The following is a 66,158-nucleotide window of genomic DNA, read 5'->3' as shown; positions in this document are numbered from 1 at the left end:
GCTCCTGGGGATTTTCTTAAAGTAAAGGAGAGGCTGATGTCACTTCCCTGCCCCCTGCTCCAGTACACTCTACTGTGGGTCTCAATTACCTTTAGGTTCAAACACAAATTTCTTTGTTAAGTAATTAAAGATCTTCACAACTTTGGGACTTGCCTATTTTCCCAGTATTTTTACATGTTTCTCTCCTCCGTCCATTCTACAATCCAGACATTTTGTCCTATTTGTTTTCATTCAAATATATCTCCACTCTCTCTATCTTTGCAAAGGCTGGTCCTTCAGACCCCCCAATCTGGAATGGTATCCCTCTTCATCTCTAATTCTTAGAATCCTTAGTTTCTTTCAAAGACCAACTCAAAATCTCCCTTCTACAGGGAGCTTTTCCTGGTTCCCCCAGGTGCTATTTACACGTTGTCTCCCCCATTTGAATTTATTTACATATTATCTCCACAGGGCAGGGACTGTTTTTTGTTTATTTGGGTTTTTGTAGTAGTGCTATTTTGGGGGTTGGGATTGGGTTGGTTTTTTTTTTCTTGTTGTTTTTGTATCCTCTATGCTTAACCCAATGCTTAGGAAGTAGTATAGACTTAACAAATATTTGTTGACTAATTGATCCTGGGAAAACCCTTTTAGCTTCCATTCTCAAGCAGAAGAAACAAAAGAAATATGCGGCATTTACACTTGCTGTTGGGGTTTGGGGTATAATTTGTCAGTCATTAATGATTTTGCTTAAGCAGGAATTGGGAACCCAAGAGTCAAGGAGAGAAGGAAAACTATTCTCAGCCTCTTAAAAACATCAGCGTTCCTGCTTCAAGTTTTTTGAAAAAAAAAAAATTTCAAATATTGCCAAAAAACACAAGAGGAAGAAAGAATTCTAGTTTTATCTACTTAAGGCTACATAAAACCATCCATGCAAAACTCCAGCCTTTCTTTACGTTTTCAATTCCAGTCACGTACTAAAGATCGGTGTTTGGGGGCACTTGCAGAGCACAATGTTCCAAGCATACTATGCCATCTCAAATACAAATAATAACTAAATTTTATACAGATTGCAAGGTATTTTACATGTATTTTCTTATTTGAACTTCAATACAACCCTAAGAGATAGGAACCTTTGGTATTATTATTATTATAATACCTATTTGACAGATGAAGAAAATGAAGCTTAGGGAGGTTAATTTTCCCATATTCATACAATCAACAAGGCAAGTTTTGAAACAGTCTTTCTTATTATAAGTTCAAAGCACTAACTACTATACTACAAGATTTCAGCATCTAGATATGGGTATCTGTAGATACCTGTGATTGTCAGATCTGTAAAGGAAAGATTTTTAAAAAATGGGGAGAAAACCAGCATCACTTGGCAGCTTCCTTGGGCTTTCCTTATAATTGCCTTTTTTTTAAAGCAGCTTTATATTACACAGATACAATTATAATCAAAACTCACAGGAGACCCATTCACTAAATTCACTCCAACTCTTGCTAGAGGGAATATGATGCTGAGCCTTGCCTTTTCTGCTCCTTATGCCAGATGTCTTAGGCGTAGACCTGACTCTCTACTCCTTTGTGAAGAGCCAGGACTTTGTTACAAAAAGGCAATGGGCACTTATGGTAGTAGCATACTCCATGCCAATCAGATGCCAGTTGCTAGCCCTGCCCTGAAGCAATTTCAGTGGGAAATTCTGGCTCCAACAGACAGAGACGGGTGCAGGGATTATGGAGAAGTGTGTCACTGAGGCTCCCAGAGTACTACTGACATTGTCTCACTGGTCCCAGAGCCAGAGCTGCTTTAAGCAACAACAGGACAGAAATATTAGACAAAGGACGCCTCAGAAACCTTGCCAGATCCTGGATCTTATCTTTCATCATAAATGGGAGGCAGGTCACTGCCCCAGGACATTCTCCAGCATAGGATTACTCACTTTCAACAGGACCTCTTCCATTTCTTGCCCCATCCCATCCCCAGGGTCTATACCCTGACAAGCAAAGCTCCTTAGTCTTCTCCCTGGGCTGCTATAGCTTCTCTCACTCCTGCCTGTGAAGAGCCAGAGCTCCTTGGGTCTTAAAAAATCCAACATCTCCATCAGACAGGGGGATGAATTTTAAAGGACCCTGAACATTGTAATCTTATCTTTCCCTCAAGAAATTTCTCTACAACCATTGGTTCTCCACCCTTCTCTACCACTATTACTCCACCTACATTCACTGCTTGCTGGTTAGCATACTCACATCCCCTTACACTCATACCCCATCCCTGCAATCCTGAACTTCCAGTAGCTGAAGTACAAACCTTGTTCTTCTTCTTCTCATTGCTTCCTCAGTCTGCCTCAACCCTGCCCTCACAAAGTGCCGCTCCAGGCCTGCTGCATAATTAATAAACTTCATTTCATCTCAAATCTCTTTTTCAGCCTTCCCATTTTCTAGCCCTCAGTGAGATGTAGCTCCCTCCTGATGACACTACACTTTCTCTTACATTATTCCCCTGCCTCCACTGGATGTGAGGAATGTTCCTTACTCCTTTGTTACTACTTCCAGACTCCCCTTCACCAAGTAATCTCTCCTCCTTTGTGGTCCAGATGTTATCTATTAACTCCTATGATTTTTTTCTTCCTTCTTCAATGAGCTCAGCAGTTGACTCAAGGTCTTTCTCTCCTCCCCTGTACTTGCTCTTAGATTAAGAGAATTCAACATATCCACTGATGTATACATCCATGCAACACATATTGACACTCCCTCAAGACCCTCATACCTCAATCTATTTGATCCCTATAATTTACTCCTTTACTTCTCCTTAAGTACACAGGGATGGTCACAACCATGATCCACAAATGCTTTTTATCTCATCATAAACTTATTATTCCATCTTTCCCCAAGTCTTATGATTCCTAACTCCACTCACTGTGATTTTCATTCCTTCCAGCCCTCATATCTTTCCAAGCTATTAAACCTCCTTCCCTGCATTGGCTTTTCTTTGCTTTCTTTTCTATCTGGACCCTTTAGTGAACCATCTCAGCTCTCATGCTTATTTCCCTTGCCTACTTTTCCTATCACTGATCAAGCCTGGCAAGTATCAAATCCAGATTGCTCTCACCATCTGTCTCTTTTAATCCTATTCATATACTGCTAAATAGAGCTGGAAGAAATCACAAAACCTGGTGGACTGGGCCCACTACAAATTTGTTATCTAATCTCAACTGGGCCTTCTTTTCCAGTCTGGCTGGTTTGAATGAGAAAGATTCTGTAAGCTTCTGTAGAGGGAGGGCCCTAGAGCTGTTCTATTCAGGTCAACAAATAATCAAGAAATAAGTCTCTATTCTTTATTTCATTCTTTACTTTCTTACTTTTCTTAGTGAAGGGATATCAGACTGAATGAACTTTTAAAGGTCAAGGGAGTAAGTAATCAGAATTTGGAAATCCTAATAAGGAATAAATAATATGGAATAAAGCTCCAAGGAATTTGCTTGACCCAATGAAACAAAGACAGTCAAGAAGAGGTAATAACAATTCATCTATTGTTAATCCATGTCACGTTTTAAAGTGAACTTGATGAGACAAACATTTCATCTACTTTAAATTTGAACCCACTCTTCCTCCTCTGACCAGTTTAGAGTATACCCCCCTAGTCTGGGGAAGATATTAACACTCCTATTCTTGCTATATCTCATTAAATATCCCTTTGTAAAAGCTTAAAAAACAGTCCTCAATTGGATCCTTATTACAATTAAATAAACATTCAATTCTACCCTTTGACTCTATATTTCTGGCCATTTCAAACTCTCATCTTTCCAAAAGCCTTCCACCACACCCCTTGTCCAACCTCTCAGCCAATGACTTCTACTTACTTTACTGAAAAAAAAAGAAAGACCTTTAACTAACAGCTCACTCTTCTTTCTTCCTTCATATATATGTATGTGTATGTATATGATCCTTCTATACACATACACATATGCACATACACACACACACACATCTCCTTGCTCCAGATTTCTCCAGTAAATGGAGGAATTTTATTACCCTCACTCTCTTACCTTCAATTACTCCTGATCTATATACTATCTACTATATTCCCCATTGTCTCCACATGCTCAAATCTCCCCATCATTAAAATCTCTCTTGGTCCTACTATCCCTGCTAGCTATTATCCTGTATCTCCTTTCCTTTATCAGCTAAATAACTTGGGAAAGTCACCTAGAATAAGTGTCTCCTTTCTCTCATTTTCTGACTTATCTCATAATTCAAACAAAATTGATCTCTCCAAAATTATCAGTCTTTTCTTAATTGCCACATTTAGTGGTCTTTACTTTAGTTCTAACCTTGGATCTCCCTGCAGCTTCTACCATTGTCAATCACCTTCTTCTGGATACTTTCTCATCATTAGGTTTTCATGCTGCTGCTCTCTCCTGGTTCTCCCATTTGTCTGACCATTCCTTCCCAGTTGCTTTTCCTGATTTTTAGGTATTAAATCCTCCTAACATTCTGGGTCCTCTTCCTTTTTCTCATGCTTGGTGATTTTATCAGCTCCCATGATCCAATGATCATCTCTATGAAGATGATTGTCAAAAATGACCCAATCCTATTCCATGCTACTTCCTTTCTTTCAGCATCAGCTCCTTTCCTGGACATCTCAAACTGCACGTCCTAAAGGTGTCTCAAAATCACTATGTCCAAAACACAACTCACTATCTTTTCCTCCAAACCGTGCCCACTCCGAAGCTTACGTATTTAGGAAATCTGATAAGAGAAACACCCAAGTCACTCAAGCTCTCCACTTTGGTGTCATTCCTAACCCTCCCCTTTTGTTACCCCTCAAATTCAATTCAGTCAAATCTTCTTGTCTTCCCCTCCACAACATCCATTGCATACAACCCCTTTCTTCCAGTTGTACGGGGATGATCTCGGGTCCTCATCACCACAAATATAGACTCCTGCTCTAGCCTTCTTATTGATCTTTCTGCCTTAAGTCTCTACATATCTCAATCCATCTTCTACTCAGTTGGGAAAAATTTCTAAATTATAGGTTCGACTATGTTACCCTGCCTCACTCATTAAACTCAGTGGTTCCCTCTTGCCTCTAGGATCAAATGTAAAGCCTTCTCTTTGGCATTTAATACTTTTCATAAAATATATACTGGCTCATATCTGCATATAGTCCAAATCACCATTAGGATGATTTCACCTGGAAGCCATTACATTCTGTCTTTCATCCTCTTCAAGGAAGGCAGCTAGGTGTCATACTGAATAGCACTGGCATTAGTTAGGAAGCCCTGAGTCTGAATTCTGTGTCAGATCAGTAAGTCACATATGCTTTCAACTTCAGTTTCCTCATATATAAAATGAGCATAATAATAGCACCTACCTCACAAGGTAAGAATCAAGTGATATTACATATAAAACCATTTGAAAACGCTAATATACTGTTATGCCTTTGTGTCCCTGGCCCATTTAGTTGATCCAAAATGTTGTATATACTCAGAAGACAAAAACCTTCTTGAAGGCAAGGACTGTTATTTTTCAATTATAGCATCCCTTACACAATGCTTTGACAATAATAGATGCTTAAGAAATGTTTGTTGGTTTAACATTAAGCCTCCTACTATAAAGAATACTAGGAATTCTAAAGGGCCCCTCTGTTGCCATGGGAATTTAATCCTCAAATAGCAGAAGCCCAATCTAACCCACCCACTCCCAAGGTGGCCTTGGACAAAAAGACAAAACCTCCATCCTTCTTCTAGAAAGAATAACCCTGAGCCATCTATATATCAACAACACACATATACACACATATATTTGAGTGATGACAGGGTAAACATAACCCATTCTTCCACCAAATCCTTGAGCTAGCTATTGTCGACAGCTTCCCTTTAGAGGTTCAATTTATGAGACTTTACACACAGGTGACTTTCAGACTTTGGCACCCACTTCTATTTAAATATTGAGCCAGGTTTCTAAGCAACCACAGCTAGTCCCTCCCTCTAGCTCCCCCCAACCTGGCAATTTGCTTTCTAGATGAGCAGGTCAAACAGAGCTCCATCCTGAACAATTAGCACTTGAGGGAAATTTAATGAAAGACAGACGATTTTGGTGGTCCAAGGACAAAGCAATGTAGGGAAACAGGTTTAGAGTTGGAAGACTTTGGATGGCATGTATTTCAAATCCTTTTCTTTTTAAATAAGAAAATTGAGATGTGGAGAGATCAAATAATTTTCCCTGGGTTCCATACACAAGCAGTTAAGTGACAGAGCCAGATATTCAAATAGAGGTTCAATAACTCCCAATCCCAATTCTACTAAACCACTAGTGGGGGCGGGGGTGGGGAGAGAATGTAAGGGAGGACATTCTGTTCTGAGATATTTTTACAAGGGGGAATTCAGTCACTGAGTCATGGAATGTTTGAGTTGGAGGGAACACAAAGATGATTGAGATCAATCGCCTCCTTTTTCATAGAGGCCCAGGGGGATGGTCAAAGTCACATAATAACAAGTCAATAACTTGAGCTTACTCTAGCTTCATGATTTCCATTCTAGGTTCTTTCCCTTATATTAGGCCATTTCAGTTAACTCCAATGGGTGTTTCAAAAATAAGAAATAGGAAATTTATACAATCTGATTTCTGATATAAATTAAAATCGAGTTTTTTAAAAAGCTAGGCAGAATAGGAAACATACAGAAACTATTAACATTGTTATAGAGAGGGGGATAGAGTTAAAAGCCAGTTAACAAATCTGAATAATAAAAAATATCCTTATGTACAATATTTAGAAAAAGGGGAAAGGGCTGCAGCAACCAAGTTCACTGAGCTGGTAGGGCTGGGGTCATATGCATGTTGGGGGGAGGGTTCATGGGAGGCCAGCTTTCCTGGGTTTGGAGGAGGCGGTATAGCTGCTTCAAGTGGGCAACGATATTATCTTTGATATCTGGAGTTGAGATCTGCAGGCGGACGCTGCCACTGTCAAAGGACCGGGTGAAATCGCCAGAAAACATCTCGTAGATCATCCTTGCAACCACTGGAATAACCTGCTCAGGAAACAGAAGACCATGTCTTTTGAGGAAATGGGCTTTTTAAATGCAAAAAGGGAGAGAAGGAGAGAATTGGTGATAGCGATATAAGAAAAGAAAGCGCCTCAAATACAGAGAGGACAGCATCTGGAAAATTGGAAATAAAGGGGTCTCAAGCAGGACAGTTTTGTTATTATTTAATTTACTATGTAACTTTTAAAAAACTGTATGCAAGAGAAGTTCACCAGTTCGTATACAATCTTTTCTAGCCTTTCTTATTGAAATGTCTATGTTTATTAATATTTAAACTCATAACTAGAAAAATTTTATTAATATTTTTTAAATTATAGTAAGAAGATTTAAAGGAAGAACTTTATTTCCAATAAGAAAGACTAGCTAACAGTTGGTCTCTCTTATACAGATCACCTTCAAAGCAGAGATGCTGTCAGCTATGTGAGCTTAATTCAGTGCTATCCTGCCTAGAAGCAAAGGACTTTAAGGAAACATTCAGCCCTAGAAGGGATCTAATAATGCTAAAGATTAAAATTAGGACATGCTATGAATTAGTTCACTAATTTTACTAATTAATTATTTTGCTATTTTTAAACTAATTTTTACTAATTAAGTATTTGCCTATCAACTCTTAGGGGATAATTCTGTTACTTATCTCTGAATTTATCCTCAATATTCCCTGCTCCTTAAAACAATTCAGAAACCTTTATTTTAAGTTCTCTTACAGTACCAAAGGCAAGCTCAGAACTTCATTAGATGTTATTTTTAGTGGTGATGAAGGTAAAACTGGTCTTTTCTGAGCAGTTCTTACTTTCTGACCTTACTTACTTTCAGATTCCTGCAGTCCAAAAGTTTAACCCCTTATCTGTTACTCTCAATATGCTACTATATAGTGGCGTTAAATTAGTTGGGATGGCTGGGCCTTTTTGGGCCCTGATAAGACCAATTCAGAAGATTTACTGGAATGCCCAAATTGTCTTCCCAGGCTCAGAGTTTAGAGAGAGGACTAAAACAATTGCTCAAATTTCCTCACCTGAACCACAATGAGCTTTCTCTCTCGAGGTTTCCCATCAGGCCATTCTTCCCCAAAGCACAAATAGATCTCAAAAGGAGGTTGTTTCTCTATTTGTCCTTTCTGGCGGGCAATGAGTTCTACAGAAAGTAAAATAAAACAAATTCAGCATTTTAGGGAAAGGAAGAGGAGACTGGGGGAAAAAGTGGGGGACGGGGCCTTATGTTCAAATTAAGAGAATCCTAGTAGAATAAAAAAAAAAAAAAAACAGCCATTTCTACCACTTATAGTCGTTTTCATTTTTATCACTTATATCAAATTCCTAAGAATGGAATAAATCATAGCTTTGGGTAGCATATTGGCAAGAAGGTCATTCTAACCTTTCTAGTACAGTCAGGGATGTGACAGAAAGTCAAGATACAAATCAGATCCCAATCATAATTTAGAAGCTAAATTACCTGAGTGATTAAATTACTTTTATTAATCAGAATGAGAATTTCTCTCCCCATTATAGAACGCAGAGATACAAAGTCCCAATACTTTAGACCTGGACAGAATTTTAAAAGAGATTTCAGTTCCTTTTTTCTCCTTTAGGACAGATAAGTACAAGGGAAGAGAGAAGAACTGATCATAATGAAATTGTATGGGGTGTTTAGCAATCTCCCATGTATTCATTAATTTATTCATTCTCTATACTAGGATCACAAGCCTTTCCCACCCCTCCAACCTATTTGCTCCCATCATTCCATAGAAGCATAGACACTACCAGTCACTTGAGCTGGGGTGAAATTTAGGAATTATCAACTAGCCTGTGTTTCCCTCTGACATTTAAGACAAAATTATCATTTATGTTTCTCTCTTCTTATTTTTGCTTTTTATCCCTCCATTCTTCTCCATTCTCTACTTCTGACACAAGCCTTCTTAATAAAATTTCATATTCCTCCCCACTCCTACCAACACTCTCAAATTAGTGAGGAGAGAAGAAGCTCAGGGACAGAAATCTCTGGGGCATTTTTGACTGCTTGGAAAAACTCACCGCTGAGGAAGGTTTCCAGACAGAATAGCTTGACCTTCTTTTGCCGCTCAATCAAGTTGGGGGCTACAAGTGAAGGGGCACATGGCCCAGACCAGTACACCTTGCACTGGCATAATCTGATAGCATAAATGGCATGGCCACTGACTTCCAAAATCAGTCCCCTGTCCATGACATCCAGCAACCTGCTGGTAAACAGCTTCTGCTTCTCATTAGTGATCTGATCTGGCCCAGGGAACTTCACCTGCTCCAGGCTAACAGGACCAAAAAGCTCCTCCTGGTCTGGCATGGGCCCCAGATCACCATAATAGAGTCGGCAGCCCTGAGGGTTGCTCACCGTTGTCTGCCCCAGTTCCTTCCCACGGTATTGGAATTTAATGTCCAAATCAGTCACTAAAAGATAGAGAGGGTATGGTTAGGGAAATATTACCGACTGCTCCACCCCCCTACCAGAGAAACTATGCAAAACCAGCAGGGTCAAGAATTCTATCCCAGACTGGCATCAATAGCTTACTTTCCCATTCCTCTGAACCATGAACAAAAAAAGGAATTAAGATTATCCTTGGAAATTGACTTTAAAAAGGTTCTATCAATCTAACTCAGTTTCAATTGATCAATGATGGACAGAAGCAGCTACACCCAAAGAAAGAACACTGGGAAATGAATATAAACTGTTTGTATTTTTGTTCTTTTTCCTGGGTTATTTCTACCTTCTGAATCCAATTCTTCCTGTGCAACAAGAGAACTGTTCGGTTCTGCAAACATATATTGTATCTAGGATATACTGTGACATATTTAACCTGTATAGGACGGCTTGCCATCTGGGGGCGAGGGCGGAGGGAGGGAGGGGAAAAGTCAGAACAGAAGTGAGTGCAAGGGATAACATTGTAAAAAATTACCCATATATGGATTCTGTCAATAAAAAGTTGCAATTATTTTTTTTTAAAAACGTCTCTATCTTGCCTGAAAAATCTGATCAATGTTAAAGACATTGAATGATTCTAGGGATCAAAGGTAAAAAGCTCAAAATGAAGAATGAGACATCCACCTTTGAACATGAGCCAGTGTAAGAGTTTGTTTCACTTTGTAATCTTATTCAAAGGTTTTCTTTCTTTTTTGTTATTGTTCAGTTAGGGGTAAGGGGAATGGGCAAGGAAGGAAAAAATAAATGCTTGTCAACTGAAAAATAATAATATTTAAAACAATTTTTAAAGACTACCCTGAAGCTCAGATCCTAAAAGCTTGGACCTCTTCTTAGCTCTATCCTGTTATCTCTGCCTCATATATACTGGGTTCTTTTACTAACAGACTTGGACTAGGAAATTAGTTTATATAAACTTGCACATACTATTTCATTTTAAGCACATTGTAGAGACTACGGAGATCAAATTAACAAGCTCACGCATTTGTTCAGACACGCATGTGCTAACATACACATCTAAGCCTCTTAACTGCTGTATTTTTTTTATTAGATCTATGATGTCATTGTTGCAGGGAACTCCCAGTAAATAAACTCCTTCTACCAATACAGATAGACACCTACTAATCAGTCTAATATAGTTGCCTCAGGATACTGAGAGGCTAAATAACTTTCTAAGGACACACAGATGGTATAGGGAAAGTGGAAGGACTTTGGACCAGGAATTTCTGACAGAGATAGAGACAGGTTTTTGTTGGTTTTTTATCCACTATAGAATTTATATCCATTATAGAATTTAAAGCATTTTAAGGCAATGGAAATCAAAGCCCAGATATATATTCCACATATAGAATAGCTGAATCAAACTTATGTCTTCAGACTCCAAATATAATGAGCTTTCTATTCTGCCACATATCAACAATCTATAACTAGGATATACTAGGAACAGATTTCTGTTCCACCTCAGGGTCTGTTTATTAGAAGTTCCAAATTCACCCTGAACTCAAGTGAATTCTCTTCTTATTTAGAAAATAAGTTGTTCCTCTCCTATAGTCAACCCCAAAATAAAGCTAGAGGTAGGGGAAGGAGGGAGAAATAGGGAGGGTAGAATTTATTATTTGGTGAGTTGACCCAATTCAAAATAGGATTTTTCTTGCAGATCATAGCTCTTCCCAAATCCATGAACATAAATAGCCTCCCTAGGTTGATCCAGTCACTGGCCATTAATATCCCTGTCTCTGAAAGGGCCCTGCCCTCCAGTCCTTTAGCTAGCACAGACATGCCCAAGCCTCCTGAGCTACCAGGCAGGTAAGTAACCTGGGGCTTTGACCAATGAGAACACCCACGTCAGCAGGCAAGAATGGCCTGACATTTCTTCAGCATTCTCTATTCCTGGTAAACAGAGCTTGGGTGACTCACCGATCGAAGCTCCAGCCAGCCAGGAGGCCCAGAATTCAGCTGCAAAGGGTGCCTACCAAGATGGCCACTCATAGGCCCTTGAAAAAGTCAGGAAACCTAAGTAGCAGATGTGGTGGGGAGGCAGACTGAATTATGGGCCCCCACGAGCAGCAGAAGAAATCACTTACTTGGGAGAGAGCTGATCCAGAGTTCTGGAGAACTGAAGAAGTCATGTTGCATGGGAGCTGGGGGCACTTCCATCAAGGGCTCTGTTTTGGGCCACACTGCTTCAGGGCTGCAGTTACCCACACTGCAGTTGCCCACGCTGGCTGGCGCCATAGGAGAGCCTGGAACACAGGCAGAAAACACACACACAATGGCCCAAGGCTCCAAGAACTGTAAAACAAGCTCATCACTAGACCCATTTACGAGCCTCAATCAACCATGAAAACAAGCGCTGAACCAGCCCATGGCCTAACAGTCACTAGGCAGGCCTGCCAGGAATGGAATTCCTCTGTTCCTCCTTTCTCTCCTGTCGGGGTCTTAAGTTTTCATGGGATTTTGAGGGACACTGAATATGCTGGCTGAAGAAAAGAAAGAAGGGTTTGCTCAGCAGTGAGACGATGAACAGGAGATGTAGGGAGAGAAAGGTAACGATAAATTCAAATTTTACAACCAAGTAGAATTTTTGCAAAGTTTAAATGGTATGACTTCAATTCTGACGGTCGTGGCTCTCTTCAACAATGGGATGATCCAAATCAGTTCCAATTGTTCAATTATGAATAGGACCAACTACACCCAGAGAAAGAACTATGGGAAATGAGTGTGGACCATAACATAGCATTTTCATTCCTTCTGTTATTGTCCGCTTGCATTTTTGTTTTTCTTCCCACGTTATTTTTACCTTCTTTCTAAATCTGATTTTCCTTGTGCAAGATAACTGTATAAATATGTATACATATATTGTATTTAACATATACTTTAACATATTTAATATGTATTGGACTACCTGCCATCTAGGGGAGGGGGTGGGGGGAAGGAGGGGAAAAGTTGGAACAGAAGGTTTTACAAGATCAATATTGAAAAAGTATCCATGCATATGTTTTGTAAATAAAAAGCTATAATAAAAAAAAAATAAAAGATTAAATGGTATACTCCCATAAAAGGAACTAAAACAATAAACTATTAGACACCAACTTCAGTGTCACAAATTCCATTTTCTCCTATTTGCCATGGCAGAATTTTTGCTCTCCAAGAAAAGGAATTTCTTTTCCTTCCTCAGTCTATCAAATACCTATGTTGTCCAGATAACTGTGTGTGCGCATATGGTGACATCAATGTATTCTATTTATATACAAGAAGCTAATTCCCAAAGAGGTTCCATGGTGAGTCAATCTATGGCCTGAGAAGGGAATCCAGATCTCCTAAGGCTTAGCTTTCAAGATCTAGATAGGAACAGAGTATGTGATAAAAACTGCCCCGCCAAATAAACAAATATTGAGCTCCTACACCCTGGATACGAGGCCATCCCCAAAATCAATTCTACTTATTGCCTAGGTCTCAAAGGTAGCAGTAGTGATAATGCAGACTATAATTTCCTTGTGGGCAGCATCCATGCCATTTTGTAGTTATAACCCCATTATCTAGAACATTGACTGGCAAATGGTAGGTAATTAATTCTTTCTGTTTGATTGAAAAGTGTAAGGGAAAAAAATGGAAAGGGGGAAAAGAAGAGGGAGAATCAATAAAGGAGAGAAAGAGAGGGAGGGAGAAAGATAGAGAGAGAGAGAGGAAAAGGGAAAGAGAAAGGGGAAAGAGAAAGGGAAGCTTAGCTCTATCTTCTTCTAAATAGAGGATTTTCCACTGTCGAAGCTTAGTAACACATCTCCAATTTATAACCTCAGAGCAGGGCTTTTTTTCCCCCCAACATTATCATGTATTTATTTGACCAAATAAATTTTCTTTTCCTTTTTTTTTTTTTAATTATAGCTTTTTATTTACAAGATATATGCATGGCTAATTTTTCAGCATTGACAATTGCAAAACCTTTTGTTCCAATTTTTCCCCTTCTTCCCCTCACCCCCTCTCCCAAATGGCAGGTTGACCAATACATGTTAAATATGTTAAAGTATAAATTAAATACAATGTATGTATACATGTCCAAACCGTTATTTTGCTGTACAAAAAGAATCGGACTTTGAAATAGTGTACAATTAGCCTGTGAAGGAAATCAAAAATGCAGGTGGACAAAAATAGAGAGATTGGGAATTCTATGTAGTGGTTCATATCATCTCCCAGAGTTCTTTCGCTGGGCGTGGCTGGTTCAGTTCATTACTGCTCTATTGGAACTGATTTGGTTCATCTCATTGCTGGAGATGGCCATGTCCATCAGAATTGATCATCATATAGTATTGTTGTTGAAGTATATAATGATCTCCTAGTCCTAGAACAGGGATTTTTAACCATTTTTGTGGTATGGACCCTTTTCAAAGTCAGGTGAAACCTACAGACCTCTTCTCGGAATAACATTTTTAAATATATAAAGTAAAATATACAGGTTCACAACAGAAACCAATTATTTTAAAACATGGTTTTCAAATTTTTTTTTTACCCCTTTGAAAGTCTATATGAACCTCTTATCTAGAATAATATTTCCTAATATGTAAAGTAAAATACATAGAATCAAAATAGAAATCAATTATATTAAAATAGTTTTCGATTTTTTTTAGTTCACAAACTCCAAGTTATAATGAACCACTGAACTAAAGAGTCACTGGCCTTTCTAAGGGCAACCTCTTCAGGATCTTCTGCTAATCCAGGTTTTCCAGATGGTTTCAGGTATCTCATCTGACCAAGGGGGACACAAGACAGCCATAAGAAAATGATGGTTAAAACTTGCTTAACCGGAACCTACTTTAAAAAAAAAAAAAAAAAAAAAAAAAAGCTCCATTTGGCCAGGAGCATTTCAGCAGAGAGTAGAATCTCAGTCTGGCTGACTTGTTTTTGCTAAGCCAAAGGAATGTACAACGGGAGGTTTAGCGGCCTTTCTAGCATCTCACCACTGCATCTGGTTTCCACTAGTCTCTGAACTTAATATGTCTAGAAGGTTAGATCTAAAAGGGATAGTAGAAGAAGAAAAAGCCTATAACATTCAAACAACATTTAAAGTAACATTGATGTCAGCTATGGAAACCTTTCTAAGGTTTCTAAGGCAAAGAAATAGAGCATAAGACCTTATTTATGAGGAAAGAAAATGGGGAAATCAAATATGAAGCAAAAGAAAGTTAAGGCATATAATTTAACATATTTAATATGTATTGGACTACCTGCCATCTAGGGGAGGGGTGAGAGGAAGGAAGAGAAAATTTGGAACAGAAGGTTTTTGCAAGAGTTAATGTTGAAAAAAATTATCCATGCATATGTTTTGTAAATAAAGATATAATAAAAATAATAAATGAATGAATGAATGAATAAATAAATAGAAGAAAGTTAAAGTATCTAACTTCCTCAACTGGGTATAAAATAATCTGGTGTTACTTCAGAAATGTTTTATACTCAAGTAATATTTTAAATAGTTCATAGTAACAGAAACATTCATGAAAAGTTGTTATTAATAATAATAATTTTTTAAAGCCTCACATTTATATAGAATTTTAAGTTTGTAAAGTAGTTTCCTGCTAAGAACTGTTTAAGGTAGGAGTCAGGCAGGGAACATCAAGAGCCCAGATCTGAGAGTAATGAATATTAGTGTTCCCTGGAGGAGGGACATGTCGTCTTTGAAATTTTTTAATTGTCCTTATCACTTACCATTGATGTTCAAGAAAGGGAAGGCATCCTGGATGGGGATGTGAGGTTGAGATTGATCTAGCTCATCTTCCTCGTCCTCATCTAGTTCATTATCCTTCTCATCCCATGGGGCAGACCCTGTGGACCCTATTCAAGGCATAGATATACAAACCTTAAGGATTAAACCTCAGATTACATTTTTTTCCATATGTTTAATTCATTTCCCATCATGATCTACTCCATCTTAGGGGCAAACAGCATAGACTTTGGTTTGGGGAATCAAACTTCAAGACAGATATCTCTCTCCCTTCTTTTTGCCCTCCCTCCCTCCCTTCTTCTCTGTCTCTGTCTGTCATCCACTTACATTGGTCTCAGTGATAATTTTAATACAAGGCATCTCATCTCCCAATTTCTTTGATTATCCCTCATGCCTGGAATGTTCTTCCTCCTCATTTTCATTTCCTGGCTTCCTTTAAGTCCCAGCTAAAATTTGTCAAGGGGTCCTCTGAATTTGTCCTGGTGAGTTACCATATTTATCCTATCTCCTCTAGGACACCTGTCCTGAGCCCCCTTAATTCTAGTGCCTTTTCTCTGTTGATTATCTCCAATTTATGTTAAATATAGTTTGTCTGAACATGATTCTGTCCTGAGCTCCCTTAATTCTAGTGCCTTTTCTCTGTTGATTACCTCCAACTTAAGCTAAATATAGTTTGTGTGAACATGATTCTGTCCTGAGCTCCCTTAATTTTAGTGCCTTTTCTCTGCTGATTGCCTCCAATTTATGCTAACTATAGTTTGTTTGAGTATGATTATTGGCATGTTGTCTCCCCCATTAAACTGTGAGTTCCTTGAGGACAGGGACTGTCTTTTTTCATCCCCAGCTCCTAACACAACGTCAGATACATAGAAGGTGCTTAATAAATGTTTTCTGACTGACTGGAGTCACATATTTCCCCACATCACCTTCACTTCAGCTTGCATTAGCCCTACATGCAGCCTATCATCTGTGTAAATTTTCAGATCTAGATTTTTTTTTTCTTTAAACAATCTCATTTTAATTAAAGAAATGCCCTTTATTTAGACCAAAACAATATCTTCTATCCCACCCCTTCCACTTCCAATCACCTAGAAAACTGGCCATTTATTTTTGTTTGTTTGTTTGTTTTCTGAGTCCCTCTGAGGAAAAAAAAATTGTACCTAAACAATCTTTAGATATTATGAAACTGTCTTAAAAGCTACTATCTCTTTAAGAGTCACTTTAGTCCTTGGCAAACTGCCCACCTTCTCCCAAGGCAACTGGGGCCTCACCTGGGTTAATAATTGAGCCCTGGGGCTGGGGGATATCACAGACTTCGTATATCTTCACCGGGTTCATGGGCACCTCCTTGGTGCCATCATACATCAGGTTGAACTCCCGGCTTTTATTCAGCGCACATCGAAGCTGGGCCTTCCACTTGGCTGGGTCCGGATCATCAACCCCTTCCTGGTATTTCCCAGTTTCTACAGCCCAGGCCTGGTGGGGGCAAAACAGGGAACAGCAGTGAAATCATGCTGCTGTCCAGACCCATCTAAAAGGCCATGTTTCTCACTAACATACTCACCCCAACTGCCTTCCCACTTCCCCACCATCGCAGTCATAGAAGGCAAAGTTGCAGTAGGAAACCTCACCATCCCAGGGCTCCCATCACATTAAAAGTAGAAAATGCACCTCAGCACTCTGATGCTGCCCTCTTTTAGCCTCTGGTTCAAATTAAGGAGGAAAAAAGGTTGGCAGATGAATTCGTAGTGTATTGTTGTTGTTCCACTTTCTTTGCTTTTCAGTCCCATAATGTAAATAAAGTGTTGTCATGACCTAGTGGTCAAAGACTAAATTCCTTCAGGAAGTGAAGAAACAAATATATTCCCTGGGATTCTATTGCCCAGTCACCTACTCTCAGCCCCTACTACTGAGGGTCATGAATCTAAAAGCTCTGTCTTGCTCTAGTTCCCAATTTCCTATCTTTTCACTAGTAAAAGAACGGGTTGGACCAAATGGCCTTTTCAAGCTCTAGATTAGTGAGCCAATGATCTCGTCCAGGATTTTGGCAGAAAAAGCTCCTTGGGGTCATGTGCCCTTTTCTTACCAGCACCAAGACAATACCTGGCACATAACAAGAGCTTTAATAAATACTTGCTGAATTTTTAGACAGGACCAATGTGGGTATTTGTTTCGCTTGACTAAGCATCTACATCTTGTTACAAAGCTTCTGTTTTTCTTTTTTTCAATGAGCATGGGGTGAGGGGGAGAGAAAACACATCCTTGATAATTTTTTTAAAAATCAAAGTCATAACAAAGAAGAGATTTTTTTTTAAAAGCCCACATCCCCACAAATTTATACTTGTTGCCTAACTATCTATCAGCTTCTATCAATCCTATCTGCTCAATGTCTAAACCTAGCTTCTTTTGAGAAAGCTCAGTGGGCCCTTGACAATATGAATTTGATTATGGATATTGCAAGAACATTTCCCAGGCAAACCAGAAGAAATCAAGACAAAGAACACCTCAGAAGAGAATTATATCATCCCCTGTCTCGGACCAAGTCTATGCAATTAGAAATAGAAAGGAAAACCAAGATTCCTTCCAGTAAACTAGCTAGTATATTTACTTTTTCCTTAATATGTCCCTTCTCTCTCCATTACTAAAACCTGAAGTTTTCCCCATGAATATCTCAGTTTTGGGTCAAATTCAAAAGAACTAATCATTTGACAAAAACACTAATATGGAAAAAACATTCAAATACAAGTCTCAAGCTAGTAAAGTTTACTAGATTAATACTTTCTTCTGTGTGTCTGCTGACTTGGATCAAAGGAAGTTCTAGAGTGATAGGGAGCAGATGTAGTTGTAGCTACAGACATAAAATAGATATACAAAAAGCGTCAAGAGATTGGATATGAACAGGAAAACATCTCCAAGGATTATCTTATCCTATATCTCTGGTTTAGAAAGGCCTGCAGCTCTTTTCTGGTCCAGAATAATGGCTTTTTGTCATAGTTTTAAAGATGGGGAGAGGAGAGAGAAAGTCAGTCACCCTAATCCACATGTCTAATACTCATAAAGTTCTTTAATCTAAGCATCTTCTTCATCAATTAGGAATAGCTGAACAAATTCTGATATATGGATGCGATTGGATAGCAATATGCTGTAAGAAATGATGAAGGAAGAAATCTAGGAAGAGTTGTATGAATTGATATAGAGTGAAGTGAGAAACACCAAGAAAACAATTTATATAATAACCACAATAAAGACAAACAACACTGAATAAATTAAGAACTCTAATCAATAAAATAATTAGCTACAATTCTAGGTAAGGTGATACACTGGATAGTGCTGGGCCCAGTCAGTAAGATCTGAGTTCAAATCTGCTTTCAGATATTTCTAAGCTATGTGATCCTGGGCAAGTCACCTGATCGGTTTGCCTCAGTTTCCTCTTCTATAAAATAGGGATAATAATAGCACCTATCTCCAAGGCTCATTACAAAGACCAAATAAGATAATATATGTAAAGCACTTAGCACAGTGTCTGGCACATAGCAGGCATTATATAAATGTTGGCTATTGTTATTAATTTTAGAATATCCATAAATTTAGAATATCCATTTGGACATGACCTATGCAGGTGTTTTTGTTTTTTTTTTAATTTCATTTTTTAAAAAGCCTTTATTTTTCTTTTTTGTTTTAAGGGAAAGGGGTAGACTTTTGTTAAATTTTAAAAAATTAAACCACAACCCTAAAAAGTCATATAACAACCTTCTGCGGAGGTTTAGGATTATCTCCTCATTCTACATTCAGGTACCAATTTCTAAACCTAGAAATATTATAAATTCTTTAACTCTTCCATTCTTTACCACAAATGAGAGAGGAAGGAGTCTGCGTCTTGTTCCATCCTCTGAACCTCAGCTGGGGACCATCCTTCCTGATTTTCCTAAGCCTGTTTCCTATTATTCAATGGGAATTGTGAGATGGACAGGTTGGGCAGAAGAAATACCACTTTTCTCAACCTCCTCACAGAGCTGCCTCTGACCTCAATTCCTACCTTAGCCACTAAAGCCTACTGTCCGAAGCTAGGCAGATTTGGGCACAGATTGTGAGAGTCTCAGTGGGTGACTTGTATGCTACTCAGCACTCACCTTTCTGTTCATATCCAGTCTCCTGACCCTTTTCTTCCCATGTCCATGTCCACAGCTGCTCCTACCACATGTTCTCTATCTCTCCAGAACCTCCAAGGATCCAAGTCAGCAGACACCCAAGAGTAAATATAAATCTAGCAAAAGCATACTACTCAAATCACTCTACCTCTTGAGCTCTGTTTTCCCACCAGTAAATGAGGAGGTTGGACAAAATGAGCTCAAAAGTTCCTTCCAGTTCCAAGGCTATGATCCCCAAATGGTCAAGGTCCTTAGGTTAGAAATCCTTGACTTCCTTCAGTTTCTTTACTCCTCCAAAACTACAGGGATATGAGAAATAGGAGACAATAGAGGCGAGCTTTCATTCATTTCCTACTCCAATGCTTTTTGCAGGACCCTAGGTTCTCAGAGGCTGTGTCAACAGAGCAGAGGGCAAGCTCTGGCAGGTCCTAGCCAAGCTAGAAAAACTATGAACATGACTGTAGAACCAGATTGTGAACCTATCATCAGAGTTCCGATGTAGCTAAATCAGAAAGGGCTGACCATCAACTGATGATGTGGAGGAAGTACAGAAATGCATGAAGATAGTCCACTGAAATTATTAGGGAATAAAGACTGAGTATGAAGGAGCGATAATCTTGATTAGCAGAGTGAACATCCACACCAACAAAATCATGGAACTTTCGATATGTGTAATGGAGGTAAAAAGCACTTGGCAATTTGGACCTAAGACGCCAAGGACATCTCCCATAAATGTGTCCAGTCTCACTCTTTCTGGACTCAATGGTATCTCATTACTTATTCCATTCCTAAGAGCTGAAACCCAAGACACAATTACAGCTTTCTAAATGTTCAGGGAACCTGGTACTCTGAAGAAAGACCCCCATTCCAAGAGACAATTATTGTCATGCTTTTAGGCTCCTCCCCAAGTCCCCCCTCACATAGTGTGCCCAAAGTACATGAAGACAAACCTAGTAAAAAAGGCCTACTTTCTACCACCTACCACACAACAAAGTCTGAGTCCTAATAAAGACCATTCACTGTATGGTGAATGCCCTTTCTTCCAGTGCCTACCATGGCCTGACATTCAGAAAATAACCCAGTTATAGAACAAATCTACAGAAAAAAAATCTACAGAAATCTAGGTTAGGCCAGATTAATTCAATTTATTAAAAAAGAAAGAAAGCAACAAACAAACATGGGGCAGCTAGGTGACACAGTGGATAGAATAGAAAGGGTCCAATAGTCCTATAATTTCATCTTCACTGGGAACTTCATAAGTAGGACACAGAGATTAAATGCCTTGTCCATAATCACACAATTATTATGGCTCAAAAGGCAGGACTTGAATCCAGATCTTTCTGGCAAGCCCTTTATCTACAACATTGCCTCCTATCTTCAGAATGTTCTTTCCTATACATGGAATACTTTTCCCCTAACACAGCTTTGGAACTCATTTTAAGGGACCACATGTAGCTCTGACATTAAATAGGTTGGCTAATAGAAGGTAGCATCATACATGTCTGCTTACCTTTATCCCTAGTCCACCTCAGGATTTAGTGAATAGAAAAGTGAAGGAATATTCCTACCTTTACAGTACTTCTCTAAAAGCCATCTGACCTAATATTAAAAAAAAAAAAAAAAAAAAAAAACCTAATCACAAGCAAACTAAATAAAAGGCAGACCAAGAGGTGAGTTTATTTAGTAGCTGATCTGGGAAAAATCATCACCAACACTAAAAACAAAAACAAAAACTAATCACACTCCTAGTTTAAAAGGTTTTGGGTCAGGGGAAAAGTCATTAAAAAAGAATGTCTGAGTTCCTAACAGGTAGGATGATTGTTGCCAATGGGTCCACATCATTTTAAGTCATTCAGAAACAAGTCAAGTCTGACCCATCAATTTAGACAGATCTGACCCCTTTTCTTCAGTGGTAAGATCTAGATACCTCTGATAACCAGCAATGGCAACCCAACACATTTAATCTTCTGATGTTATTTTGAGCCCGTTAATGTTGATCATAATACATGCAAATAGGTATATTTTCATAAACTCAGAAGAAATTTTTATTTTAGGGTAGATGATACCGAAATAAAAGAAATGGAGAAATCTAAAGGGGTTTAAACGTTTTTACCTTGAAGATAGTATTTTCCTCCTCGTGTTGTGGGCTATGTCGGGTTGCATGTTTCCAGGGAATCTGGAAGCGTTTGGATTCTCTATGTAGCCAAATAAGCCCAGGGTACATGCCGCTGTCCACTTGGGCCACCAGCCAGGGCTTCAGCCGGACTCTTCGGGGTTGGAGAGCCATGATCTGGTTTGAAGGAGAGGGAAAAAAACAAACCATGAGAATTAGGCCAGTCACTGGGAGCCAGTCCCAGCTACTATTCACTCATGATAGTTAGAGCTGCAGTTTCATCAGATTAAGGTACAGAAACCAAATATGGGAATAAACCATGCCAGGTGGGAAAGAAAGAAAAGAGGTTAAAAGGTTCTTTTGATTCTTATTCCAAAGCCATTTATACTTCATGTGCTAGCCAAATCAGACTTATCATGCAAGCAGATCACATTTCTGCTTCTATTTAAATCCTGCCACAGAAAAATAAAAGGTGATGTCATCCCTGCTGGAACACAGAAAGCCTTCCTGAAGCACCTACCACAAGTGGAAGGGAGACTGCTGCTTGACAATCTCACCTCAGAACATAGGAAAGTAAGGTTTTAGAAACACAAAGTGGGAGAGAAGGAAAGTAAAGAGGGCAACAGCCTGCATTTTAGCAAGAGAACTGAAAGAAAAAGAAACATTTAAGAAAATAAGAGGGCCCCAGCAGGGAAAAAAGGGAAGAGGAAGAGGAAGCACAGGAAAGAATACTAGATTCCAAAGTCCTCACTTAAACTAAATTTAGTATTCAATTCTCCCATACGAATTCAGCAGTCCCAGGCCTGCAAGTCTCCTTCCCTTCATCTTAGCTACTCACCAGGATACCATGCCAGGAATAATAATAGCTGACATTTACATAGGTTTTAAAGTTTACAAAGCACTTTCCTTGCATTATTTCATTAGAGCCTTGCAATAATCACTAAAAATAAGAAGTACAAGTATTATTATCTTCAATTTACAAATTAAGGAAACTAAGGTTAAATGATTTTGCACAAGGTCACCTAATTAAAGTTGATTCAATTCAATTCAACAAGCATTATTAAGGGCCTTTTACCTATCAAACATGGTTAAGTTCTAAAGTTGCAAAACAAAAAACCAAAATTAATTCTATGCAACTGAGCTTCAAACCCAAGTCTCCCTTGATTGTAAGTCTGGAGAAGTTCATCTCTCCGAAGACCCATATCTGTCCTGAGAAAAAAGTCACAGCAATAGGACCATTATGATTCATGCAGAAACATCATGGAGGGTTCTGCTCTTCCCCAGACAGAGGAAGAATACTGGAAATTTGGAGAGCAGATAAAAACCCAGTTCCTTTGCCTAACAGCAACTATTAAACACTACATTTGCCACCCCCAGAGAACTAGCAAAAGTCATTCATACCCTAAATCATCCCACACCTTCCTAACCTAGGTAGGCCTATAAAGGTAGGCCGGCAGCATCTGTGAGAACTGAAACCAGCTGGTCTGCAGCAACTAAGCAGAGTAAAGTCTGCAATCGATTCTCAAAAAAAATTTATTGGCATGATACATTACAACATGACAACCCAAGTCAACAACAGGAAACAGACAAGCCTGAGTCAGAAAGCCAGGGAAGAAAGAATAGTTTGAACAATTTTTGATGGATTGTAGTTGTGTTTTTGTATTTTTGAGGAATGATAGTGGGAGGTGATTATTTTAAAATCATCGATTTTAACCTCATTTTACAGATGAAGAACTGAAGCTCGCAGAGATTAAATGACTTGGCCAGTATAGAATATTGCGCATATTGTCAGAAATATTATACATGCTGACTGATTTTGCCGAACTTTTTTTCTTTTTTCTAATAGAGGCAATCGGCTTCCTTTCTCTTTAAATCTTTGTTACAAGAGATGACTCGATGGGGAAAGGAGATAGAGGAATATACAGAAACAAATGTGCTGTAAAAATAAAAGACATTTAAAAAGTCTTTGGCAAAACCATCTTCTGACTCCAGGTTCAGCAGAGTTTCCACTGTACCTCCTGGCATCTCCCTGAGTGGTTCCATCTCAAGTTCCCAACCTCTGATGGAAGCTGCTCTGCACACAACAGATCGGGGTAGAGAAGAAGGAGATGGGGGAGGAAAAGGAGTAGTCATCCTCACACCCAGAAAGATTTCCTGAATCAGTTAGAAACCAAACTGACTGACTCAGCAGAAGGCACCCACTCGAGAGGAGCTCAGCACAAAACAAGACAAGTAGGGTCCCAGACCCTACCTGCTACCAATTCCTTTCCCCTATGCCAGATTCCTTAATACCCCAAGTTCAACTTGGCCATAATGGTCACTTTAAAAAACAGGCGCCAGACAAAACAGGGCCAGTACTCATCATGAACCTTCTGACCCAGTTACCAAGGTCTTGTAACTGGAACCTTTTGAATGAGTGATAGGATAACTCAAAGCCTTAACTTAAGGGAGTAAGGAGAGCATTTAACCCCTAAATGTCCCTTTCCCCTGGAATCCTGGCTTTGGGATTGGGGATGAGGGGGGTGGGGAGAGGGGGAAAGAGGGTAAAGAGGAAGAAGTGGTCAAACTAGGAGATTCACAAGATTTAAAAGTAGAAAGGACAAATGATCTCATCTAACCTACTCAGTTTAGAGATGAGAAAATTGAGGGAATACCCAGAGTGATTAAGGTAAGAGTTAAGTAGTCAAGCCAACTCAAACCCAAGCCTTCACCCATTGAACCCACTGCTTTTAAGAACTCCAAAAATGTAAATTTCCCCAATGTGGAAAATAGTCTTGTTTCATAATCAGCTGTGTTATCCATACCGAAATGCAGATAGATCACTGAAAATTTTTCAACAATTCTTTTTATAATATTAGCAGATTTTGTTTTTGAGCCTGAAATGGCATCTATCTCCTGATCATCAACTTTCATGAAAAGGGACTAATCTACAATTCAATAAGTAAAGGGCACTGTACCCAGAGAACTAACTTCAATGTGTGTTTTTGTGTGTTTTTTTTTTTGGGGGGGGGGCGAGTAATAAAGGAGGAAAGGATAGAACCAGCTGCCCATGAAGATCAGTGCTCAAAATCAGGAGCCCCATGTTCCTGCATTCAACCAAGGGAGATGATACACACTCAAACTCCCTTCCAGGGTCGTGGCAAAGGCTCCTTTTGGGATAACAGCCTGTGCCAATATCTCTCTACCTTGAAGATCAAAGCCTCCGTAGGTAGACTCACAAGTCCCTCAAGCACACCCTCTCCAAACAGCCCACCTCTTCCAGGAAGCCATGTAAATTTTCTCTATCCGTCAAACACAGATCACTTCAAATAAGGACCACAATTACAAGAAGAAATAGACATGGGAGAAATTCAGGTGTGAACAGGCTAAAACAAATCCCTTTCTCTTCCTGAAGTACATTCCTCCTCAACCTTCATGTCCATGTCATTTAATAAATAAGTCTTAATCAGCAGAGAACCACAAGGATTCCAATACTAGAAAAGGAAATGGAAGAAACAGCTAAGAGAGAGGATGATCATATCTGATCCAAAACTTCCCCTTAGAGAAGGTTATCGTGCAAGAATTCAGTTCCAAACTACCTCAGCCCACCAGGAATAGCCACCCATCCCAGATCAGAGAAATCCTGTGCTTAGTATCTCCTGCTGCTCAAATGTAGGTCTTGCTCCTCCAAAGGCAAGCACTTAAAGCAACTGTGAACTGGAAAAAACTTTAAAGGTCACATAGCCTAAGCCCCTTCTGTAATAGATAGGGAAACTGAGGCGTAGGGGAAGTCAAGTATCTTATTAAGATCAAGATTACTGAGGTGATAAATGACCAAGCTGGATTTGGAACTTAGTTTCTTAAACTACAAATCCGGCTCCTTGCCCTATCCCACAATAGTGGGCACCCAAAGGTATCCATTTTACCACTCCAGCCAGACTTTCCTTCAATATTGCCTATATAACTGTGCATTTGTACATGCACATTTCACAAAACCTCCTCCACCTTCATCAAGACTAATTCTTAGAGAAGTTGCTCCTAAGACCAAATCTCTAGCTAATTGAAAAAAAAATGCCTGGAAGACAGATTTTTTCATTGTATAAAATGTATTAATATGCCCTGTTTATCTGAAGTCCTTTAGCGGTGAGATCTCCTATTCCTGGACAGATACACAGGGGCATTGCTTCACTTTGTTCAATTATTCCCCAACTACTCTTTCCTCAAAATAATTGTTGAACTCTAAAATCACACAACTTTGGCTGAACTAAGAGATATGGAGGGCAATAGGGAGGAGATCATCCAGGGGTGGGTCCTCCAGCATGAACCAATACATCTCTTCACAACACTTACCCCAAAGGCACAGGACAGAAAGTGGGAAGGGAAAAGGAAAGAAACATTCCCTTCTTCACCAGAGGCAGATAAGACTGTATACCCTCTTTCTCTCCTCTGATGTTGCCATCCCTCTAATATAATCCCTTATCACCTCCTGCCCTGATTACTGCAACAGTTTGTTCAAATTCATTCTCCATTTTGCCATTAAAAATTATTTTCCTATAGCAAAGCTCCAAACATCATGTCCCCACTATATGCTCAGTAAACTCCAGTGGCTCTATTACCTCCAAGAGCAAATACAAAATGCTCTGTTTGATATTCAGGAAATCCTTTATGATCTACCCCTCCTATCTTTCCAGTCTTCTTCTTATATTTTACTTCCCAGCACAATACTCTGATCCTATGATTGGCCTCCAGCCTACCCCACAAAAAATTCATCACTCTGTTCCCAGGATTTTTCTGGTATGAGCTGTCCCTCCTCAATTCTGACTCCTGACTTTCCTTTTAGTCCCAAATAAAATCCCATCTTCCAAAGGAAGCCTTCCTCTTTATTCCAATGCCTTCCCCCTAGTCTGTAGATAGAGATATATGTATATATGTGTACATATGCATATATATATATTCACATATGTTTGCATGTTCTCTAACTCATTAGACTGTAAGTTCCTTGAAGACAAGAACTGTCTTTTGCCTCTTATTGTATGCCGTTGCTCAGTATACTGTCTGGCACAAAGCAGGCACTTAATAAATGTTTATTGATAGTCTTTCTCCTGGATTCCGATGATCCCTCTCCACTTCCCAACTCTTTCCCTCTATCTCTAAGGAAGAGGGCCACACCTCCCCCTCCCTATCCCCCACTCCCCTTTAAAAAAAAAAAAAAAAAGGCACCACACCCGGCCAATTCAGCCTCTCCCTCTGTGGCACCTGGTTTGGCCACTGGAGCCTGTCTGTGGGTGTTTCCCAGGCCCAAGGCAAGGGACCAGGGAATGTCAAAACAACAGAAAGGGAAATAACCTGTCACTGGACCTCTTTCCTCCACATACCCCACATCTCCCGAAAATCAAAACTTTGGAAGAACAGCTTCGGAAACCCCCTCCCCGGAGCTTGGAGCCCAGCGGCTCAGCGAGTACAAGAGAGAGCCCCCTGACTGTACCAAGTGAGGGGCCCGGGAGTGGGACGGAGACATGTCCCACTTCAGTGAGGAAAGAGATAGCTCCCTCTCTGGCTCTAGAACCAGCCCATTTTTACCTGGACTACAAAAGTGAGCATTTGGCCCTATCCCCAAAACTAGTCCCCCTCCTCGAGACTTTGTGCACCCCACCCCCACCCCACTGCACTCACCGGCTCGTGGGGGAGCCGGTGCTTCCCTCTTTTTTCAACCTAGTGCCCCCAAAGTGGACGTCCCGGTCCCTTCTCTTAACCAGCCCCAAGAACGGACTGGCTCTCCAAACAGAGTTCAGCTAAGCTCACCCGTCACCACTGCGCTCCAGGCCGACCGAGGAGACTGGTGGCTGGCTCTGTCCGGGCGGGGACTCCAGGTTCCGCTCCCAGTCCCACACCAGCCCTTACCTGCCCAGCCCAGGTGCGAGGAGCTCACGTCACCGCCGCGGTCCCTCCCCACCCCCTCCCCGCAGCCCGGTAGCCCAAGCCCCGCCCCCGGGCACTGGGATTGGCTACGCCGCCAGGAATGTGATACTTCGCGTTCCACCGCGGTCTTTTTCCCTCCCTCCTGCTTCGATCCGCCCGGGGCTGGGGAAAGTCCCAGACTTAGGGTCCGCTCCTTTGTACCACGAGCTGGTACTCTTGGAACATAGAAAGGTCCGCGAACCCTCAGCAAAGTTCTTCTGCAGCCGAGCCATTCCCTGAACTTCAGCCATTACCTGTTGGTATGCGTCACAGGCTCAGTGGGCAAGTCTTTAAATCTTTAGGAGGGGCAGGCCCTCAAATCAAAATCTGCAATTTACAATTCCCCAACTCACCCTAACCCCGCGCCTGGTCTTTTTCGTATCTGGGACTTAGTCCCAACCTCAGCGGTTCAAAACTAAATCCGTGGGAATAAACGATCTGAGTGTGGACACCGGAGGAAATGGTCATTTACTCTGGAGCAGAGGGTGTGGCAACTAGTAAAGCCGTCCTTGGGGGATTGGGCGCTATTAGTTTGAAGTGAAAGTTGCTAAAAGACAGTCTTAAGTCTTCTGGATTTGCTTTAGGACACTGCCTGCTCAAACCAGGGAAACGTAGCAAGGCTCTCCGCTCAATTCAAACATTTATTGACCACCTCCTATGTGACAGGCAGGCACTGTGGCTGCTGGGGGTAATACTGGATGATCGAGATCCAATTTTCTCCGATGTTGCCCCTTAGCACCTCTCTTCCCTAAGTGACAGGAATTAGTTGGAATAAGAGATGGATAGATAGATGATGGATGGATAGATGGATAGATGATGGATGAATAGGTGGATGGATAGATGGATGTAAAGATTATAGATATAAATTAGAAAAATCGTTTATTAAGCACTTTCTATGTGTTAAGCACGGTGCTAAGTGAAAGGGATACAAAGACAAGCAATCAGTCCTCAAAAAGCTTGCCTTTTATATAGAAAAACATTGCATGAAGGTCATTCAGAAGGGGATCTGGGTATGCAGGTTATCTGGTGGGGAAGTGAAGAGGCCTGAAGCATTGTAAGATTAAACAAATGCTAATAAATCCCAACCCCGGAACTCTGCTCACAATGCAAGTTAAGAGTGGAGAGTTTAGAATAGATAGTAATGGACGTTATTTTGGGGAAGTAGGATCACTTTTTTTATTCTCGGTAACTGGTGACCTCACTGGACTATAGCAGTAAACCTAAAAAAGACCTTGGGAGATTTAGTTCGAACCTCTCCTTTTACAATTAAGAAATTATGGCCCAGAGGAGTCAGATGACCAGCTCCATGTTTACACAGGTCATAAGCAACAGATATTTGAACTCAGATCTCGTGCTCTTTCAAATGCAGCCTTTTGCCTAAGTCCAGTGCTGGGATTTCAGAACCAATGAAAACACTCACTTATGTGATCTCATTCGGGAAAGTCAGATGATCCCTCACTTTACTCACACACCGAAATTGCCGTAAGTCACAATTGTAAAGATCTGTGATGTCATTGAAGTCAGTGCTCCTCCCAGCCATGCAGACAGAAATCCCCTCCCTGGCTTATAGACCAGTCTTGTCTACATAAGTTGTCATGATTCAAAAGCAATCATCACTTGGTAGCCAACTTTCAAGAGATGAGCCTCTCCATCCTCGGGGGTGACAGTCATACAACCAAAGGGTCCTTGCTCAAAGAGTGCAAATTTCATTGGATCTGCTAGGAATTTAGCTTTGTCGGCATGATCTTTGGAAACACAGGGTTACTGAGTATCAGACGCCAGCTTCGCAATATTAGCTATAAAATCATGTCTTTATGAGTCTTAACTTCTAACCTGTGAAATAGAGATAATAACAGCTCTAATTTCACAGGGTAATCCATGGAAATAATATGCATAAAGCACTTTGCAAATGTCAACTTTTATTATTAGAAAGTGATGTGTATATATGTAAACACACGTATATTAGTTCATTTCACACATAACTCACAGAAACTCTAAGGGAGGCAGTACCAAATAAAAACACAGATGAGGAAACAGACTTAGAAATTAGTAGCAAAATAAGTATTCAGACAAATTACTCTAGTCTACATTAGCAACAATTTAACTAGCTAAAATATTAGCAAAGATTTAATCACCTGATTATTTTATTAATATTCTGAAATGTATTGAGATTTCTGTAAGGGCTCTGAGGTCTGTGAAAGAAATATTTTGATAACTGTATTTTAATAAAAGAGAAATTAAACAAGCACTTATTAAATAACTACTAGATCAGGCACTGTGCTAAGCACTTCTCAATTATTATAACATTTGATCCTCATAACAATCCTGACTAGTACTATTATTATCTCCATTTTACAGATGAGAAAGTTGAGGTAGACATTGTTAGGTGGGATTTTGCCCATGGTTCTAGAGATAAGAAGCATCTGAGGCTAGATTTGAATTCAGGTCTTTTAAACTCCAAGCTCTGGGGCTAAATTTGAATTCAGGTCTTCTAGACTGCCTTTATGGAGTAGATTTCCTTTGCAATCCTATTTATTTTATTTTATACTTTTAGAAACATTGTTTTGGAGGTTGAAGTCCTGCAGATTTCACCAAATTGCAAAAGAGAACTATAAAAGAAAAAAATTAAGAACCTCAGTCTAGAGTAAAGACTTGGAAAATCTATCATTATCCAACAATCCATTCTTTTCTCTATCCCAAACATACACCTCACCAAGACAAAAAGATACAGCTGCTCTAACCCGTGTATACACCTTTCAGGCTGTAAGTTCTGATTTTATAACTTTTTAGTTTTACCCTTTGAGCTTTTTTTTTTTTTTTTTTTTTAACCTTTTCCTTTTAATCTGATTTTTCATGGATGAAATATTGGGAACCAGGAACACAGCTTGATTTATGTGCTCACATTTCCCTAGAAATGTCCATCTATTGATTAGGAAGCCAAGCCTTAAAAAGATGATATTCATTTAGAACATGGGAACATAAAATGTTAAAAAGCCAGAAAGGACTTTAGAGATAACTAGTTTAATCCTCTCATTTTTCAGAGGAGAAAATTAGTCTCACAGTTATAGCTACACAGCTAACTATTGTGTGAGGTGGATTCTGAACTCAGATCTTTCTGCTTCCAAGTCAAGACAATACATTATGCTTCTCTTAAAAAAAAAAAATTCTATACTTAAGTTTGCAGCAAAAGCAATCAAAATCTCTGTATGAAACATAAAATATTACCTTAAACTCTTAGCCTTTAACTGAGTAGAACCAAATGAATTAAAATAAGGAAACAAGAAGTTACTTTTGACCTCTTCTCAAACTGTCAAAATCTGGCTATAACTGAACCTGCTTTCTCTACTTTTTTTCTTTCTTTTAAAAACATACCTATAGTCATCATGGCTATAGGTTTTTATCTCACTGCTTTTGCAGGATATCACATTATATAGGTTTTTTCCTTATAATAAGTTATATAAGATTAGAATTTGAGCTTTTGGATTATAAGCTCTTTGAAGGCAGAGACTGCTTTTGCCTCTTTTTGTATCCCCAGTGCTTACTTAGTACATGGTATTTGGTTTAATAAATGTTGATTAATTGATAATCTAATGTCAGTGTTTCAATAGTCAAAATGAAATTATAAATTAGAAATATGTATAGAAAAATTGCACATGTTTAACATGTATTGAATTGCTTACTCTCTAGAGGATAGAAAAATTTGGAACATAAGGTTTTGCAAGGCTGAATGTTGAAAACTATCTTTGCATAATCTGAAAATAAAAAACTATTATAAAATTTTTTTAAGATTCTATGAAAAAGCTCTCTGTCTCTGTCTCTCTGTCTCTCTCTGGTCCACATACCCCTTCCTGTAGTGTCCAGAGAGTAAACATCACACTTTACTCACAGCTCTGATATCATAGAATTAATCAGGTGCTAGCACTAATTTCCACAGGACTGGAAGTTTGAGCTTTGGAGATCTTGGAGATAGGTTTCTCAGCCAAATGGTGCAGCCAGACAACCTGACAGGGAGGCTGGAAGAAGCCAAAGAACTAGGACAAGAGCTCAATGGGGATTTTGGACTTGGAATTAGGACTATGCTATATAGGAATCAAACTAAATTATGAAACAAATCCTGTTCCTCTCCCCAAAGACTAAGATAGGGTAAAGGGGACAGGGACTCTGCCTCTCATGTGTCAGAAGAGAATATTTATATATTTGTTATCATACATTTTAAAATATTTATTACTTCGTAAAAACTATTTGGACAGTTAGTAGCTAAATGGAACTGAGGTGCTGGGGATCCTGACAAATGGTGGACTAGTTTTCCTGCTCCCTGGCCAGATATTCTGTATAGATGAGAATTTTTCTAACATATATGTCCATCCTAGAAGACTGACACAGTCCTGACCTGACCCTGTCCCAGCGCCCCCATAAAGGGTGCTGTTTTAGATTTTTAAGAAAAGTACTTACTCTGTACTGGGCCCTATGCTTTGTTCTAGGGATACAAAGAAAGGCCAAAAAGAAAAAAAGTTCCTGCTTTCAGAGAGTTCATATGAATTGTCTTTTGGAAATTACATGGTTCTTTTCATAAACTCAAGCTTCTCCCTAAACAATTGTCTACTTTTAACCCATTTTTAAAAAACCAATATTCTTTTAGTGATTTTTATGAATTGAGTTTATAGAATAATATAATCTCTGAAAAGTTAAAATTGCAAATAATCCAAAGGACAGGAGAAAATTACATGGGAGGCTTGAGTAAGTTGCAATTCAATATGTGTGTATGTGTGTATATGTATGTATATAATGCCTGTGTGCACGTGGGCACATATGTGTGCTTGTGCATATATACATATGTGTGTGCATATATGTATAGATACATGCATTAAAGAGAGAATGGATTTATTGAAACAAAGGTATCAACCTTATGGAACCCACAACACCAAATTAAAATGTAATTGGGGAAATATTGAGTAAAATGAATAAAAATAGAGCAACATATAGGAAATATTACATTTTAAAATTAGTCATAGCTGCCCCCAGGTATACTTATATTCAGATTTGCGGCCATAGTTTCTATTTGAGTTTGATACCACTGCAGTAAGACATCAGAGAAATAAACAGTCTTCTTATTTACAATGTATATATAATACCATCAGATGCCAACCCTGAATTTGTTATCATAGAATCACGAACTTTCAGGAACCTAAAAATGTATCTGTTCCAAACTTCTCATTTTACCAATGAGCAACCTCAGGCCCAGACACATCAAGTAATTTGTCCCAGAGCTACGATTCAAATCCAGGTCCCAAATTACAAATCCAGCCCTATTTTCATGGTTCTGCACTGGGTTGAAATTACAACTTAGTATCTCTGTGGGCCTTAGTTTTCTTATCTGTAAAATGGTGGAATTGGACAAGTTGCCAATTTCAGCTTTAAATTGACATCCTATGATAATGAATCTTGATTTTAATAAGAAGAATTTTGTTGCTGTTGAGACATGTCCAGCTCTTCATGACCCCATTTGGGGTTGTCATGGGAAAGACACTGAAGTAGTTTGTCATTTCCTTCTCCAGCCCATTTAATAGCTGAAGGACTGAGGCAAATGGAGTTAAATAAGTGTCTGGGATCAGATTCCTGACTTCAAACCCAGCATTCTATTTAGTGATTGCCCCTAATAAGAGGGATTAAATTTAGATATTAAAGAACTTCCTGACTCTTGGAGATAATATGAATTGAACTAGACCAGGGCTTCTGAAACTTTTCCCACTTGCAACCCCTCTTTGTCCAAGACATTTTAATGCAAATCTGGGTATAGAGGTATATAAGCCAAACATTTATTGATAATAAATCATAATTTCGTGACCTCCACATTCAGTTATGAGATCTCCATAGTGGGTAACAACCCAAGGTTTAAGAAGCTTTATTCTACACTACCCTGGCAGACTACAAACATATCCTTCAGTGGAAGTACAATTTGAGACAAAACTTCATTTATAAAGGTGTTCACTTTTTCTCCTTTGTGGACAAGTCACAACCCTTCCTAGGTCTTATTTCGTCATTTGTTAAAGGAGGAGACTTAGAATTGAAGACCTCTCTGGGTCACCTTCTGCTTTAATTCTAAGATCCTCTGTTTGGGCTAAGGAAGAAACTGTCCTAAATGGAAGAAAAGACACAGGCTGACCCTGTCATGGTGAGATCATAGTCTTCTGGATCTCAGAACATATCCTCACTTTGGGTCTCAGGAGTCTAACTCCCTCTATAGGTACATATCTGGAGTTTCCCCTGTGTTTTTCCTCCTGCACAGGTGGGGCTTAGCTGACTCAGCCATGAGTCTGAGTTTCGGCAGTGTGGAGCATATTGCAGAACACAGGCCTTGATTCATGGCCATAGGGAATTCCCTTCACCTATGTGTTCATTCCCATCCTATCGGGGGCTTTCAAGAGGAGAGTGGGCTTCTTTCACTGGGCAGAGATGTTAATTGGAATGCCAAAGGTGTTGCAAGATATTCCAGTTCAGTCCAATTGTGGACTGTCTATAGTTGCCTCAAAGAGCAGGGGTGAGCAGGAGGTATGAAAAATGGACTTTGTCATAGGTTAGTGTTTTAGAGCCAAAGGAATCTGTGTAAAGGGCTAGGGTATAGTAGAGTTCTGGGCTTGGATTTAGTAAGGCCCAACTTCAAACCCAGTCTCAGACATGAAATGATTATAAAATAGGAAATAATAATCCCATATAATTAATTTTAATAATTTTTTCAGTGAGTAAAGTTATAATCTTCTTTTGTACTTACATGTATAAACATGAAAATAAGGATAAAGAATATAATAGGAATAATAACAACAGCTATCTTATCATGCTTTTGTGAAGATCAGCCAAGATATATATGTCAAGTATTTTGCATACTTTAAAGTAGCTATATAAGTTTGAACCATAATAATAATAGCTAACATTTATATAGCACTTAAATATTTGCATAGCACTTTATAAAATATTATCTCATTTGATTCTCATATCTTATAGTGACTCTGGGAAGTAGATGCTATCATTATCCCCGTTTTACAGATCCTCTTTACAAGGCAGAGGCTCTTAAGCATTTCTGTATAATAGGCTTCTTTGGCAATATGGTGCTGCCTATGTATCATGGACTCCTTTTCAGAATTTTTTTTTAAATAAATGAAGATTTTAATTGCAGGATAACTCAACTGAGTTCACAGATCCTCTGAAATCTCTTCCAAAATACTTTGGGGTCATATGGACCTCAGGTTAAGAACTCCTGTTATAAGTGGAAATTGAGGCTAAGCAGGTGACTTATCTCACATTTAAAAACAAAATGTTGAAGTAAGAGGGATTTGTTATTTTTTAACCATTTCAGTCATGTTTGACTCTTAGTGACCCTATTTGGAGTTTTCTCCGAAAAAATACTAGAATGATTTGCCATTTCCTTACCCAGTTCATTTTACAGATGAGGAAACTGAGGCAAGGAGGTTTAAGTGATTAGGATCAGTTCTAAGAAAGAACTTTCTAGCTCTTTGGGGAGGTTAGGCACGGGAAGGAAGTAAAGGAAACTCTCCTTTTGGAGACATTTTCTACTTGCTAGAATGGATCCTGAGTGTAGTGATACCTAACTTCAGTCCCTCCTGCTTCTTTTTTTCTAGTCTGTGTATTTCTAGCTCCACACTTAGTATTGTTGGGTGCCAGGTCTGTATGGGCCTGTAGTGAATAATAACCATCTGATGCATTGGCTTCTTTCTCTCAAAGTTCTGTCTTCCAAATTTGCCCTTAGCAAAGTGTCATTTCCAGAAGATCTAACATAATGCCCAAGAACCTAAAACAAAATCTTCAATTTTTTTTTTGGTCATTGTTGGGGATTGGGAGTGGAAGAGAAGAAATACCAAGGAGAAAAGGAGAAAACAAAAATATAATTATTTGGTCCCTGGAATATGGACAGATGGCCCTGTAGTGTATTCACAGAAGATTAATGGATTTGGCTGTTCGATTGGCATTCTGTAGGAGATACAATAGTGGCATTAGAGTTAGGAATACCTGGGTTCCAGCTGCATCAAATACTTTATTAATTGTTAGAACCCAGGCAAGTCAATTAACCCCAGTCAGACACAGTTTTCTCTCCTGGAAAATAGCAGCCTCCTTGTAGAGCTACAATGAGGAACAAATGAACAGATACAGAAAGTGAGTTGCAAACTTTAAGTCATTCTTAAAATGTTAGCTATTTTTACTCTATCCCCAAACCAAACTAAATGTTTCCACTAAGGAGAGGTTTTGTTTCACACATACAGCCTTTCCCCGCACTACCTGAGTCTATATTGGGAAAATAGGAGAAATAGAATTGACATCGATCTAAGTCTTTTAAACATCAACAACAATCTCCAAATAGTTTTCAATCTGGATCAGTTGCCATGGTCTACCTAGAACTAGTTCTATGAACTTAAATATACACTCTGAGTCTCAGTTTCCTCATTTGTATAACTGGGGAAATAATATTTTTACTAAGTTTATTGAGAAAGTGTTTTATGAGTTCTAAGTTGTCAACCTAAAGTAGATAGTAATACTCTAGGGAGGCAGTTAATTAAGATTATATACTAGATCTGGAGTCAGGAGGATCTGAGTTAGAATTCTATCTAGTAAGTAGACATTTGTTAGATGTGTGACTGTCTGAACAAGTCATTTGATTTCTTTTAGCCTGTTTCCTTATCTGTAAAATGAGGAGAACAGTAGTATCATTAATGAGATGTTTTATGTAAAGCTTTTATGCAATTTTTAAAGTCTATTAGCTATTAGAGGACAATTTTCAAAACTAGCCACTAACACATTTTACTTCTAACTTCACTTAATTCAGTTCAAAGTGCTGTCCTCCAGGGTCCTGGATCCTCTACTCTTTCCTTCTATACTATTTCTCATAGGCGCCCCATGGATTCAGTTATCATTTCTATGCTTACAAGTCTCACATTAGACATCCAGCCCTAAATCTTATAGACCTCTTAAGCTCAGCATGTCCAAAACTAAGCTTATTATCTTTCCCAAGCTTCCTTATTAATATTGAGGGAACCACCATCCTTCCAATCTTTCAGGTTCAAGCTAGGTATCATTCTTAACTCCTCACTCTTTTTCACTCGTATGCTCCTCTGTTGCCAAAACCTGTCGATTTTACCTTCCTAACATGTAATATATGTGTCTTCTTCTCTCTTCTAATAATACTTCCACTTTGGTCAGGCCATCAACTCTTCACACCTGGATTATCAAATATGGAATCCTGTTTGAGGTTCAAAGTCCTTCATAACTTTCTTCTTCTCCTCCCCCCACCCCCAACCTTTCTAGTCTTCATACATGTTACATCCCACCTAGTTCTCCTTGACACTGACTTCCTTGGGGTTCCTCAAACAAAACTCCCTGTTTCCATTTTCACTGGGCTATCCCCCATGTATGGAAAGTCCTTCTTTCTCATTTCTGAATCTTGGCTTTCTTGTTTTTATTCCAAGCCCAGCTACAATCCCATCTTTTACAGGAACACTTTCCCAACTCCTTTTAATGCTAGTACTTTCCTACTTTCCTTCTTTTAATTATTTCCCATTTATCCTGAGCATTGTTTGTATATGGTTATTTGCTTTTGTCTCCCCCACGAGCTCCTAATAAGATTGTGAACTCCTCCAGGGCAAGAACTATCTTTTACCTTTCTTTCTACAAGTCTGGAGTCAGGAGGATCTGAGTTAGAATTCTATCTAATAAGTAGACACTTGCTAGATGTGTGACTGTCCCATTGTTTAGCATAAAGTATAAATAGGCATTTATGTGTATTTATTTATATTTAAGTTCAAAATAAAGAAAACTGAAAGAAAAAATTTTAAGTAAACAAAACTACAAAGATCAAATGGGACTCAATTGAAGAAACAGCAGAAGATAAGAGTCCCATATTACACATATTTTTTGGACTTTTTCAATGTATTTTTCAGTTAAGCTCACTTTTTTTTTTCCTCTCAAAAAAATACTCTTTGTTATATGGGATCTCTCTCTAGAAGGGGGAAAGAGAGTGATATAGGATACTATAGTGATGAAAGATATAGAAAATATCACTAAAAAGAAAGTTTAAAATAATTTAAAAGACAGATTAGTAGTAACCTTGGAGAGAGTCGGTCAATAAACACGCAAATGCCTATTTATGCTTTATGCTAACTTGAAGGGTATAAAGTAAAAGTTCAGTGTTGTTCAGATGTATATTTTTCTTATTATTAGTGACTTGGAGCATTTTTTCATGTGATTGTGAATCTTTTGTAGTTCTTCTTTTGAGAACTGTTTAATTCATGTTATTTGACCATTTATTTAACCAATAAACTCTGAAGCACCAAATGTGATGGAGAATTTGCCAATCTCTTTGGTAGAAGTTCCTTACCCCAGAGCTCTATACACTGATAAGATCACAGATGTGGGATTCCCTTGACCTTTCCCTTCCTCCATCCATTACTTCCTCCATTCTCACTACCCTTCCCAAAAAATGACCAAAATAGATATATATGTTGACTCCCCATTGAATGTAAATTCTTCAACGACCTGGACATTTTCATTTCTTTGCTCCTAGCTACTGGAAAGTTGATGAGATTAATAAATACTCCTGGATTATTATCCACTTCTGGCATTTAGCATGGATATTCATAGTGAGTTGTTCCAGAAAAAAAAAAAAAAGACCTATTTCTTCTTATCTATTCGGTTAAGAAAAATGAATGCCCTGAGGGAAAAAGTGCTGCTCCAGGACTTTGGGCAAAACCTTTGGAAAGTAGACTAGAGAAAGAAACAAGCACTTATTAAGCACCTACTGTGTGCCTCATTTTTAATTTTTAAATTGTACTTATTCTGTAATTAGAATCTTCTGCTTTTAACAACCTCCATCCCTTCAACTCCCAACTAATTTACATAGTATGTGCCTAACAAAACATAACAATATGTGCCTAAGAGAAATTATTGGATGTGTTTTGAGGAAATAGGATTGATGTTGATGGTAGCAGTAGCAGAGAACCCTTTCTTCTTTCTGCAGATTAGATAGTGAGGCCTAAATCTGTTTTAAAGCCTTTTGAATAATCCTGATAATTAAGTAAGGGTATTTTAGTCATGTCTGACTCTTTATGACCCCATTGGGGGTTTTCTTGGAAAAGATAATGAAATTATTTGCTATTTTATTTTCCAGCTCATTTTACAGATGACGAATCTGAGGCAAAAATGGTTAAGTGACTTGGGCAGGATCCTATAGTTTGTGTCTGAAGCCAGATTGTCTTCCTGATTCCAAGACCACTGTTGCATCCAAGCAACACTTAGCTGCTCTTGAGTATGTGTTTATGTGTCTAATTACACATATATGTATGTATATCTCTAGATATGTACACACACATCTAGATATCTCTAGATATGTACATATCTCTAGATATGTAACCCTATTCATAATGATTATAAGGTAATTTGGCAGGGAGTGCACTGGTAATCAGTAAAAGCTTCATGGAGAAGAAGGTGCTCGAGCTAATTATTGAATTAAACCAGGAATTGCAAAAGTCAGAAATAGGAATAAAGTGTTTTTCATGTTTGACGGAAAGCAAATACAGAGACAGGGATGGTAACTGCAATGTCATATGTGCAGAGCTTTCATTCCCAAGAGCCAAATAATTTGCCAAATTTTGTCAATTCCATCTTCCCAATGTTTCCAGCTGTATTCTCTTAATCAAGTATGGAGTAAAGGGCAAGAAGGGAGGGTTTGAATGGCCTTTGACAGACCTGATAAAGAGTTCCCTCCTGGTCTCCTACAACCACACCCCTCTTACTACCGTGAGAACTTTCTCTTTCTTAAGATCAGCTATTATTTCCAACCATAGTTTCACTACCAAATCACCCATAATTTTTTTTTGGTAGAGTGAAAGAATCCAACATGTATTAATTCAATATGTATTAATTAAAGGTGCACTGTTTGCCAGGTGCTGTAGGAGGTTTCATTATTCAGAGCAGCAAAGTATAGTGAAAGGAACTACAGCCAAAAGACATGAGTTCAAAATGTGCCTTCTGATAGATCTAGCTGTGTGGCTTTGGGTGGATACCTTCACCTTTGTGATCACTGGATTTCTCAGGAGCAAAAAGAGGAAAATGATATTTGCATTACTTATTCTATAGTTTCATTGTAAGGCTATCCAGTGAGATAATGGATACTAAAGTTCTCTCATTTTAAAGCCTTATCATTAAGATAATAGGCACGTAATCATAATTCAAGGTAGATTGACATAAAGGTACAAAATCCTGGGTAAGAACTTGAGGAAAGAGAGATCACTTCTGGCTGAGGGATTCTGGAAAGACTTTCGAAAAAGAAGGTGACTCGAATTTCAAACAAATTTCAAATTTCAATAGGCAGAGATGGATGGATAGTGGGATAGGAGATTGCAGCAACAAAAATGAAAAGTAGAAAAGAAAGAGGAAGCAAAGCCTTCTGACTTTAAGGAAGAAGGGTTATTTTATTTGTATGAGTTCTAATAACCTGGAGAATTAACCTTGAACTTATTTGAGGTGGTGGGGAAGGTATCAGGGAGACTTGATAATCAGGGAAGGGAAATATTAAGTATATGGAACCACCACATCCAGCAATATCCCCTCTCCCCATTATGGGGTTGCAACCCACAGTTTAAAAAAGCTTTGAGCTAGACTAAAGAGATTTACCTTGATTTCATCTATAATGGGGAGTTGAAGGTTTTTAAACATAGGGAACAGGCATAAGGAGGGTGAAAGTGACAGAATAGGATGAATGGAAGCATGAAGTTAGAAGCCTAAAATGAGGGTGTGAACAAGATCAGTGGAAAAGAAAAGGAGGGAAAATAAGATAAAGATGAGCAAAGAATGTTATAAAATGACATTAATCAGAATGTTAGAAATAGAGGACCTTTGTAGTATCACATAATAAAGAAGTAAGTCTAGAGAGTGTGAATTACTTATAATAGTACATAATAGTCTGTGAATTACTTACAATAGTAGTTATATTTATCAGCCTTTTATAACCTGCTTTTTTATAATAATAGTTTTTTGTTTTTCAAAATACACGCAAAGATAGTTTTCAATATTCACTCCTGCAAAATCTTGTGTTCCAAATTTTCTCTCCCCGATCCCCACTCTCCCCTCCCCTGGACAGCAAGCAATCCAATATAGGATTAAACGATTTAACCAATATAGTTTAAACATATGCAATCTTCTTAACATTTTTCTACATTTATCAAGCTGCACAAGAAAAATCAGATCAAAATGGGGGAGAGGGAATAACTGAGAAAGAAAAAACAAGCAAGTAAACAACAACAACAACAAAAAGGTGAAAATAAAATGTATGTTTCTACATTCACCTCTATAATCCTCTCTCTGGATGCAGATGGTTCTCTCCCTCATAAGTCTATTGGAATTGGCCTGGATCACCTTTATATTCTGCTTTACTGAATTATATATATATTATATATCAAAGTATACAAAAGAGAAAAAGATAGAAACACAGAAGGTAATACTATAGAAAAAGTCAGAATAGGTAGGTATTAGTCTTACCATAACTATCTAGATATATGATCTTGAACAAATTATTTCCTTTCTCCGAACCTTACTTTTCTCATCTGTAAAATGAATAAAGCAATCATTAATATTCCTTCCAGTCCTAACATTCTGAATCTATATTTATCTCTTACAGTGACAGGAAACTTTGAACCAATTGGATTGGAGGACAAGGTGCAAGGGTCGGGGGAAGAAAGGAAGGTGGACAGGGATACCCAGAGTCAAGGAAGATAGGGAAGTTAAAAAAGGAGAAAAGGTAACAAGGAGGAAGGGAGCATCAAGTTCCCTTTATTATTTATTATTAATTAATTTATTAAGTACCTATTATGTGCCAGACACTGCTGAATGTTTTGTAAATATGATTTCATTTAAGCTCAGCTGAGCCCTCAAAATTCAGCTGGCAGAGAACAGAGTTATGAAATCATTTGTAAGCTATTAGGAGAATGAAAGGAAAAGCAAAGTTTGTGGGCTATGTAGTCCAACTACCTCATTTTACTGATGAGGAAACTGAACTAATTTTCTCTAATCTTAGTGAGATTAAGTGATTTGCCTAAAGTCACATAGAACTATAATTTGGACTGTAGTCCAGCTCACTCTTGTTCTTCCCATAGTATTATTCTACCAAGGCTAGCAGGAGTCACCTTCCTGGAAGGAATAACGACCTCCCTTGGTCCCTCTGGTGTATCTACCAAGGAAATCTGGACCTCTCCTAACCAGAAAGTTCTTGCCTGTCATTTTAGTCAATTCCTCAGCAACCAGAGAATACACCTGTGTTCTTTCTCAGCTGTTTCCAAAACATCCTCAAAAGAGATAAGAGTAAATGAGCCTGTCTTTTGGATAAATGGAAATGAAGGCAATTGGGATTCTAGGAAAGTAACCTGACCTTAAATAAGGACATAAAACGCTAAATGTGAAAGAGATATGGTCAGTGTAGACTAAACTTTAGCCTGATTTAAAGTGAAGGGAACGGGGACACTTATCTCAGGGTTTCTGATAAGTACATGTGAAGTTCTTTTTACATCATTCCCCCAGTTGACCAATTAGGAATGTTAAATATAAGTTTACCATTCCAATGGACTATCATTGAAAACCATACAAGTTTTATAAAATGAAAATGTCTAAATTGTTAAGATGTGCAATATTTATTTGTGACCTTATCCTCTTCCAGTCTCTTTCTTTATTAATACAATGGGAATAATAACAAATAATATCCACATTATCACTTTATCTCAGTGTTATTTCTAGGAAAATAAACCTTAGAGCTCTATATATTATAGCTTAAAATTAGGTAATGGGATCATCTAGTCAAACTGCCCTATTTTCCACTCTTCTTATTTTGTATATCCACATCCTATGGACTCAGTCAGGAAGATTCCTACTTTCCTCATAGATGTGGATATGGAAATGATTTTAGAGATCATCAATTCTAACTTCCACATTTGTGAGATGTGGAAACTGAGGCACAAAGCAATTTAGAAAATTGCCCTTGGTCATACTAGGTTTTCTTTTGATTTAAGTCTAGCCTAGAACCACTAATTATCAGCTTTATTGTAAAACAAGTTACCTAATCTCGCTGCCCCCAGGCAAACCCCCTGGTTATCTATTGCTGAATGGCTTTAGTAGGTGGAGCTTCCTTTCCTAGGAGCTCCTTTACGTCAAAGAATGGCTAATCCAATGAAAAAGGGGAAGAGAAAGAACTTCTGTCTTGTTCTCTTTCTCAAAATGACTTGGAAAAAAAAAATTGTTCTTTTCATAATATTCTCTTCTGTAGCACTCCAGTTTTTTTTATAGGTTCCATTAATTCTATTCCAATTTCAATCACCAATTAAATGCCTATTAGATGCCAAGTGCCCTTAGCTAGGTCCTAGAGATATAAAAAATTAAAAAAAAAAAAAAAACAACCTCTATTAATCTATTCCTCAAGGAGCTAAAATTCCATCAGAAAAGGGGAAGGGATACATTACATTCACACACAAAAAAATGAATGGAGAGAAAATTGAGTGAAAAGACAGTGGAGCCAGTTAGCTTATTGGAAAAGAATGCTGGACCTTCAGGGAGATTTAAGATCTGAGTTCAGATCCACCCTGAAGACACCCACCAACAGCATGACCATCACTTAGCCTCTGTTTGCTTCAATTACCTCATTTGTTAAAGGGAGATAATAGTAGCACCTATCTGCAAGGATTGTCATCAGGATAAAATGAAATATCATCTGTAAGGCACTTTGCAAACCTTAAACCACTATATAAATACTAGTTATTATTACTATCACTCAGGGAGGAATTGATGACTAAATTGAACTTCAAAGGAAGATAAGGAATGAATTTGAATCCAACTCTATTTCTAAAAATAAATTTTTCTGTATTTTAAAAGGCCTGGGACACATGGAAGAAGTAAAAAACTGATAAATAAGAGCATGCATAGAATGATATCAAAAAATGTATCAGTACACATATATAATACATACACACACATATATGTGTATATATATACATATATAATTATATCTAATAGTAGCCAGTGCAGGGAGCGGGGAGGAATAAAAATACATAGAAACATTATTATATATTTAAAAGGAATAGCAAAATGTACATAATAGTTTTTCAGTTTCATGTGCTATCATCTTTTTTACTATTATTATTCTATCTTGTATGAAAATGCTTGTTTTACTGCATAAATTAAAAATAAAATAAATATGATTTTAAAAGGCCCCCCGTTAATTTGCAAGGCTAGAGGCTAAGAGTTAGGAAAATGGAAGACAAATAAGAATTGAGAAGAAGGGACTGACTAACTAGGGTTGGAAGAGCCTCGGGCTTAGAAGTACTATCTAAGGCCCTGTCTTGGAATGCATGTGCTGCTTATGCATGGGGTTGTACCCTGTGGGCAGGATGGAAGTGACAAAGGTTCATAGTCCTTCTTTGGCTCTGGGCTCAAGAAGCTAGTTGTGGAAGTACCCAAGAGGGCTGGGACTCTCACTTAGCATCAAGGTGGGGAGGCCCCAGAGTTTCACTTGGGCTCAGAGCAGGCATTACAACTTCCCAGTTACTATTCAAGGTTGTGGCAAGTACCAGCTCGCCTTCCCTGCCTGTCAGGAAACTGTCCGTTTCTCTCGTTCAGGTCTGGACTAGCTGGGCTTCCATCCGGCAACCCAGATTCTATTGCCTTGGCAGGGAGCTATTTTGGGGTTGGTGACAGGTTGGCTCTGAGTTTTATTGCTAAAGAGTTTCTACCCTTGGCAGCCCAGGTGACTGGAGTTCATGGACACAGAGATGTCCTACTATAGCATTAGTGGGTTATAGAAGGATGAGGTGAGGGGCAGAGTGAACCAGGAGTGAAGGGAAGACCCAAAAAGAGAGAAAAGAAGGGGAAATTGAAGAACAGATAAAGCTCTTTTTCCTAGGGCACTTTCACTTAAATAACTCTAGATAAGTGCTTTCAGGAGGGCTTTGAGGGATATGCTCAGCTATAGTTTCTTCTGCATACTGACCTCTAGGATAGAGGACTTTCAAGTTGTCTGGGAGGATGGTATCCAGGTATTCAAAATACTCAAATGGTTTGGCCTCGTGAAGGTAGGAGATAATTTGTCCTTAAGACTACCTTCTCAAGGGTTGTGTGTGAGGGAAGGGACATCAGAAGGTCAGTCACTACGTAGAAAAACTGAGACCCAGAGAGATGAGAGTAGTAAATAAAAACAAAACAAAACAAACAACAAATAAAAGCCTGCTTTGGGAATCCTGGCAAAGGACTTTTCCTCTCTGACCATCAATTTCCTTATCTGTACAAGTGAGCAGAAGGATGATCTCTAGATCTTCAAAATGACCTTTCAAATCTTTTCCAGATCTTAATCTGATGCTCTTATGAATTACCCAAAATTACAAACAAGAAGGTGCTGAAGTAACACTGGGAGACTTCTGACACTTCAGGACAGCAAAAGTTAACAGGGTCTGTCCAATCATTACCCCCGAGGCCAGATAATAGGAATTGTTTTGGTTAACTCCCTGGGTACCAGCCTTCCAGGCAGCCCACAGGGGCCTCAGCCCACACAGTAGGTAGGGCACCTCTGGTTTCAGTTCTCAAACTCCAGAGACTTTCATGTCAAAGGTTAATATTCCCCCCAGAAGCCCTTTTGAAGATGAAAAGCAGTACTGAGGAGTGCTCGGCTCTGGTACAGTAATTACCATCATTAAAGGTAATTTTACACGCAGGGTTAGCAGAAAACCAGGGAACTTTGGTCTCTCCATAAGTCATGCCTCACCTTGAGAAGATGGTCTTAGAATCACTGAATTTCTGAGTTTGGGTCTAAACCATTCCCCACCCTATCTCACCTCCTTCCACTTCAACATACAGAATAAATGCTAATCAAGCCTTTATTTGAAAATTTCCTCAAAGGGGATTTCTACTTTTCTACTTTGGGATAGCTCTAATTTTAAGGAACTCTTTTCTGATGCAAAATCCATCTTTTATGTGTCCCCCACCTATGACTCTTGATTGACCTCTTGGGCCATTCAGAACAAATCCAATCGCCTTTTTTTACATGTCTTTCCAGAACTTGAAGATGACTATTGTTTCCTCCCTGCCATCTTCCTGGCCCCATCCAGTTTTTCCTTTTCCATGTTAACTATGCTCAGATCCTCCAAACAATATTCTTGTGACCTGAAATGAAGACTCTTATCTACTACTTAACCTCCAGTGAACAAAGTTCACCTTATCAATGCCCTCTCTATAATGAGGGCCCAGAATTGGTGAAACCCTTCCAAGTCAATTAGAGATAGGGCTTCCATCCTCCTTAAAACAGCTCATTTGCATAAGGAAACAGGCATTAGACTAATTCAATCAGCAAGTATTTACCAAACACCTATTATGTGCCAGGTATTGGGTTAAGCACTGGGGACAAAAATACAGGAAAATAATCCTTATTCTCAAGGAGTTTACATTCTATTTGGGGAAAATATGTTCACAGAAAATTGAATACAAAACACAGACAACTTGTCTCTTCACCACTAGACTGAGCTGCTAGAGAGCAGATTTTCATTTGCCTTTATAACTCCAGGGCCGAGCACTGTGCCTTGAACAAAGTAAGTGTTTACTAAATGCTTTTTGAAAGGGAAAAAGACCCATATATGCAAACATGTTTGTAGCAGCCTTTTTTTTGTATGGCAAGGAACTGGGAACTGAGTGGATGCCCATCAGTTGGGGAATGGCTAAATAAGTCATTGGTATCTGAATGTTATGGAATATTATTGTTCTAAAACAAACGATCAGAAGGAAGATTTCAGAAAGATCTGGAGAGACTTACATGAAGTGATGCTGAGTGAAGTGAGTAGAACCAAGAGAACATTGTACAATGTACAGGGTTTCATGCCTAGTAAGCATCTGAGGTTAGATATGAAATCAGTTCTTCATGACTCCAGGTCTAAGTCCGGGATAATGTGTTCTATTTTGGATTTGTTGAATTTGCTGCTTCTGAGTTGTCCATTTGAAGATATCTCCAGGAGGCAATTGGTGATATGGGAATGAAACTCCAAACAGACAAAGACTGGTTGTGTAGCTTCAGGAGTCATCCTTAAAGAGATAATAGAATTCATGGACTCTGATGGAGATTGCCACTGTGTCAGGAGAAAAGAGTCTAGGATCGAAGTCTGGGGTACACACCAAGGGATGTTCTGGAGTTAGCTTGAATTGGTTTTCCAAGAACCAATTGTTAAATTTTCAGTGTGACCATTTACATCTTGAAATCAGGAAAAACTATCAACTAGGATTTGATTTATTGTTTATTGTTATTATTGTTGACTGTCGTAGTGGTCCTCAAAGTGTAGTCCAAAGAATTGTTGGGGTATCTGAAACCCTTTCAGAGGGCCTACAAATTCAAAATTATTTTTTATTTCTAATATAGTAAATAGCTATAAATATAACCCATGTGAACAAAAACTCTTTGAATAGATCCTCGATAGTTTTTTAACAACATGAAGATACTGAGAACAAAAGTTTGAGAACCACTAGAGATAAGAAAGCCATAAAGAAAATATTAATAATACAAATTAAATTTAAAGTGTATGCATGGGTTTTTAAAAAAATATTTTTCTTCTTAGAGCCAGCTGTTAAATATTCACTAGTACATCACTGGGGATAGCCACATAAATTGGTGATAGAATATAAATGATGATCTAGGAAATAGACTGACAAAGAGCTGTCAGACAGGTAGAAGAATCAGGAGAAAGCAGAATCACCAAAAGCCAGAGAAGAGTATTTAGGAGGGAATGGTCAACAGTGTCAAATGAATCAGACCTTTGTGTCTCTTCTGAGACTGAAGCCCTCCCTTAGGAATTACTTCACATTTGTGTGTGTGTGTGTGTGTGTGTGTGTATGTGTACACGTGGGTATACATATATGTACATGCACAGATGGGTATTTGCATTTAATTTTCTCTGCACTGATAAAAATATAAGCTGCTTTTATATCCTAGTGCTTATTGTATTGCTTGGCACATAGTAGGCACTTAGTCAATGCTTCTAGAACAAATGAATGATGGATTGGAGGTCTTGGAGAGTCAACCCACTGGATCTTTCTTTGTCTTTCTTTAAAACCAGTTTTCAATAGAGCCAAGCCCTGGGAGGGGGAAAGAGAGAGAGAGTGCTCCTGCAACAGGAAGGCAAGTTACGCCATACAGGGAGAGCTAGATGCTGGGCATGTGTGCACCTGTTGGATACAGCAGAGCCGGATTCCAAGAGCTGGTGATTCTCTAAGGGGTGGGGGGAGGTGGTTAGGGGATGGGAAAAAACATTTAATTCCACGATGGCAGTAGTTTTGTGCCCAGAAGAGCACGTCCCAGTACTGACCAAAAGATAACAGGTTAGAATTGTCATTCCATGTAAGGTTATAAAGATTTCTGAATCATCCTTTCCTTTCCAGGAGCCTGAGTGACGCAGAGAATTCTAGGGTGTGAAAGAATCCAGTCTATCCTCCCTGTCTTGAACCCTTTTAGGTCATAGGAAATTCTATCCTACTTTAAAAGATGTCTCAGGAAAGAGCTTCCATGAACCTCCTTGTTTACCCCTCACTGGATTTTAATGATCACAGGCAGCTTGGAAAGTGAAAAAAGTCAATTTCTCTTAGCCTTAGCAAGAAGAAATAGGGTCAGATTAGAATTTTTTCTTCCCTTCCCTCCCTTTCCCTTTCTCCTTCCCCTTTCCCTTCTCTTCCTTTCCCTTCCTTTCCTTTTCCTTTCCCTTCCCTTCCCTTCCTTTCCTTCCCTTCCCTTTCCTTCCCTTCCCCTCCCTTCCTTTCCCTTCCTTTCCTCTCCTTTTTCCTTTCCTTTCTCCTTTTTCCTTTCCTTTCCTTTCTCCTTTTTCCTTTCCTTTCCTTTCCTTCCTTTTCTTTTCCTTTTTCCTTTCCCTTCCCTTTCCTTTTTCCTTTCCCTTTTGCTTTCTTCCTCCCTTCTTCCTTTCCTCCCTCCTTCCTTTCCTTCCTCCTTCCCTTACTTTCTTCTTTCCTTCCTTCTTCCCTCCTTCTTTCTTTCCTTCCTTCTTCCCTCCTTCTCTTTCCTTCTTTCCTTCCTTCCTTCCTTCCTTCTTCCTTCCTTCCTTCCTTTCCTTCCTTCTTCCTTCCTTCCTTTTTTCTTTCTTTCTTTCTTTCTTCTTCTTCTTCTTTCTTTCTTCTTTCTTTCTTCTTCTTCTTTCTTTCTTTCTTTCTTTCTTCTCTTTCTCTCTCTCTCTCTCTCTCTCTCTCTCTCTCTCCTCTCTCTCTCTCTCTCTCTTCCTTTCTATTTTTTGTCTTTACAAATATGTGGCCAAACTGTGAGTACTCTTAGGAAAAAAAATTTTGGATCAGTGGCATAAGATAAAATCTGGGCTCTTAAGACCACCAAGCAAAAAACTTCTCATATGAATCTTAGCATCTTTGCTGTTGTGCCTGTCTTTGCTGGAGAATGATTGATTAGCACCCCTTCATCCACAAGGGATGTGATAAGGGCTTGTCAGGGAGGAGCTTTCTTATGCATGATGGAAATCTCTTTTGTTATTAAGTACATTTTCTTTTGCTCAGTGTAAGAATAGGCCTGCTGTCTATGGGAATCTTCTGGTATAACCACAATGACTTTATCTGAATCAGAACTTGAAGGTCACCCACCAAAGTGACTCCATTTACTTTTCTAAAACTGAAAGTTTGTTGTGAGTTTTGGTTAATAATGTGAGAATTTTATACAAATTTCCAACGGTCCAACAATGAAGACTGAGAATTTGATACTGGAAAATTACAGGGTGATGCTTGGGCAAAATTCTCCCTGGAGTGGGAGGGAGAGAAAGAATTAATTTTTATTAGTTTTTAATTCTAGAGACTCTTGTATCTCTTTGCATTTCTACCATATGGATAATTCTTTGCTTAGCTCCAAGTTAAAACCTAGTTCCTCCAATTCCCATTCCAGTTAACCGCACTAATTTCTTCTAGCTATTCTCTCCAATTTTCTCATAAGATGATGATAGTTCCCATTAGAATTTTAAAGTTTACAGAATACTTTAAACATTTTATCTCATTTGTCCTGTGAGGTAGGTGCTATTATTATCCTCCATTGTACATATGAAGGAAGTGGAACTAAGGGGTTAGATGATTTGTTCAGAAACCATACAGCTAGTAAGTGACTGAAGCAGCATCTTAACTTATGTCCCTCTTTCCTCTAAGTCCAGCAATCTATTTGCCTTCATGCCAGTTGTTTCCCCACTATTGAGGTCTCCTGGGGCATCTAAAAAAGGAAATACTACATGGGCAATTAGCTCTGAACCTCAGAGCCCTTGAGGTTTAGTGACCAATCCTTAAGATCTTTCCCTGGGCAGCAGCTGACTAACTTCTCTGCTCTTCTCCTGTTCTCATTTGGCTTTATTTCATGAACATTGATTAAATAGTCCCAGATACAGTTGTATTCCTTTTTTTTCCTCATCTTGACCACCAATCAGCCACTTTTCTTCTAGATCTATGAAGAGCTTAGTCCCTTGGACTGCCATTTTAAGGAAGGGAATTAAAAATAGTTAGGATGAAGTTTGTAGCCCAGCAGCCAGGATTGGAGTGTGGGTATGAAATTAAGATTAATACTTTGCTGTTATTCAGCCATGTCCAACTCTTCATGACCTCATTTGGGGTTTTCTTGGCAAAGATACTGGAGTGGTTTATGATTTCCTTTTCCAGCTCATTTTTTAATAGATGAGGAAACTGAGGCAAACAGTTAAATGAGACACTGGTCACATAGTAAGAGTCTGAGGCCAGATTTGAACTTCGGAAGAGTTTTCTTGACTCCAGGCCAGGCATTCTAACCACTGCACCATCTAAATGACCAAAGATTATTGCTGAAACATCAGAAAAAGTATAATTTGCTTTATATGACATCTTTACATGGCATGAATAGTCATCATTATCAGTATATTTACACATATATTGAATGCAGTGTATATATTGATGATTTATGTTTTGGAGGGAGCACTGGGGAGTTGGGAAAAATGGGGCAACTTCTGTTGCTTAGATTTAATTCCCTCCACCAGTGAAGATTGACAACTTGTTTGTAATTTACTAATCTTAAAAGTCTTTCAAGTTCCTGGAGATCTGAGAGGATAAGTGATTTGCCATGATGCCATAACTACTATATGTCAGAAGTAAGACTTAAATCTGAGTCTTCCTGATTCTAAACAGTTCCCTCTCTATTACAATGTAATATCTCTCTTGAACAGGTATATATAGAGATAGAGTACGTGGTACATGTACCTGTCTTATAGTGAAAGATGTGAAGACTGAGCATTCCACAAGTATCCAAGAAATATCAAAAGACCTAGAAGTCTTCCAGCATATTGAGCAAATCCTCTCCAGGGAACTTGATAAGAATCCCATCAGACGAGAAGGCACAAACAAGCTTATATACTAAATGCCGCCCCCCCCCCCAAAAAAAAGATGAAAGCAAAACTCAAATTATGCTTAAGTTTCATGAAATTCTGCAATGATGAAAAATATGAGTTATCTCAGAGCTGAATTAATACTGGAACAGCATTGGAACAGGGTTATTGATTTGTGGCCAGCTGAATCTTGGATAGATATGGAGTGCTGGTAGTACTAATAATGTCACTGGTCTCAATTGCTGATAAAAGATATACTCCTCCTGGTCTATAAAGTATATAAAGTGTCTATAAAGTATACAGTATCCTCTGGTCCTCCACATAATACTAATATTGTGGAAGTCATTGGGAGTGTATGGGGAGGGATGAGTGGAATAATTGGATGATTTGAGGCTGGATTATTCTTGGTTAGATAGTTTAAAGGAAAAAAAAAAAAAACTTCCATTCATCATCTTAGTCCTTACTCTTCAAATGGTCTTGAAGATTTAAGAAAGCTTGTTGGTCAGATGGCATGTGTCTGAGTTCACAGAGCAGTCTTTTCTGGGTGCTTAATTGAACAGTACACAAGTACCTAGCATGTAAATTCTATTCTGTGTTCAAAAATAGTCTTTGACTCAGCAGCCTCAGATGCAGGCACTTGTCTGGGAAAAATCTAAGATAGGATGGTTCCCATAAATGAGCCCAAGGATTATGTGTGATTAATAACACTGGCAGTTATCATCTCAGGATGCATAGTCTGCATAGTTCAGATACTAATAAATTTCTTGATAAAATCTACTTTTTTCAAGGAGTGAGGGGGAAGTCTTTTGCAGAAGCTTAAAAAGAAAGCAAACACACACACACACACACACACACACACACACACACACACACACACAAACCAAAGAAACCTGTTTTACTTGTGATAGGCAAATTTATGAGCCTACAAGTAACTATGCTTCAAAGAAAAATATTAACTCTTTAACAATTTTTTTTATCTTGTTACACAGACAAATGTCTTAGCAATATAATATATTTAAAATATAAAAGAGGTCCCCATAGCATTTAAATGCTATCCACTTAATGCACTATTTTTTCAATAAATATTTCCCCTTCATTACTTCTACTAATATCACTGACAGTTTTATTCAATCAAGGGAGTGCATTAATATAATTTTTTCTTTTAGTAGCAAGATGATGCAGTGTATTTTCATTACTCTTTGACAATGTGGCTCAATGCATAAGTTTTAATTTAGAGCAACACCACAACAAAATAGTAAATTATATAGAAAGAAATATGATGTATCATAGCATAAGTAGCCTTTATTGTTGTTATCTTTTTAAAAAAATTAATCTGCCATCTGCATCCATTAAAAGAACTATGGAGATTGAATATAAATCAATACATGCTATGTTCACTTCTTCTTTCTGTTTTTTTTCTTCTCCTATTTTTTTCCCTTTTGTCTGATTTTTTCTCTCCCAACATGATTCATAAAGCAATGTGTATTAAAAATAGATAAATTTTAAAAATAAAAATAATTAATCTGTGCTTCCCGGTACCTTTCCCTCTATATCCTACCCTTTTTGAGCATTTTTTAAAAAACCTAAAAATAAGATCCTCAATATTCCTACATATTCCACCAAAACAAATTATCATATTGGCCCTATCAAGAAATGTATGACTCTCTATATTTTAAGTTCATCACCTCTCTAAAAGGAAGTAACTAGCATGTTTCATCTTTATTTTTTTTTTGGACTTGTAGTTTATCATTTGTGTTGAGTCAGTTCTAAAGTCTTCCAAAAGCTGTTTTTTTCTTTAATTATTCTCCTACTTCTGCTCACTTTGCCTAGCTTCAATTCGCAGAAGTCTTCCCAGTTTCTTTAAGTGCTTGTTTCATCATTCCTTATGGCACAGTAATATTCTGTTATATTCATATGTCCCAATTCATGTAGCCATTCTCCAATAGGATGATATCTTCTTAGCTTCTCAGTTTTAGCCATCACAAATAGAGATGCTATCAATATTTTTGTACGTGTCTCCTTTTCCTTTTTGTTTAATTTCTTTGGAGAATAGATCTAGTAGTAGTATTATTGGATTAAAGGATATGCACATTTTGTTACTTGAGGGCATAGATATAAAATGATTTTCATGGTGGTTAGACCAATTCAGCTAGGTGGCTCAGTGGATAGAATACCAAACCTGGAGTCAGGAAGACTCCTGTTTTCATATACTTACTAGCTGGGCAAATCACTTAACTCTGCCTCAGTTTCCTCATCCGCAAAATGGGCTTATGAAGGAAATGGCTAACTATTCCATGTCTTTGTCAAGAAAACTTCAAATGGGATCATGAAGGATTAGACAGGACTGAAATAACTAACTGAAAGACAACAGTGAAATGCTAGGCACTGTCCTAAGTGCTAAAGATACAAAAAAGAGGTAAAAGGAATTCACAGTTTAATAGGGCATTGAATTGCTATGTGCTATAGAAGTTCAGAGCAGTGCTATGTGACCCTGGGCAAGTCACTTAACCCCAATTGCCTCAGGAAAAAAAAAAAAAAAAGGTAAAATAAAAATAAAATAAGAAGTTCAGAGAAGGAAAGACTCTTTTAGCCTGAAGGAATGCCTTTGTAGGGCATAGACATATATGTGTACATATTCACATACATACATATATACATACATGTTAAATATATTTAAAGGCAGAAATATATAATACTTAGATGATTCTACCCAAATCTTCCCCCAGTACCATATCATGGAAGAAAACATTTTGACACATCTTGACTGTGAGATCTTAACATATCATTTCTTTCTTCAGTGCCCACATTTTCTAAATTTCAATTCAACAGTATGTTGTGTTGGGATTGGTTAGAGCTTCTTGTACAATAATTGGATGGCTTCTAGAGGAAGCCAGATTTAATATGAGAGAAAAACCAGAGTATTTAGTCATCCACCATAAGTAGATGAAAGGTGGTTAGTATCTAAGCCATTCCAAGATGTCTTATCACCTTATCTGAGAAGGCATTCACAAATCAGTGAAGGAAGAAGAGGAAAATAAGGTCCCTTGAGTGGAGTATCCACAGAGAAAATCACCAACTATAATCAGTGGTAAGGAACTAGGGGATTGATAAGGACAGGAAAAAAATTAGTATTCCTTTATTTCTCTCAATTTCTGCTCACAAATCATTCCAGTATCAGGGTACAGCTCTCTAAAAAAAACTAAACTCTTTTTCTCGGAGAAAAAAAAAAAACATCTTTGAAAGAGAGGTTCAAAGATAATAAAATTTGAATATAGTATTATAGAAACTTTTTTTTCAAATAAATTTTTATTGCTATATTTTGTTAATACCATCTAAATTTAACCATCGTAAATTTGGATGGATCATTTAGCTTTACTCTTTCATTTTGCAGATAAGAAACAGACTCATAATGATTACATGACTTGTTTTAAGTCATTAAGTTTATTAAGGGCAAAGTCAGGACTGAAATCCAGGTTTCTTGATTTCATATAATAGAGAAAAAGAAAGATATATATATATCTCCAGCACAAAAGAAAGGAAGTTGAAATGTATCCAATTCCAAGATTCCAAAAGTATACCTTAGCTTTTCTTCAGCAAACACCTGGGCTGGAGGAGGGTCCTGTGCCTACTTCTTCCTTCTGCAGGAAATACATAAACATTAAAAAAAAAAAAAAGTAATACATGGTTTGCCATTTCCTTCTCTTATTTAACAGATGAGAAACTGAGGCAAACAGGGTTAAGCAATTTACCCAGGCTAACATGGCTAGTAAGCTGAGGCTAGATTTGAACTCAGGAAGATGGATTTTCCTGACTTTAATCTAAGAACTCTATCTTCTGTGCCATCTAGCTGCTCTTTGAGATTAGTTTTTTTTTTTTTTAATATCACATTGAAGAGAATGGTTTTTAGTGTCACACAATTAACCTATACAAATCACTTAATTTCTGTTTGCCTCAGTTTCCTCAACTGTAAAATGGGAATAATAATAGCACTCATATCCTAGGGATCCTAAAATGATCAAATGAAATAATATTTGTAAAGCACTTAGCACAGTGCCTGATATACATAGTAAACACCATATATATGCTCTGCAAAGAATACTGTTAGAAAACGTCAATTGAAATGTCAGCAGCTCTGCATCATTGTCAGATTAGAATTCTAATTCTCCATGTGTGAACTCTGATTACATAAGCTCCTATCAGGTTTGCCCCTCCCCTTCATACATGTTCTTGGTTCACAAACGTTGACTGTGTCTCTACTGGCAGTTTTGTTACCTGTGAGAAATTATATTCCAAATAAGCATGGGGGACTTTTATCATTTTGTTTACCATGCTCTTCACTCAAATGTTTTTTACTTTGAACTAACAGGTCCTCTCGCTAACTGGTCAAAGTAAATACATTTATAGAGGTTCAGAAGCTGCAATAATTAGAGTGGGTAATGTTCCCATAGTACCTTGAACTTGACTTGGCTTTTCTAGTGGTTTACATGTGTACAAGGTTTTCCTATTTCTTCTTGCTTTACTCAGCATCAATTCATGTAAATCTTTCCAGGTCTTTCTAAAATCAATCTGTTCATCATTTTTTATAGAACAATAATATTCTATTACTTTCATATACTATAACTTACTTAGCCATTCCCCAATTGATGGGTATGTACTCATTTTCCAATTTTTTTTGCCATCACAAAAAGAGCTGCTACAAACATTTTTGCATATGTGGGATACAGACCCAGTAGTGGCACTGCTGGATCAAAAGATACCCTTTGGATATAGTTTTATATTAGGAAAGGATATACACAATTTTTATACCCCTTTGGGTATAGTTCTATATTGGGCTCCAAAATGGTTGGATCACTTCACAACTTCACCAACAATGCATTAGTGTCCCAGTATTACCAAAGAAAATTATAGTGAAGAACAATTGAAAGCTATCACTTTCTCCCCCTGAAAATGACTATACTAAATATCAGTTTCATGTTTGCCTTCAGCTTGTATTATTTTAGGCATGTAGATGGCCTAATGCATAAAGCATTGGACTTAGAAACAGGAAGATATTCTTTTTCTTATATAGCATGAGAAATGTAAAAATATGTTTAGAAAAATTGCACATGTTCAATCTATATTGGATTACTTGCTGTCTGGGGGAGGGGGAAGATAGGAAAGAATGGAGAAAAATTTGGAACACAAGGTTTTGCAAGGGTGAATGTTGAAAACTATCTTAGCATGTATTTTTAAAAATAAAAAGCTATTATATAAAACAAACAAAAAAGAAGAAGAAAGATATAAATTCAAATCTTGCCTCAAATTTTTTCTAGTCATGTGAAAACAGGCTTAACTCTCTCAGACTCAGTTTCTTTATTTGTAAAATGGAGATATTGATAGCAGCACCTACTTAATGGGTTATTGTGAGGATCAAATGAGATAATATATATAAAATATCTTGGACACAAGATTCTATATAACTATTAGCTATTATCATGTATTAAAACAAGAAGCCCTTGAAAGACAAGATCAGATCACAGGTAAAATTATAATGATTTCTGAGTATACGTTGATCTCCAGACAACTTGTCACAGACAAAGGATTGACATTTGGAATAATCCTTTGAAGTTCTAATTTCAGATATAACTAAAGTCTCCTGACAAGGAGTGGACAGGACAGGGGAGAGTATCTGCCCTGCCACTGCACCCTCAGATAGCCGGACCTGATCAGTCACCTTACAACTGAATGACATCGTCGTCTTCTTATGTTTCCTTATTAGAACAGAAGCTTTTTGAGAGCAAGCTTTGTTTTTCTTTTTTAATCCTAACACTTAGTACTATGAATTACATACATAGCAAAACTTGTTGCATTTTTAGAAATGTTATTTTACTTAAAATTATCAGATCATTAACATTATAGTACCAAAAAGATGTTCAACAAGGTTATAGCATTGGCTTAGGTGGATGTGGCCCAATCAGGAGAATGTGTTGACTCTTATGATAGCAGAAGCTCTTTCATACCTTAGGAGATCCTACTGCTCTACTTAAGTTAACAATGTGAACATTCATCTCTTGAATTAATTTAAATTTTTTTCTTTATTTAAAAAAATTATTTTTTTCAGTTAATGAAAAATTCACTCATCTTCTACCTCTCCTCTATCTTCAATTTAAAAAAAGAAAAAAAAATCCTTGTAACAAATATATTCCAGAATTGGTCCTATTAAAACAATACATGTCTCATTCTGAGTCCATCATCTCTCTGTTGGAGGGGAGGGGTAGCATGTTTCATCGTGAGTCCTTTGTAATTGTGGTTGGAATCTACTTCTTTTCTCATTTTAGTTACAATTCTTGCTCTACATAAATTCACTTTATTCAAATCCAACTTTGACTGAAAGAAATTTACATTCTAAACCACGACATTCTTCCCCCCCCCAAAAAAAAAAATTATGTTGAATCAATTGTATAATACAGTGCCCTCTCTCTGTGTGTGTGTTCTTGCCCCTTGATTTGGTATATGACAGCTTCCTAATTCCTCTAAATTACTCAAAAAACTAAAACCCTAAAAGTAAAAGCAGAACGGTGGAAAGACCACTACCACCATGCTTCAGGATGAGGAGTTTGACTTGAGGGTCCAATATCATGAGGGGAGACCTTTGCCACACTCTGTCCCCCCACCGGGCTTATCCAGCCCCACATGTCTATCTTCCATTGGTCAATGCTAGTTGCTGTGCTTGTCCCCTACCCTCACCTTCTTCCTCTCTATTTAGACCAACTCCCTACAAGGCTGACTCTAAGTCTCATTTCTTCTTCTTCCTTGTTTTACTTCTCTGTGTCTGGCTACCTCCATAGATGTTGCCTCCCTTTTTCCTTCTTCTCTCCCTTCCCCACATCTGGACAAATTCTCATCATGTAAAAATTACTTATTGTAAAGATCTAAAACCTCCATAAAGTGAAACATTGTATTGGCTTTATTTGTGAAAAACCTTTTAATTGTTATTTTATCAAAATTGTCCATTTTAATATTTGTGGTCTTCTCTATCCCTTATTTTATCACGAACTCTACTTATCTATAGATCTGAGGTAATTTCTTCCTTGATTTATGTTGTCACACTGTATGTTTAAATTATGTACCCATTTAGAGCTTATCTTGGTACATGGTATGAGATGTTGCTCTAAACCTATTTCTATCAGACTGCTTTTCAGTTTTTTTTAGCAGTTTTTGTCAAATTGTGAGTTCTTGTTACAATAGCTATGATGACTATAAATCCTTCCTTCCTTCCTTCCTTCCTTCCTTCCTTCCTTCCTTCCTTCCTTCCTTCCTTCCTTCCTTCCTTCCTTCCTTCCTTCCTTCCTTCCTTTCTTCCTTCTTTCCTGCTTGCTGGTTAACAATGGCATGTCAGTAGAATAGAGGAAGGCCTTGGGCAAATAATAGGAAGCTGTTAGATAGTCCTTTTCATTTTGGCCTTCTTTCCAGGCTTAACATATACTGTCCTCTTCTCCAGCCTCCTCTTCTCTTGTCCCTTTCTCATTCCATGTCCTGAAACATGAGTAGGGGCAAAAGCATCAAGACCTTTGGGGCTATTTCTCTCTCCCATTACAGACTACGTCAGGAAGGAATGAGGACAAAAGAGTAGAAAGAGGAAGGAAAGGGTCAAAGAGGTTATACTTTAAAGACACTGATCAGGAAGAGTAACAGGTTCAGAGTGTAATGAATGATCCTTTGTTAGAAGATTTCAGGTCCCAAAGTCTGTAGGGACAGACCTTCATCAAGTAGATCAATAATCTGCCAATACCCTTGACATTCTTCATTTGGCATCATGCACTAGCGAAGAGGAAGGAAGATGGGAATAAAAGTGATACAAATTCTAATCTTGGAGAGTTTGCAGTCATGGGAGTTGAGCTGCAGGAGAGAAGGGGTAAATATAATGGAGTTTGTGGTATGACAAATCAGCTTCCAAGTGCCTAGAATATTACACGAAGTTTTTGCCATTAGCTAATAACAGCTTCTCATGAGCCCAATGAATAGAAACAAAAGAGAAGTATCCAAAGAACATGGGTTGAGAAAAAAAGGACCCTAGGACAGCACTCTATGGCTTCATTATATGTCTATCTTCCACTGCATTCAGGGCCATTTCCAGTCATCCTGATCTAAATCTTGCCACAGGACTCAGATGGCTCTAGAGTAGAAGGTGAAGTTGGTGACTTTTCAGAGCCCTGCTTCACTTAAATCCAATTCACTTGTATGTCACCTCCCTAATGTCATAGTTCTCTTCCAGATCAAAGGACAAACATACTAGTTAAGGACTAAATGAAAAATGGAAGCAGCAGAGATGAAGAATTTTTCAGTGAATAAATTAAGATTCTCTTCATACTTTGTTATCAAGTTTGACCATAAGGATTTGGAAGAAACTGCTTTGAACAGCAGTTAATATCCATGAAGGAATGAAAATGTGTTTGAGTTCTCCACAGTATCTTTGAAATGTAAACATTTTGCATTTCAAAGCAGGAGCCAGACAAGTCAATATTTCCATATTTTGAAATCTATATTTAAGGTATGATGTCTTACGTAGAGGGGAAACAGGATTATGACAGAAACAGAAGTATAAATAGAATCCTAATGTATTTATTTGCTAATTGTTCTTATCCATTATTGACTTTAGGTAACCCTGAAATGTGGCTATTTAAGCCAAAATTAAGATAAGCTTTAATTTAATTCAGTTCAATCTTCTGACATTTGTTAAGTACCTAGCACAGAATAAATGCCTGTTGATTGACTGGTTAATTGCCTATATTGTACTAAACTCTAGGGATACAAAAACCAAAATAATCTCTTCCTTCAAGGAGCTTGCTTTCTACTGGGGTGGGGGAATCAAAATGCAGATAAATAAATATAAAATATACAGCAAAACAATATAAAGAAATATGGAGGATAAATATTAACAATTGGGAGCAATTACAAGACTTTATCTTGATGAGTTGCAAAGGAAGGAAATGTGAAAAAATAGCATTGTTCTCACTATTATCCCTTGGTTAGCTAGCAAAAGGGTTTTTTATTATCCTTACTTGTTGGTGTGTGTTTTTTTTAAACTTGGTTTTATTTTGTCTGTATCATTTAAGGCTTTATTTTGTTTAGTGTCTAAGAATCTGGGTCTTCCTGACTTCAGGGCACTTACCTGTTCTAGTTGTCTTGTATGATAAGGGGGAAAGAACTTTGGGTCTGTCTTCTATCTCCAACTGCTCTATCCAAGTCCATATTACTATGTTCTTTTGCCAACCAGCCAAGCCATTGCCCTCATTTCAGTCAGCTATAAGTAAAGGTGTTCCTGTGGAGAAATTTTCTTTAGGCACCAAAATCTCTAGTTAGTAATTTGTCTAGATCTATAGTAACTTGGAATCTATAACCATTATGTGCAGCATAACCAGCACAAACTAACTACTCTGCTATTTAACTATCTCACAATAAGTCCTTCTGAAATTTTCAGAAAACAATATGATTAAGAGAATAATAATAATGCCTCTAATTGACATTTATATAAAGCTTTAAAATTTTCAAAATGATTTATATTCATGATCTTATTTGATCCTCAACACAACCCTTTGAAATAAGTACTATTATTATCCCTATTTTATAAGTCATGAGAAAGTTCCATATATGGAACCTAGAGAGAGAGATCAAATTCAGAGCAAAAGAACCCATGAGGACAAAGATATTTATAATAGCTCTTTTTGTGGGGGCAGAGAGTTGAAAACTAAGGAAGTATCCACCAACTGGGGAATGGATATAGAAATTATTATTATATGTTAATGTAATGGAATACTATTGTGCTGTAAGAAATGATGAGATGGTTTTAGAGAAACCTGGAAAGATTTCTATGGACTAAGGTGGAATGAAGTAAGAAGCAGAAGAGAAATTGATAAAAATAATGTTATAAAGACTAATCACTTCAAAAGATTTTTGATCTTTGATTAATAAAATAACAAATTAGGATTCCAATGAACTGATGATAAACTATGCTATCCTTACTTCCTAACTCAACATACAGAATGAAATTTTTTGAGGGACATCATAAATGTGGAAATTTACACAATTTATTGTGGAATATGATAATTTAACTATCAATATTTGTTACAAGGGTCTCATTTTTCTTTTCTTTTTTTCAGGGGGAGGTAAAGGGGAAGAGAAAGAAAACATAAATGTTAATTTAAAAAAGGTAAAAGTTACACAAAGATACATGAGTCATATATCTTTTATGAGCTATAAAAGCTTTCTGTAAAATTCTTAGTTTTAACCAGAATGGTTGCAGGTTTAAAAAAAAAAAAAAAGAGCAGGTGTTGTCTCAGCTTTAAACATGTTGGAAAAGAGGGTGACAAAAAAACCACTTCAGAGAGTGAAAAGAAATTTATAGTTGTTGAAATAAATTTGAGAGAGAGAGCAAAATGGTTGAGGCTTCATCATCATCAGCATCATATTCAGAAGGAAACATCTTCAGACTGCAGAATGTAAATTACTGCCTAGGGAAAAAAAAAGTGCTTTGAAGCCTGTTTCCAGCTCCTAAAACACAAGATGTTACTCCAGGCATGAGCCTGGAATGGTATGGTCCATTCTGGGCAATTATTAGGCAATTACCAAAAAAAAAAAAATCCCCACCAAAAAAACAACAAATGGACTATTTTCAGCCTGCAGCTGAATCTAAGTAATTAGCAAATTAAGACAGTTTTATTCAAGATAGGAAATCTCAGCTTCATTTTCTCCACAGTTGATGGCAAGAAAGTCTCATTGTCTTTCCCAAAGAAAAGAAAACATGTTTGTCTTTATTATAGTTATGGACATCTTTGGACAAGAATCTTTTTGTCCAAGAAAGATAAGATGAATTTTTAAAAGGTAGACATCAGTTTTCAATCTGAAGGATGCTTTCAGGTTATTTTTCAGGTATGAAATTAGTGACATAGTCAAAAATCATTTATTGAATACCTACTCTGCCGGTACTTTGTTAAGTGCTGAAGATACAAGGAAAAGTAAGAGACATCTCTGCCTTCGAGAAACTCCCAGTCTAAAGAGGGAGACAAGAAGAAAACAAATACAAACATAATATATAAGTTAAATAAGAAATAATTAACAGAGAGAAGGTACTCCTTTTACTTAAATAATTAAAGAATAAAGAATTAAGAGGGATTGGAAAGGACTTTTTGTAGAAGATGGGATTTTCATTGGGACTTGAAGGGAAACCAGTAGGCAGAGATGGGGAAAGGGAACTCCATCCATGGGGGGAGAACCAGCTTTTAGCCCAAAGCTGAGGGCATGTGAGGGTTAAGAACATTTATCATGAAAATAGTCATTGATAAGCATTAATTAATTCTCATCATCTTGAATCAAAGTCTTTCAGAGTCCTTTATCTAAAAAATTCAACTTTGAAAGTTTCTTAAATGACCAGTAAAGCCTTATCACAAACCTTAGAGTACATGGAATGGTGACTTGGGTACTGTGCTTAAAGTCAGGAAGACCAAGGATCCAAATCCTACCTTTGACACTTACTAGTTATGACTATGGGCAGGTCATGTGATCTCTCTGAGTCTCAAAAACCTTTCTAAGACTACAAATAATAGAAAAGTTGATGTCTGCCTTGGTGATGGGAATGGCCATACAGGGAATTCCTACACCAATGCTAAACCCCCGAAGGATGTATTCCTTTACATCTGCACTATAGATCTTCTGATGTTTGGGGAAAAATTGGAAAGAAATGAACAAAATGCCCTCCATATGCAGCTAATTTCTTTTAAACTCTGCCTTAAGTTTAGAAAAGAAAGTCTTCATGTATTCATAGACTAGTAAAAAGATAATCTTCTTACATTTTACTCTCCCCCATCCACTCTATCACTCCACAATGCAAGCATACCAGAAATGGCCTTCCATCTCTGTTCTCAGTACCATTGTATTGGCTACCCAATACCCTTGGATTACTTGGTTCTCTCATTTCTACATCTTAATTTCTTAATGGTTTCCTTCAAGATTTAGCTAAAATGTAATCTTCTATAGGAGATCTCATTCTCCTCCCCAGCTGCTAATACCCTCCCTTCTTTGATTGTCTTCTTGTATTTAGCTGTAGTTTACCTTTTAGCATTCCCATATGTATGTAAAAATTCTTTGAGAAATGGCCACTATTTTTTTCTGTCTTTGTATTCCATTGCTTAATTAATATTATTCATTTGCCTTATCCACCCTGAGCCTTAGTTTCCTCATATTTTAAAAAATAAGGTTGGACCATAGGGCTTTTACTAAGACTTACTTATGTCTACTAAAACACTGCCCTTGTAGGAAAAGGAGGTGCAATTATAAAAAGATTCCACAAGAGGGAACTCTGGGAACCTTTCCCATTCTCTGCACAGTCTTCTAAACTGTGTTTTTACCAGATAAATTTGATTGAAATAAAGTCATAGAATATTAGAGCTGGAGAGGACCTTTGAACTTATCTGGTCTAATATTCTCTTTTTGAAAATCTGGGAAAACTGAAGTTAGAGAAACTAACTTCCCCAAAATTACACAGTTAACTAATAATATTTACAAAATGCTTGAAGGTTTGTCTTATTTATTTTTTTAATTTTAATTTTATTTTATTTAATAATAACTTTGTATTGACAGAATCCATGCCAGGGTAATTTTTTACAACATTATCTCTTGCACTCGCTTATGTTTCGTTTTTTCCCCTTCCTCCCTCCACCCCCCCCCCCCCCAAGATGAATGCTTGAAGGTTTGTAAAGGATTTTGTATGAATTATCTCATTTCATCATCACAAGAGTTCAGTGAAACAGATAATACAGGCATTATTATTCCCATTTTAGAGTTGAGAAAACTGAGACTTGGAAATGACCTGCCTAGGGTAACAAAGCTAGCGAATTTCAGAGGCATAATTCAAACCCAAGTCCCCCCACCCTGTATTAAAGACTAGTGCGAGACTACCTTCTACCCCACTGCTCTTTGTATTTTACCCCTTTTCTCTTCCATATTCTGCTGGGGTCTTGACCTGGATCTAAATCAGGACAGTGACTCTTGGTTTAAAAAACAAAACAAAACATGTAAAGACTTGCAAAAATAATACAGAGCAAAAAAAGAACCAAGAAGATACTGTATACAATAACAGTAATTTTGTTCAAAGAGACCTGAATGACTAAGCTATTCTGAGTAATATGATTATTCCAATCAACTATGAAGGACTTTTGAAGGAAAATGCTATCCACCTTCAGAGAAAGAATTGATATATGGAAGTAGGTATTGTATGGTTCCACTGATATATATTCTAATTCACTTTTTTAATGTGGGAGGAGAGGAAGAGAAGACAGCTTGGAACTCAAAATGTAACAAATTACAAATACATAAAATTAAAAAAAAATAAAATGATGGGAAAAATGTTGATATGCAAGTTAAACTTAAAAGTGTGTCATGAATAATTTTTCCCCCAGAGAGCTGGTTGTTAATATATTTATGAACACACCCTAGATTGGATAGATAGGAAATCTACATCTCCAGTCCAACCTCTGCTAAGCCTCTGTCCTATATCTCTATCTGCCTTCTATATGAAACTATGAAGCTATGCAGCTTCCTCTAATGATGTTATCATTGCTAATACCAAAAACTATAATCCATTTACAATAAACTTAATTTACCATTCCACTGAGTGTATTGGAGCTTGGTATTTTTGAAAGAGTACTAGCATAAAAGTTGGTAGACTTGTCCCTACTCTGCCGGTGACTCATTGTATGACTTCTGACAGGTCCCTATATCATTCTGGGACTCAGTTTTCTCATTTGTAAAATGAAAGATTTGGACTATGGTTCCTTATGGTCCTTTCTATGAACCCTTAATTCTCCCATTTTGGACAAAGTATATTTCCATAAGCTCTATTTGGTTATCCTGTTCTCATAAAAAACTCAATGAATTTGTCTTTTTCTCCAAAATAGTTCCTAAATAAGATGATGTAGCTAAAATAAGGAGACATAGCAAGATGTCAACAGTGAAAGAATTGATCAAATAGTATTTTCCCAGAAAATGATTTTAGTTTTATCACTTCTCTGATTTCCAATTTATCAATTTCTCTAATTCTCAATATTCTTTCCATTGTGTTTATTTTTATTGGTTTTCAATTTTTAAAAACTTCATATTCCATTCATAAATCCTTTTCATATTTTACTAATATATAACCATAGAGAGGTGATTTTTTTTTTTCTCTTGTGCACTACCTTAGCAAATCTCAGAAATTTTGCTATGTTGTCTGATCTTGGTCTTGGAGTTCAAAAGCCTGATTTACAATCCCAGCTCTGACACTGGTAATGTGACCTTGGACATATCAGAATCTCCCTAAGTTTCTGTTTCCTCAACTTTAAAATGGGGATTATAATATTTGTGTTACCTGCTTCACAAAGTTGTAAGGACACTGCTTCATTAACTTTGAAATGCTGTATTAGGTATTACAGTATCCTTAAAGTGCTGTTAAGAGGCAGCCAGGTGACTCAATAGATAGGGCACAGGGCCTCAAGTCAGGAAGATCTGAATTCAAATCCCAGCCTCGGATACTTATTAGTTGTGTGACACTGAGTAAGTCATTTAACTTCCATCTGTCTCAGTTTCTTCATCTGTAAAATAGCAACAATAATAGTAACTTGAAAGGATCAAATGCAATAAAATTTGTAAAGTGCTAGTATAATGTCTGGTACATAGTAAGTGCTATATAAATGCTAGCTATTATTATTATATAAGTGTGAGTTGTTGTTAAGCTATTATTTTGGGCAAATCATTTACCCTCTCTGAGCCTCAATTTTCTTATCTGTTAAATGAGGATGATAATATTTACTTAACCACTAAGGAAACATTGTGTGAACCTTAACATACAATATGAGTGTCAATTATTGCTATCATTATTTTTGTACAACCCTGAGCTAAGTATTTAAGGGATCACAACAAATATATATAATTATAATGCCCAAATACATTAAATATAAGGTGGTTTGGGAGGGAGGCCAGTAGACCTTGACAAGAATCAACAAAGTTGTCACCAACAAAAAGTTTCTCTACTGCATAATTTTATTGAGCATTATCCCTATTGCACTAGCTTAATTTACAATTATTTCAGTGTACCATTGCAAGTTTTTGCATATTTTAGGCATCTGTATACTGTAGCCACTTCCCCCACCATGTATAAGTCAGGAGCTGTGAAGATGACTTTCATATCTTCTGTATATCTCCATTGTTTTTAGTGAGATGCTCAAGGGACTGATTTACTGATAACACATAGATGTCTATTATGAGGAGATGAGCCTTTGGAATAGAGTAATATGAGAAAAAAATCTGATGGAAAACACAAATTTCTTTTTTTTTTTAAGCATTGTTTTA

The 66,158-nt window shown here is 37.7% G+C and overlaps 1 protein-coding gene across 2 annotated transcripts; it reads right to left on the bottom strand.

Moving 5' to 3' along the window:
- Nucleotides 1-6,037: 6,037 nt before the first annotated feature.
- On the bottom strand, nt 6,038-27,324 carry IRF6 (interferon regulatory factor 6). 2 transcript variants are annotated; one of them, XM_051998454.1, is made up of 8 exons: nt 27,232-27,324; nt 21,451-21,627; nt 16,461-16,665; nt 15,174-15,299; nt 11,555-11,713; nt 9,053-9,442; nt 8,038-8,156; nt 6,038-7,010 (listed from the first exon to the last, which is right to left on the bottom strand). In XM_051998454.1, exons 2-8 carry the CDS (start codon nt 21,622-21,624, stop codon nt 6,786-6,788), a joined length of 1,398 nt encoding a protein of 465 aa, XP_051854414.1. In that variant the 5' UTR covers nt 21,625-21,627; nt 27,232-27,324; the 3' UTR covers nt 6,038-6,785. The 2 variants fall into 2 exon arrangements, with proteins under 2 accessions (XP_051854414.1, XP_051854415.1); XM_051998455.1 differs by lacking the exon at nt 27,232-27,324 and adding an exon at nt 27,103-27,210.
- Between the last annotated feature and the right edge of the window lie 38,834 nt (nt 27,325-66,158).

Source organism: Antechinus flavipes, chromosome 4, assembly GCF_016432865.1.
Source record: "Antechinus flavipes isolate AdamAnt ecotype Samford, QLD, Australia chromosome 4, AdamAnt_v2, whole genome shotgun sequence".
NCBI lineage: Eukaryota > Metazoa > Chordata > Mammalia > Dasyuromorphia > Dasyuridae > Antechinus > Antechinus flavipes.
This window is presented reverse-complemented; position numbering and strand designations above follow the sequence as displayed.

Bases quoted from the DNA above. Each gene is read 5' to 3' on its own strand.
- IRF6 (XM_051998454.1), bottom strand. From the start codon at position 21,624: ATGGCTCTCCAACCCCGAAGAGTCCGGCTGAAGCCCTGGCTGGTGGCC. The intron at 11,714-15,173 runs GTAAGTGATAAG...CCTGTGTTCCAG, and splicing joins CCCTTTCTTGAACATCAATG to GCTCTCCTATGGCGCCAGCC. The intron at 9,443-11,554 runs GTAAGTGATTTC...TCTATCTTTTAG, and splicing joins CTGGATCAGCTCTCTCCCAA to TGACTGATTTGGACATTAAA.